General features: G+C 36.3%; 1 pseudogene; it reads left to right on the forward strand.

Annotated features, from left to right (window-relative positions):
- The first annotated feature begins 29761 nt into the window (after positions 1–29761).
- On the forward strand, positions 29762–30982 carry LOC109447007 (RNA-binding motif, single-stranded-interacting protein 2; annotated as a pseudogene).
- The last annotated feature ends 41107 nt before the right edge of the window (positions 30983–72089 follow it).

The raw sequence follows: 72089 nt of genomic DNA on the forward strand, positions 1-72089 counted from the left end.
GAAAAGAGGAGACAAAAACAATCTGTAATGTTTCATGTTAGGATAGTAATTACCTGTGGGGGTAAGTATTCATTTGAACTAAGCGTGAAGAGAAACGCTCAGGGGTTCGTAATGCTTTGGGACTTGATATTGCACATTACATAGCTTTGTTAACTCTATAAAGGTTCATTTATGTACTTTTCTGTTATATGTTATACTTCAATAAAAAGTTAATATAAGGAATTGCTGATGTTAAAAGAGGGCGTTATTCAGTGGACCACTGTGGACCGAACAGAGATAGCAGCCAGATGCTATCTGTACATTACTGAATAGTGTTTTACCAGGGAAGGAGAACACTGCAGATTTCAACAGAGGAAACATGAACAGCTAAGTATGATGGCAGCAGTGAACTGCAGGATGTAGAAGACTTCCTGGTACACAAAAGGACTCAAGAAAGGTCTGGAATGAATGGATGTATAGAGGTAAGAGAGGTTTCCAAGCACAGCAGGAGTCCTGAATGCCCGGAGCATAAGGCACAGGGCAGAAACTGATGCGGAGGTAGGCACTAAGGAGCATTGTCAAGTTGTAAAGGATATTAGAAAAATATTTGAGAACTTCGGCATGGTTCTCAGATACTGAAAAGAAAATGATTGCTTTAATCTTTATTTTAAACTCATTCATTGATTCCTTCCAAAAATGACAGACAAATATAATCTTCTTTGTTACCAAAGATCCAAAAATTGGAAATTCAATTGATAAAAATGAATAAGCTGTAATTTTTAATGTGATAACTTAGATTTGAGTCAAAAACCAATCCTGCCTTGGAAAGAGCCTAGCACAAATACCTTACATAAGAAAGTCATACATTTTTGACTATTTTCCCCGTACTGAACTTCACATCCCAGTGACTATTTTGTAACTGCAAATTTGTGCTTCCTTATCCCATCACATTTCTCACCCATCCCCCATCCCCCCTCCCCCCAGCAACCGTCAGTTTGTTTTCTGTATCTATGAGCCTATTTGTGATTCGTTTGTTTGTTTATTCTGTTCTTTAAATTCCACATATAAGTGAGTTCATCTGGTATTTGTCTTTCTCAGTCTGATTTATTTCACTTAGCAGAATATCCTCTAAGTCCATCTCTGTTGTTGCAGAAAGGGGGGATCATTTCATAAGTTGTATGGATGCCTGGCCACTGCGCTGGACACCAGACACTAATATAAAATAGCATTGAATGTTAACTATAAATATAGACAGAGGGTGCCAAAAAATGTATACACATTTTAAGAAAGAAAAACTGTATTAAAGTTGTAATACTTAATATATGTCGATAACAAAAGATGAATACAGGTCACGTTTGACTTCTGCAATTACAAGAGGTGCTCAAAGTGGTTACCATTAGCGTCCAGACACTTCTGATTATGGGGAACTATTGCTTGAGCAACATTGACCAAAGTATCCACTTGTATACATTTTTTGGCACCCCAGTATATAGTGTGTGTGTATATACATAATTAGTACAGCCATAGGGAATATAATCAATGGTATTGTAAAAGCTATATACAATATCAAATGGGTAGTAGACTTGTTGGGGTTATCACTTTGTGAGGGGTGTAAATATATAATCATTATGTTGTTTTATACACCTGAAATTAATAATAAAAAGAAAAAAAGAAACTCATACATAAAACAAATTCAGAGTCAACAAATAAGCTTGAAGAACCTTCTATGAAGACGATGTCATCTATGGTATTTTATGTTCTTAATTAACCCTCATAATAATCCCTAGTGGTAGTTAATAGTTACACAAGCTATTTGTGTAACAATTTTACACAAATTATTTGAGTCTCAGTTTCTTTTAGTAGTCTGTTCATGCTCATAGAACTAGTTTGTGGCAGAGCCAAGAATGAGATCTAGATGTAATATTCTGTTCTTCCCATTAAAGTTTATGGGTATAAAATAAGTGGTCAATTATTCATAAAATCTAGTCTCATACATGGGTGAATTTTTTTCATAACCATGGGTTAGGGAAACTTTCCTAACTATTACTCAAAATTGAGGGGCCAAAAGAAAACAGCTATGGACATTTGACTGTATAAATGTAAAAAAATAAATTGCATGGCAGAAATGTCAGAGGCAAAGTAAATAATTGACAATCAGCAGAAAATATTTGTAGTTTAAATTATAAATAATGTTACTATTTATGTTTTAAAGGCTTTTAAAAATAGAGAGGAAAAATATCAACTATCTTCTGGAGAATGTGCTAGAAATATGAACATGACCTTCATAGAAAAAATGCAAATAGAATTTAAACATATTAAAGATGCTAAACCTCACTTATAAAAAGACAGATGCAAATGAATACTTCACTGAGATAGCATTCCTCACTTATCACACTGGCAAAAATCAAAAGCTTGACAATTGACTCGGTTGGCAAGACTGTGAGAAAACAAAGTCTCAGATACTGCTAGTGGAAATGCAAATTGTTACTACTCTTAAGGAGGGGAATTGGTAATACATACAAAAATTACATGAGCAAAATTATGAAAAGGCTATTCAATTAGCCAATAATTATAACAAAATATTGGAAGCAGCCCAAATGCCCATCAAAAGGGGGCCCATTGAATAAATTATAAATTATTGAATAAATTATAAAATATCCAATGCAGCTATGAGAAATATACAGCTGGAAAAATGAGGTATCTCTGTGTATACTAAAATTGAATAATATTCAGCATTTAAGGTTAAGTGAAAAGTGAGACAGAAGAAACTACATGTAATATTTTGCCATTCCTGCTCTGTGTGTGTGTAAAGAGATAGCAGATAGATATCTCCACATGACAACACTAAATAGAAAAATAAAACCTAATACAAACTTTTTTTATCTATAAAGAAAAGGAGACAATAGGGAAACCAGGACAGTTATAGAAACTACATTTCTCTGAACATGCATGTTACTATATTGATCTTTGGAATCTGGTGTATTTTATATCATTTAAAAATAGAAAAAACTTTGCAAAAATCCCCCAAATCAGAAGCAAAATGAAACAAGTGAGGTAACTGTAAATCTAGCTGATGTTATAACCATAAGAGAATAATTCCAAGTGATTAAAACTGTGTAATTTGACTACATATTCCTAATAAAGTATATTCTAAGTGGTATGTGTTCTAAGGACAAACATAAGTGTAAAACATATTTTAAAATTTCAGTCATATTGTTGTCAGTGGCATTATTTTTATTCTGAGATAATAGTATGCATCTTGTGAAATAAAGAAAATGGCTGATTCTTTGTCACCTTTAAAAGCTGACTTTGGCACAGAAGAAAGGAAATACAGATGGAAGACAGAGAGGTTAAGTGACAACTCTTAAAACTACAATTTGAATTGGAAGCATCAATGTGAATTCAAAAAGCATTTCCTGAAAATAAAAACAGATATATCCTAGCTCTGTCCACTGGAAACTCTTCTAAACAATAACTGACCCAGTAGCAATAAATAACCATAGTATCCAGATTTTGTCTCTGAGTGTTATCTACTGCTCAGAAGAGCTAGGGCACCTTGCAAACAGGTGTAATTTCAGGAAATGTACAAGATGAATATGGACTATCTTGTCATATAGATGACAAGCAGGGAACATTTCAAATACTAATTTGAAAGAGTTAAAAGGATTCGGGAGTTAACTAGAAGAAGCTCCCACTGACCTAAGTTGGGGCAGTTAAATCACCATGATCAATAACTACTGTGATGCATTTAAATGTATAAACTGGGTTTAAATCCTTAAGTAAATAATAATACAAATTAAAAAAAACAAAAAAACTAATTGGTATACCACTGGAGAATGTAAGGAAAGCAACTTATTTTGAAAACCAGTAGATAAATGTTAAAAATATCAAATATATACCTTGATTTCCTATAAAAAGATAACTCAAGAATCCAAACTGTTGAACAAGGAAGATTATTCTTAGAGACCTGTTAAAGCTAATAGATGAAGAAGGCATGATTATCTTGGACAAACACCATTTTTTAGTCCCTAATGAAAAAGAGGACCTAGGTAGTGATCACCAATAGAGATCTCACCGAAGGCAAGACATTATGTCCCTCCTGATGAAAGTATTCTTACTCTTACAAAAACATAAAATAAGGTAACACCAAAATCTGATCAAGTCTTGAGCTACAATTACCAATTTACAGGAAATGTAGGGAACAAACAAAAACATTAATGGACACTAAAGAGATGCAATCAGCACAATTCACATTGTAGGAAATTATGGGGCAAACACAATTTCGTCAACAAATTAACTGCAAACCAAAAAGACTAGAGAAAGACCCTATAAATTAAAACACATTCATGAGACGTCTCAAGCAATCATACTACATGAAACTTTGAATCATGCTTCAAACAAGAGGAACGGTCGTATGTAAGTGTGTGTGTGTGTGTGTGTGTGTGTGTGTGTGTGTGTGTGTGTGGTGGGGGGGTGTCGATGATGTTCTTCCATGCGTGCGTGTGGATGATCATTTGGGAAATTTTAATATTGACTGGACATAAAGAAATCATCATGGTTATGTTAACCTCAACAAATGTTATGGTTGTGTTAACAAGAGTCCTTAACTTTGAGAACTACTTACAGAAACATTTATGGATGAAGAGACATATCTGGGACAGAAGTACATGGGAATAAATATGATAAAGATTGACTGTGAGTTAAAGATGAGTGGTGGGTACATGGGGACTCAGTATACTAGTCCTTGCACTTTCACATACATTTTAAAGCTTCCACAATAAAAAGTTAAAAAATATATTCAGTTTCATTCTAAGCATAACCATGTTTATACTACAGAAGCATTCATAGCACCGATAGTTTAAAAGGTACAACTCTTTCAGTATAAAGTCAAACACTCCTCTAGCAGATATCTTGCAAAGTTATAGTGTATGTTTTCTGAGTTTCTTTTCATTTGCACAGAAGCATTTGCAAAATTGAAATGAGAACTGCCCAGCCATTCTTCAATTTAATTTTACGCGCTGTGTCTTCCTGGCTCTATTATTATAAGACTATCAGACACATTCATACTGTTTTATGAGGTCAGAGAACATTCCAGCCAATATTTCAAGCAGTAGCCAATGTGGGTGACCACGACCTCAAATTAGATTGTTTTTTTCCTTTTTTTCCATCACAAAAAAAAATATAAAAAAAAATTATAGAACAATACCAACATGAAAGTTTTGTCCAAATCACTTATGGATCAACTGGCACTTTTTCAATGTTAGGAAACTTATTTATCACTGATCCTTCAGGATAAAGCTATGAGCTTCTAATAAGGACTAAATCAGTCAGCCACACATAAAAACACACTCTATGAGATTATCTGATAAACCCAAGCCGCAAATGTGCCTTCTCTTATAGGAATTAAAGATAAGAGAGCTTGACAATATTACTGGAATGATTGATTCTTTTCTGGAGATCTAAAAACATCATCTTCATGCTGCTCTGTTGACCTGGAAACCTATAGAGCTTCAGATACATTTAGCTTTTTGTCCAACATTCAAATACAAAAAAATCTACATTTAAAGAGATAGATGCACTATGAGAAATGAATTTCATATCAGGGAGCATCCTTTGTTGGTTCAATATTTTTAATGCACCCTGGTTTTAAGGGAAAATGAAAAGTTTCTCCTGGACTTTTTTCAATGATGCTGAGTTTTTTGAGAAATAAATATATTAGAAATTCTCCCTTATTCCACTCCCATAGCCCAAAATTTTAGGATTGCCATATACGCAATGTGACTCTAAAATCTATTCTTAGAGTACAGCAATTTGCCAAAGATATTAACCACTATTACTTGGTTAAAGTATGGAAACAATAAGTTCAAGTTTTAAGGTATAGTATTTGCTTCACAATTTTACGAAACTTATATTCCAATCTAAATAAGAAGAGCTAAAAAAATATGACACCCTTTATCATAAGTTTTTTTAAATTCAAGTTTTATTTTGATCATTCATTTAGAGCTAACCTATTTGCTTTTCTCTTTTAAATAGTTCCCATACACTAACATCATATTAATTTGATTATATAATATTTGTCATATATTATTATATTATACTAATAGTACTGGAATATGTACAAAACTAGAGAAAATATATCTCCATCAATATATCATAAGAATCAAATAGAATTATCTACCTCTATGAATTGAGGAATGTAAACTTGATTTTCAAAATATAAGTAGAGTTTACAGTATTAGTGGGTGTAAAGTTGAAAATAGAAGGAAAAATATCCTGCGATGACTATAATCTTTAAAATAATTGTGAGTACATGTATGTATGGTTGCTTCTGACCAACATGTATTGACCTGATCACATACAGATAAGTAATCCTGTGAATTACCAATTGACAATTGTTCACATTTCGGGAATCCTGTAATGAAGTTAAAACTAATAAAGTTATTAATTCTGAATTTAGAAGATAAAGGGAGAAAAAGCCCAGAAGGATTCATTTTGCCATTTTCCACAGCCTTTCAAAACTAAACTCGCAAGTTCTCAATGAAAGAATTTCACAAAAGATAATTCTGTAGTAAGAGAGATTTCACTTTGAACTATTAGCTATGCCACTTACTAACTGAAAGGGATTATATACGTATCACTGATCTTGATTCATTACCAGCCCCTGTATCTCTGCCTTTTTCCATATATCTTTGCAGTTTCTTCTACTAAAGGCAGAGAATATGCATATATTCCTACCCACCAATGTTTGATCAGTATGATGTGAGTAGCAGTAACAGTGGGCCACCTTGGTTCCAAGCCTTAAAAATCCCTGCAGTTTCCTACTCACCCTTCTTTCTCTTCTGCTGTTACCATAAGAACAAATCCTGAGTAATCCATAGTCCCAGAAGAATGAGAGATGCGTGAAACTCACATGAACCTGTCCTTGGCTTGGAACCAAACATAAGCCACATCCCACCAGTTCAGATGAACCACTGCTGCAGTCTCTTGAATGAAAAATAAACAAAACAAAATAATGCTTATTATATATGTTACTGTTTTGTTTTGATTTGCTGTTGTTGTTGTTATGTAGCATTACAGTGACAAGGGCTGACTAATCCAGACAGTGGTTACAGAACTGAAGTGTTGTAAGAAAAACCTGAAATGTGTTACAGGGGTTAGGGCACATAACAGGAGAGGGGAGAAAACCAGTATCTGATGCTAGAACACACATTAGCTTTGTGTCTCAACGTCCTGGATGGTAAAAATTGAAAAATATATAATTAATTCAGAGAGACAACATAAATGTTTATTTGGATAATGTGTGTCCACTGCTTAACCAGTGCTTAACACTGGATATTGATCATTGAAGGCTTAAAAAAAAATCCTAGAAATTTTAACAATTAGAGTCATTTCTAAGTGTCTTCCTTTATTATCACCATTCAAAGGCATAATTGGGGTTCAAGCCAAACTTATTTTTTCAGGTTAGGTAGCACAAATTGCGTGGTAAATACAGGAGAACCACATTGGGGTGTGGGTCTGTAGAATTTAGGATCCCTTGAATTTTAATCAACTCATTTAGAAAACAGCAAAATAACATATTGTCACTAAAATACGATAATTCAGTTCTTCAGGGAAGGTTTTTATTGAGTCATATTTTTTTTTTTTCTTATAAAGGAAAATACAGGATCTAATATTATTCAGGTCTGGGCAACTTCCCAACAAAAGTTGCTGAGACAGGAAGACCTGTGATGGCTTTCATATTTGTGGAGGTGAAATCATTTCAATTTGGAAGTATCTGCAAATATGGGGTGGGAGGGAGACAAATTATTTCCAGAACCAATATGAAAGACTAAAAACTTCCTGACTCCATGCTCTGTGCTTTTCCCCCAGGTCTATTTGTGTTAGTACAACAACAGATAAAGGTAATCAAAGCTTGTGTGTTGCTGTATTTGTTTCAGGAGGTATTATTTCCATCAGTCTTAAAAAGTATTATTTTATTATGGGCCAAATTTCTATACTGCATCCCAACGTTTAACAAATATTTTTTTCAGATTGTGTTTTCCTCATGAGACCAGTCTTCTCGACATTTTTGTATATGCCTTCCTCAGGTTATAAACCAATGCATATGTGGGCCTATGTGCTGTGTGGTAAGATAGCACTTTTTTTTTTCTTCAGAAAGATAAATTATTGATATGCATAGCTTGAAGGTTACTGAGAAAGGGGTGAGTAAATGTCATGGGGACATCAAGTAAAAGAAAGGATACAAACTCTTATCTGTTCCACCAGCAGTTCTTTCTGAAGGACTCAGGTTTTTCTAACCAACATTCATATGCAAGGCAGTTTTCCGAGATAAATATCACCACATGCCTGGGAAGAAACAAGGCTTGTGTGATAAATATTACCACATACCTGGGAAAAGTCAGGGCCAGCAGGCTGGGCCCTGCACTGAGTTAAGTGGTTGTGAGAAAGATGATTTGAGAGTGCTGAATTGAGAAGGAAGCGACGCTGGGCCTTCTCCTGCTGCAACCATCTAGGTGCTCTGGGGGAAATTGACTACAGGAATAAATACAAAGAAATGTGATGCTGAAGAACATTCTGGAATGAATCACTCTTAGCAGAATATAACCTCAGGATATTGTCATCCTATCTTTCTCCTTGAGGAACTACAGTCGTTGAGACAATTATCTCAATTATTGGCAAAGAGAACAAGGGTAGAGGAGCAAGTGCAGCCAGGACACATATGAGATGGCTCTGACATGTTTGCGACCTGGTGGGTGCAGATGGGATGACAATGCTTGGATGGGCAGGTTTTAGCCATGACACCAGGGCTTGGCACTGAAGGCAGTAGGAGCAGAGTGCCAACCCTTCTGGAACGATGTGCACATAGTAACAGCAACAGCGATACTTCAGAGCCTCATACTCAAGGGACCGGCATTTAGGACACAGGAGGGTTTTCCAACACGCATCATTTGCAGCAGATACAAAGGAAGAGAGTTGGTTTTTTGTTTGTTTGTTTGTTTTCTTTTTTTCAGGCTGCCCTGGTGTCCCTGTCAGTACTGCCCTTCTTCTTTGATCAGGAACAACATCAGCCCTGAAGGACCGTAGAAAGCCTACCATAAGATTAAAGTCGGTGAGTCGGAGTGTATCCAAAAGTATGAGTTCCAGATTTACTGGCAGTGAAACAGGACACCCAAGCAACACAAAGATTCACCAGATGCACTGACTCTCTACATAGTCGTGGCTCTGGAGACGCATCAGAAGTTGGACAGTGTGCATAGAAAAACCTTGACAGTAACCTTGTACACTTGAAAATACTTCACTCAAATGACCATCTTAGTCTGTGAATCAGATATCCATGTACAACATTGCAGGACCACTCAGGACCCTCCGACCCGGCTCAGTGAGCACCTCCATCCTAATGTAAGTTCACCTTGTCCGTACCAATCACAGCCCTGAATGCAATTTCTCAGATTCCTTTATCTACCTTAATGGTCCACATATATCTGAATTCACTCCTATTCACGTTTGATTCCCTACTTCTTATTTATTCTCCTGAAGTATCACTATCAAAATATGTGTTTAATAAATATACCCAAAATGACCTGGAAATTTGAGGTATCATTTTTGATAACAAAATATTATATTTGTTAGTTCTATTGTTAAGTGAATTCTTTTCTAACTCCCCCAGAGAACTTAAGCATAATTTTCATAATTTTGTCTTTAGTTCTCTCATTACTGGTTGTATATACTGCAATTATAGTACTCATGATGTTATATTGTAATGCATATTTCCTTCCTGTCAGACTAGAAGTTCTTTAAAAGTAGGAACTACGCCCTTGATTTTAGTGCTTACTGCATTTCACACGACAAATCTATTGTGAGCTTTTAATAAATAAATCGAACAAAACCGTGTTAGCTAGGGTTGGCGGATACTTTCAATCAACAACAATAGCTTTCCTTTGAATATTGGTATGAGACCTCAGTTATTAATTGCACTGCCAGGCGAGAGGAGACAACTGGTATTTCAGAAGGCTAGTAAATTAAATGTGTTTATTCCTCAACTACCTTAAAGAGATTACCTGGATCACATGACATTTGATTTGGAGTAGATACAGGTTTGGGGGAATGATAAACTTATACAATTAAGGGGACCCTCCTTAAGAAAAACAAAGCAAATGCAAATTTGGTGCAGGGAGTTGAAAGGGGCCCAGGCATGTGAGAGTCATTTGCATCATGATAAATCCCCCTCTCTGGTATGTGTAGAATTACCTGTACAGAACAAGACGCAATGCATTTTCTCAAATTCACATGGCTTCAATATAAGAAATAGTCATATGTGGAATGCAGGAGCATTTTTTATTTCGAGGGGAAGGAAGGCTACATCTATTAAAAATATTATCCATTAGCTTTGTTCAAAATTCCTTATGTGAAAATCAACTAGGAATTTTTTTTCCTCAGAACCGAAACCAAAATACAGCTTGTTTCTAATTTATGAATGTGTCTGTTTTCTACTAATAAAGAATGAGAACTTCATGACACATCAAGTGTCTTCTTTCCTTTGGAAGCCAGAAAATGACATAAATGATGGATTCAGCTATTGTTACTCTTCACAGCCTTTGTTTTCCAAACTCCTTTTTCTTCCTCCATTTGATCACTAGGGTTTTTCTTTCTTTCTTTTCTTTTTTTTAAGTTTTTTCAATATCACTGCTTCTATGATTGTGTGTAAGTTGCCTCAGATCACCTTGTATAAATAAACAAGTGAAGTCTGAATCATTCACCTAGCAACCTAGCGGTTGAAGAAAAGAACAAATGGAGATGGAAAAGATAGGAATCTTTAGAGATGGCAAATAAGAACACAGCTATGAAACTTTCACATCTCCAGTCTTCATTTCTAATCACTCAGCAAAAATAAATACCTTTACTCTTCCCCTTGTAATGAGGAGACCTAGGGTCAGTGTGAGAGGCAGGGGGTGAGGTTAGCCTTCCTGCTGTGATTCTTGCAAGGTCAAGGCCAGCAGCAAAATGTACCATAACTGGAGTTGCAGGGAAACTAAAACTCAGAGTCCATCTGGGTTAGGTGAAGTAGGGAAGGTCACTTAGGCAGACAAGAAAAGCCCTAAGACAAAGGAGAAGTCAGGTACCTGAAGTCACAAAGATGCCAGAGTGAACCAGAAACAGAGAACAAGACAAGGTAGAAGAGATGGGCTGAGGCAGCCTCTAACCAATAACTGACTCACTTTTCCACCTGTCCTGTGATGCGTGGGCAGGTCCGTTTTATTTAAAGAACTAGTGTAAGGAAAGCCTTAGAAGACAGAGCCCACATGGTTTTCAGAGTTCACCATAGCGTTATTCCTAAGAGAAATTAATTTCATCATTTGCACAAACTGGAAAAGGCTTTCAGAAATGAGTTAGCTTTTAGGTTTTCTGACCAGCACTGTGATTTTCAACTCTATCTTCTTCAGAAGACTTCCTTGATAAATCCAACTGAATTTCCAGTGCTTCTTCAAGCTCACCTGAGCTTCTGGCACTTTAGTGAAATCCTAAATTTCCCATGATTTCACATCTACCCTGCTGTCATAATTATTTTTGAAGTATCGTGACAACAAAGACTGTGCCTGACTATTAGTATAGTTTCCAGTTGTTAAATACATAAATAAAAATTCTATCTAACCAGCATTCCATTTGTTTTATTTTATATGGTATGATAAAAAAAACACATTGACATTTATTCTCATTCATTACACACAAGAACTCTGAAAGAGAGTTTTTACATTAGTATGCCCTCCCCTTTTTTTGAAGGTGAAAAGTCTGAGACGTAGATTAACTTACTTATCTCTAGTCACATAACCATAAATAGATCTAGAACAAGGACCCCAGTTTTCTTATTCTAAGTTGAAAGTTCTTTATTTTATGATGCAGGAGTTTCAAGTAAGTAGTTTTGACTGGAATACCTTAAAGTTCTGACCTTAGCCAAAACCTAGGACCCAATCATCCATTCATTTAGTCTATCATTCAAAATTTCTTGATCAGGCTCTGTGTGCCAAGCAGAGAGAGAGAGCTCATCACTAAAAACCAGGCTTGCATGCTAATTAAGTGGCAAGTCTGAGATTAGAGTCTATCTCATTGGCTTTAGAATAATGACAGAAAGAGTCAACCCAAAAAGTGTAACCATAGTATGAAGGATTCTACAGAAGAGCAAAGCATTTGGTATGGTTCAGATGTTCACGCCACCGTGTTAACCCAGCACCAAGGGAACAATGCTTGGATGCACATGTCTAAGTCTGGAATCACCCTGATGCCAGCAACAGGAGCAGAGAATTGGCTCAGGCGCCACGGGCATATCCCCAGCCTCACAATGGCTGCTGTGAGCTTTGGAGCCGGTGCCAATCCCAACGAGTCCTGCAGCTGCCTCTGCCAGCTGGGCTTCAGTAAATGTTCACCGCTCTTGCTTTGGGAGTGGGCTCAGTAACAGGTGAGATTTAGGGAAGCCCCCAAGTTTGATGGTATAGATCTAAACACTACAGAAACTTAGTACATCTGACTTTAACCAGCAGACTGTGTATAAAACAGTAAGACAGTGGGCAAGTTTGTACTCTCTTCTCCAAAGGAGACTCCATGCTTCAGCAACACGACTATGCGCTGTGGAACATGAGAGAGTCAGGTCTACGCACTGACTCCGCTGTTTACTTTATGGCCTTGGGCAAAATTTTTGAAACTTCTGATCTTCAATGTCCTCATTTGGGTAAATGACTATAATTACACTTTCTCTCCAGGGCTGTATTAAAGATTAAATCCATGTGGATGTGAATGATGTATAATTAAGTGGAAGGGAAAAAAAAAAGAAAGCAAGTTGATGATGAGTACGTATAACATTTTGTTTTAGGTGAGAATATAAGGACACAAAGACAGAGATTAATGGGGTGTGCACTATCAGAAAGACACTAGAAAAAGCCTGGAAGAATCTAGACTGAAATAGGATTGAGATGGGATTGAAGGCACTGTAGGAGAGGATTTTACTTTATACTCCATATTTCATAAGTATTTCGAACAGTAGTGAGAGTGTCAGGGATTTTTACTCTTTGTGTGTGTATTTGTGTGTTTCACATAAAGAAGAGATACTACAAAGATAGCATATCTAAAGATCCTGGGTCACAATTTTTTTTTTTTTTTGCTTTTGCTTTAAGATCATTTAAAATGCTGAAATAGACATCGCTGGTTACACAAAATCTTTGAACAGCCTGGGAAGTTGGTGGAGTATATGACTTTGAGGAAGCAGAACATACTTCTCTGAAAGAGAATGGAGAGTTTGGGGCTGTTTAAAATAATCAGGTGTTCAGTTCACTCCTTTCCAGCCTGCGTACTGAGGACGCCTATTTAATCATTGTCCCAGAAAACCTCAGCGTAAAATGCAAAGAAGAAAAGATTGGGCATCAAAACAGTTGTGTTCTGGCTCTGGCTCCACAAAGGAAAATTCACAAGTCACTGAACTCATGTATCCTAACATTTCTAATCTGCACAGTTGATTTGATTTTTCTTCTCTCTAAAGGGTAAACTGAAAATCTTTGTATCGAGACCAAATGAGATGGTGACTTTGAAATGTTTTCATTCATTCAATCTTTCAATCACTCACAGTTATTTGAGGACATAATAAGAAGTGCCAAGATAACACAGTTGAAAATCTAGTGGAGGAGGAAGCCACCTTAAAATATAATACAGTAAAAGTTATAGTCATTTTGGAGCCACAGAAAGAATGACTACCAGGAAGAATCACCTTTGCTTTGCAAACTATAAAACATTTCACAAAACCTAGAGGTTTCTATTATTTCTAATTGAGCCGAACTTGGCTTGTAATATATCTCCCAAAGAAAGGTTTACCTATGAATTACCAACCTATAATGTTTTACATTCAGCTAAGAAAAAGGGGAATTTTTTCTTTTCTTCCTGTAGTTCTTCAACTGCTCTTTATAAACAGTTCAATAGATGAACTGCTTCCTCCACTCTCACTCCACAAGCACACTTCTGCATCTCCTCTACTCTTTATTCCCTTCTCTGAAATGTTTTTGTTACTTACAACTTGGCGTACAATCACATTCCAATTACTGGCATGAGTTGATACTTTTAAACCATAACTCTCTGTAAATCAAATGTTCTCCGGCCATACCAGCTCCAGATAATCAGGATGATTACTTAATTAACAGCGTTTTGCTACCAATTAGAATGGTTTTACTGTACAAGGCGTAAGGTGGAGTTTCTCTGTCAATTCACATCTTTTTGTTAGGCAAGGTCTAAGACCAAACAAATTACATGCCCCTCATTGTTAAGCAGACTTTCTGTCTGGCCCTTGCTCAGACTCACAGATTTCTAGGAAGGCTCAAGAATATTTTCTATTTCAAACAACAGCACTTGTGAAGTAAAAATCAGCATCTTCAAACAGAGCATGTCAAAGGCAGAGTTAGTTAATACTCCTTTAACACACCTCAGGGAGGGAACTCTGGGCCCCCGATCATAGAAGCTACAAACCTGCTGGTTTCTAATTGCCTGGATATATTATAGTGCTCCCTCATAATTCAACAGTTTTTAAATTCGGGGAGAATTTTTCCATCTCATTAATCACATTTGACAAAGCGAAGGGAGAGCTAACCTCTCTTAACAACACATAGGCAATAAAAATCCATTTGGGGCTGCTTGTTTTTATGTATAAATATATATTTTTTAATCTTCTTTAATTCTATGAAGCTTACAGCTCAAAATAAACACCCAGACTTAACCATCTGGAGCTCAACTGACCTTGCCATATGACTTTTCAATAGCTTCTACCATAATACTTTTTCCTTTGAGCATGGGACTCAATTATCATTTTTTATGTGCATGAGGAATTCAGAGTGGATTTGAGACACTCATCTTCTAAGAAGTTTCTTTTTTATTAGCATCATTATTTATAAAGTGTTCCATCATTTGATAATAAAATCAAGGAACAATCATCTCCTTTTTCTATCTCTAACATTGATAATAAGTGGTAAAATGTAATTTAAAAAAATATTCCACCTACGTCCTATGGTAAATGTGGGATGGGGTGGGGACAAGACCAATGCAATCCCAGTCCTGCCATGCTCCGCTTTTCCTTATTTTGGCAAACGGCATCACCATTTCCATAACTGTTCAAGCCAAAATTCTAGAATTTGCATTTATTCTCATTTTCCCTTTGTCCTCTCTCTACATCAAGTTATCAACAACCTTATACCAAGTCCAGTTGCACAACATTTTCTGAAAGCAACTACTTTCTCCATTTCTACCCAACAAAATTGTCCAAGTCACCATAATCTCTCACCAAAAATGTTACAAGAAGAACCTCTCTGACCTGGTCTTCCTGCTTGCTCTTTTGTCTCCCTGAAATTCATTTTCCAACAATATTCAGTTATCCTCTAGAACCTCATTCTTCTAAAGATGGAATCAGCAGCAGCAGCATCAACTGGGAGCTTGTTAGAAATGCAGAATCTCAGTCCCCACCCAGACCTACTGAATCAAAATCTGCATTTTAAAAAAGACCCCAGGGAATTTACGGGCACTTGAGAGGCACTGATCTAGAACATAAATGCATTTGGGTGCCCTTCTGGTCTCAAGTCTTCAGTAGCTTCTTATTTTACCTAGAATAAAACCAATAAGGCCCCAACTCTTTAATAGGGCTCATGCATCTCCATGGATCCTGATACTTGCCACACACTTTGTTCCAGTCTCCCCAATACCCACTAAAGTGCAACCCTAATTTTTATAGTAGAGAAAGAAATCTGCTGGACACAATTCGCATTTGGTTTTAAGATGCACTATGTGCCTCCAGCATGCTTAGTTATATTCTGTGAGTCAGGCTTCTGACTAACTCACCAGCCAGTTGCTATTCCTCTCTCTTACAGCACCAACTTTTACAGGAAGGAGGTGAATAGAGAAGGTTTCCTGTTGGCAAGAGCTCATTGAGTCCTTATATAAAAATGAATGGAGTAAGAGCTTGCCTGTAGAATGCATTGTCTTAAGTATGCCTGTTGACTTTGAGGGGAAGAAATCAATGGTTTCTCTAAGTGACAAGCTGCTGACAATGTTCTAGCAGTCTAGATCCTTAAGAATGGTGGATAAGACATTGTGAAAACACTGTGGAAGTCTCCTAGGATAATGAGCGATCATTGTTGACACTCTTACAAGCCACTTCCAGAAGCAAATGGGTAATCAATTCAACAACCTCTTATTTTGTGAATGCGTGCCTGGTCAAGGAGGAGAGATTAAACACTTTACTAATAATCAGTTGCACAGGAAAGTACTAGAGGTTTCTTAGACTTTAAGCTTAGAACAGAAAGTAAATACTTACATTCCCATTTTAACATTGACTATAAAATACAATAGATGATTGTCTCTTCTATTCCACCAGCTTTCTGGCGTAACACAGAGTGAAGGGTTTAGAATAGGAATAAAAAAAAAAAGAATTGCATCTAAGCAGTAGCTCTGGGAAGTATTAAAGGTGTAAATTTAGACCAATGTCTCTGAGCTTTTGTTTCCTCACTTGTAGACAATATGGAAAAGAGAAATTACCTTATTGTGTATAAGTAGACGGGGTGTGCTAGGGGGCTGTGTGAGAGTGACAGTGAGTGGAAAATCTATGTCAAACATAAAGTAGGTACCAAAAAAGGCATGACTGTTGCTTTAGTTATGATTAAAGAAAATAAATTCAAATGAAGTTAATACTATGGAAAATTAATGAATAGGTATAAATGAAGTTTATAATACATAAAAATAACAATATGATTATGCGTATCATTAGAATATGGTTGTGCAAAACTTTTGTTATGTTTGTTATTTTCCTAGTAAAAGGGCAAAAGCTTAGCTAATCTAAAGAATGGGTCAGAAGCCTCCAAGTTATAGAAGGAATGACATAAAGATTAGCTACTATTAGCATTACCATTTCTCAATATTTTGATTTCTTGAATAAGAATATGTCTCCTGTAGACCCATCAAAATCTAACTCGGCCACATTCTATGAAGACATTGTTCATCGTCATTTCAAAACACATGACACATTTTCTGCTCTTTCTCTTTCCACGATTTTAAAGTGAAACTTTATGAATCATCAGTCCACTCCCAACATTTATACAAGTCACTTGAGGATGGCTCGGTGCAACTTTTTTGTGATTATGTCTTTTAGGTGTGGTTTGTTTTGAATCACTAAAACATTGACTCAATATCCATATGTTGAAATCCTGCCCACCAATGCCATGGCATGAGAAAGGGGAGCCTTTGGGTAGGAATTAGGATTAGATGAGGTCATGAGGGTGTGGGGCACTCAGGAAATGGGATTACTGCCCTTATAAGAGTCCTGAGAGTGCTTGCTTCCCCTTTCTGCTCTCTCATGTGATAATATCACCTTCCTCACTACCCCCATGATTTATTTTTCCACTTCATTATTGCCTGTTTGACTTTCCTGACTCAAGACACATATTGCCTTCTCCTTGAAGCTTTCCTGGATTCTCCCAGACATTAATCTAGCCCATGAATATCTTAGCTGTCACACATAGTGTAGGTCAGCCATGCTTTGCTCAGGTAAATAAAAGCTCTCTAAAGTGCTTAGAATTGTAGGTTTACTTTAAAGAATTAGAGACTTATATACTTTTTGGAGTTTGGAAATCAAAGATCAGGAAGGTAATATTGAGAAAGTTCCTGGTACAGAGTTCTTGGGGAACCTGCTACTGAGGGTCTCTTCTGCTTGTAACAGGGATGTGGGTGGTACTCAAAAGATGACCTATGGTTCAGTAGGGAGTACAAACTGCACCGAGCTATCTTTGAGTCATTAGGTTGGGAAATCAGAATCTCACGACATCAACAGCAAAAAACAGCTTCTAATCTCTTCAGCTGTATGGTAGCCCCCCTTATCTACCAGGAAGACATTCCAAGACCCCGAGTCTTAGATGCCTGAAACCATGAATAGTGCCCAATCCTATAGATGCTGTTTTTTTTTGCCTGCGTGTGTGTACTGTGATAAATTTTCATTTATAAATTAGGCACAGTAAGAGATTAACAACAATAACTAATAATAAAATAGAACAATTATAACAACAGACTGTAAAGAGGTTCTGTAACTGTGGTCTCTCCCTCATTCTCTCTCTCTCTCATAAGATCTAATTGCACTGTACTACCTTTCTTGTTCTTGTGATGATGTGAGATAATAAAATGCCTATGTGACGAGATGAAGTGAGGTGAATGATCCAGGCATTGTGATGGAGCCTGTTCCATGACATTAAATGGGATTTACAGAAAGTGCAGGACAAGTAAGTCAGGGAGTCATCTAAATGGTTTTGTTTTTCATGACAGCCCATAATAGATAAACTTGAAATATGAGTCCCTAAGAAGGAGATGTGGTGATCTGTCTCCCACACTTTTTGGGCATATTGTGAAATGAATATTCTGTAGAACAGTCTGTGGAAAATGATTGTTGTTAATCTATAAGCACAGCATATCACATCATATGTAGTACAATAATCATCATTTCATGTTTCTCCTCTGTAGTTGGTTCTCTCCTTTTAGGCAGAAGCCATGTCTATTTATCTCCCTCCCATTAGTGTTTAACACGCTTAGCACACAATGAGTACTCAATAAATGATTGTGAAATATATGAATGAGTGAATGTACACATAAATGAGTGGATAGACATAATGTCTATTCAACAATTGCAAATTAAATATATGTCCCCTGGAGTTATGACTGAGTATAAGCCCTGGCTCCTCTTTGCATAAGTGATTGTACTGCTTTTTTTTTTTGTCTTCAAAACTGAGATAATAATATTCTCTAACACATAGGATTGCTATAATAATTACATGAAATATTGTGTGTGTGTACACAAACATGCACACACGCACACACACAGACACATACACAAGTTCAGACAATTAAGTTCCCAAACTTGTTGCAACGATGATGCTAAAGTTTTTTGATATCACAGGGATTATTCATTATGAATTTGTACCAACTGGACAAACAGTTAACCAAGTTTACTATTTGGAAGTGCTGAAAAGGCTGAGTGAAAAAGTTAGACGACCTGAAATTTTTGCCAGCAATTCATGGCTCTTGCATCACGACAATGCCCCAGCTCACACGGCACTGTCTGTGAGGGAGTTTTTAGCCAGTAAACAAAAAACTGTATTGGAACACCCTCCCTATTCACCTGATCTGGCCCCCAATGACTTCTTTCTTTACCCAAAGATAAAGGAAATATTAAAAGGAAGACATTTTGATGACATTCAGTACATGGAGGGTAATACGATGACAGCTCTGATGGCCATTCCAGAAAAAGAGTTCCAAAATTGCTTTGAAGGGTGGACTAGGCCCTGCATCAGTGCATAGCTTCCCAAGGGGAGTACTTTGAAGGTGACTGTAGTGATATTCAGCAATGAGCTCTGTAGCACTTTTTCTAGGATGAGTTTGTGAACTTAATTGTCCGACCTCGTGTGTGTGTGTGTTACATACACATGCATACATACACATATGTATATAAACATACATTCATGTATGTATATATGTATATGTATATATACATGTAGGTATGTATATAATGTTTAGTGTCAGGCATACAGTTAATATACAGTAACTTGTATTAAATACTATTCATATTAAATAATTAAATTAGGATCCAAAAAGATACTTAAGAAAGATATGATATAAAAATAAGTAAACATAGTTTTGCTCACCTTGCTCATTTTTCAAATAGCTTAAACTATGTTCATTTAAAAGCTGTTCTGTGTTTAAGCTGAGATGTTCAAATGTTAGATGAACTATAAAGCAAACTATTAAGAGACTATCATATGGTACTTTGTCAAAATGCTTAATCTTGGTAGTATTTATGTTAAGTAGTATCAGATTCCTCCCTGGAAGACTGTTGCTGCTGACTTAGTAATGTTCAGTATTACTCATTGCATTAAAGGAACTGTGCTTAAACATGACAAGTTTATTATATGTTATGGGAAGAGCTTTGAAATGGAGGTGACTGTAGTGCTATTCAGCAATGAGGTATGTAGCACTTTTTCTAGGATGAGTTTGTGAACTTAATTGTCCCACCTAATATGTGTGTAATATGTGTGTCTTTTCCTAACCCTTAGAATGTGTGGAACATTTCCCATGTGTGGCCTAGAATGAGGTCAGAGATTTGAAAGGTTTGCGTCAGAAAAGTAGCAGCTCTGACTTGAGTAATTGTCTCAGTGATAATCATTCCACAGCGATACTTCCAATCCTGTCACTGACTAAAATATGGGAAGTGCCAGCCTCCTGAGAAACCCTTTATAATTTAGGGCCTCTATTATAATGGTTCTTCTGGTAGTTCTGGAAGACACTAAAAGGTTTTCAACATCAGCACGACAAATAAAATTTGCGTTTAAATTGATATTATAAAGAATGGTAAGATGTATGGCTTACCAGGGGCAATTAGAAGTTGAAGAATATGACACTAACACCTTAAGTGATTACAGAGCTCTTTTGCAAAAAATTGCTATCCTTTATCCCTGAAAATTAACTAAGTAGCCTATATACATGTGTCCAAGCTGGCATTTTCTCAAGGCTCATTTACAGGACATTTAACACTGAGTGAAATGCAAGCTTTTTGCTAACCTGGTTATCTGAGGAATCACAACAATTCTTCTAACTTAAGTAGAAGGAAATCAGACAGACCTGGGTTTGAATCCTGGCTCTCATGTCGTATAGCTGTGCAATTTAAGGCATGTGACTGAACCACTTGCTACCTCAGTTTCCACATCTGTCACAAGAGGCTTTACTGTGAACAGAGCAATGGTATGGATTCTGGCATGAGACCACGAGTGCTCGAATCCCAGCTGCTCTGCATATGACCTGTGTAGCTATGTACATGCAATTTAGCTGTGCTACTGTGCAGTCACCTGTTGCAATGGTTTGCTGGCTGCCATAACAAAATACCATAGAGTAGCTGGCTTAAAACAACAGAAATTGATTTCCCCACAGCTCTGAAGGTTGGAAGTCCAAGATCAAAGTCTCATCTGGATTGATATCTTGTGAAGCCTCTCTCCTTGGCTTGTCGATGACCTCCTTCTCACTGTGTCCTCCCATGAGCTTTGCTTTGTGTGCACACACCCCTGGTGTCTCCCTGTGTGTTCAAATAAATGTCCTCTTCTTATAAGAACATCAGGCAGATGGGATTAGGGCCCACCCTGAGGACCTCATTTTAACTTAATCACCTCTTCAATGCCCTGTGTCCAGTCAGATTCTAAGGTACTGAGGTTTAGAGCTTTAACATAGGATCTTCAAGAAGGATGCAGTTCAGCTCATAACACTTGTAAAATGAGAAAAATAATAGACTGCATCTTATAGCGAGAAATAAATGAATTAACACATCAATGGCTTACAGCAGAGCCAGTCACTTAATAAATACTCAGCATATGTTAGTCATTATTGCTATTCTACTTCACTTTGGACAATTAAACTAACCTTTATATCTTGTTAAAATAGATAATGATAGTACCTTCTCAGAGGGTGTTTGCATGGATGAAAGACTGTGTGTGTAAAGTGCTTAGTTCACTGTCTGGAATCTCTTAAGTGCTCACTAAATGTTAGTCACTATTATTAGCATCGATATTATTATTGTTATTGTTGGTATTTTAAATTGTTTTTCCATGTACCAGATATTTATACTTATGATTTCACATTATTTCTAACAACTGATTCTTTTTGGATCAGTATGATTCAAAACAAAACTTCTGTGCTCAATGCAGATTTGGTGCTGAAATATTAGACAATCGGCAATGTTTTGGTCAGACCCAGCTAGCAATGTGCTAGCTGCTCTGTAAGTACTAAGTGAGGTGGTGTCCACTATAGTGTGTATGATATAGGAAGCATGGTGGCTTGGTGAACTTGAGTCACTCATTCAAACGACACATTCAGGACTGTACAGATACAGAAGATAAATTAATCCTTACAGGGGTGTCAACAAGAACAGCTCTTTAAGAAGATTTAAGGGCATTGCTGAAAGGACATTATTAACTCAAAACCCTCAACTTTTCCATAATCAGGATTGACTTATTATTGTGGCTGTCTCTCTATTATTGGTTTTGTCCAAATTCCATAAATAGTGAAAAGGACTTTTTATCCCAGAGCAGTTCCAAAACCAAGGGCACTGACAGCCCACTGTGGAGTTTTAGAAGCTCATTTCTCCCTCGATCAATTATGGAGGCTGATCATGAAAGTATAATGCTGCTTTTTATGGGATAAGGCCTATATTGCCACTCCAAACTGTCTGCAGGGCCATCCTTTGATATATATGTGGTAGGGAGAATAAACACTTATTTATTCAGTTTGAGCAGAAACATCTTTAGTGTCCTTCTAAGGGTTGATTCTTTTCTAGCTCAGAATTTTTCTTTCAGTGTGAACAGAACTCATGGGTGTGTTCTAATCATTGTCTCTGCTATAACATTTTACCATATTTTCTCATCTTTACAACACTTAAGAAAAAGGCTGAACAATTTGATTCTGACTCTTTAATCATTAAGAAGAATATTTTTCATGGAGAAAAGAATCTTGATAAAAGTACATATCTATGAGTACTGTGAAGTGTTTGGTTTAAGGAGAAATTTTTACAGATCCAAAAGTATTTAAATATGGTATCAATAAATATTGGGCCATATGGGCAAGCTCTGCCCATAAACAGTGTGTAATCAAAAGAAAGATAGAAACTTTGCTGCGAGTCCCCTCCCTTGAAGCCTTCTCTCTCACCCTCTTGCCACTCTGTACCTAATATGATAGCATTCAAGTCACTCCGTTGGGGACTGAAATAGCACGTCCAGAAATCTCTGCTAAGATGTATACACAATCCCTATTATGGTAAAGGTTAAGATGTTCCTTATCACTGTTAATAGCAACTATTTTGTTGTATTACTTATTACCTTTATAACAGATAATGTGAAGGGTGGGGTCACAGGATAAGTAATTTTGATAGAGGAAAGGTAATGGGAAAAATAAAATCTGGAACATGTGTATATGGCAGAGTGGCAGGGGATGGAAATACACTGGAGAAAGGGTCACTGTGGGACCCACCTGGGAAAGAGAAGGCTCAGAGTAGATGGTGGATTGGAAATAAATATTGTGTACTTTGCAAATGTGTCTGGGGCCTCATAAGATAACATAGTAAGTATTTTTATAACACAAAACTTAAGGATAGTACGATAATGGGCTCCCAGCTTAATAAGATACTAATGTTGTTGTTTGAATATATGATATCGTCATGTTTAAAAGGTAATATTCATTCCATTTATGCAATTTCTTATCCCTGGATGTTTGTGCTTTCCAAGATGCTATAATAAGAAAATAAACAGCTTAAATGGTTTTTCCTCCACATTTTCATCAGTTTAGAGAAATAAGATGATAATAAATGAAGAGATCTAACATTTATAAAGGGCTGAACAGGGGATAGGCATTATGCTAGGTACTATATATATATATCATCTCATTACCTCTAACACCTCTCCTTCAAGGTAAGTATAATTACCTCCATCTTACAGATGAGAAAATGGGAACATGGAGAATTTAAGTAACTTGCGTGAAGTCACATACTTCAAAGGGTAAAAATAGAGAACCAAATCCCAGACTGCCTAATTCCATAATCCTATCCCTTACACTATGCTGTATTTGGAGAACCACAAAATTGCATGGTCCTAAGAAGTCACTGACTTTACATTCCTTCCTCTGAGCAATTTTCTTAAATACTGGTGGTATCTGTCAAATTACCCAAAAGATATCTTCTTCACTCAAAGAAACAACAATACTGAAATGAATTGGTTACCCTCCATCATCACTTCTTTTATTAAAAGTTTTATAGTACGATACTGCCAAAGCACTAATTAATAAGCTGCCCATAGTCAGTCCACAAGAACATGAGGGAAACAGCTGGAATCTCTCTCAGACTACACCACCAGATCATCTCATCAGCTACCCCCACTGGGCATGAATGTTTAGAAGAGGAACTGCAATCTATACTAGGTCAGACCTACTTGGCACTCATCGAAACAAAACATTGGCAATTACCCACTGTGCTCAGAGACGAAGTAAGCCATCAGAGGAGGTTCCTCTCCTATGTCTGGAAAGTCAAACAGCTTCCTGTTCAAACAACTGTGTTAAACAATCCAGGACTGGTGGACTGGATCTATTGCAAAGCTGTTATGAAAACTTGTAGCTCTTAAAATGTGGTCTGAGGATTGTATAGACATTCCTATCACAGAAGTATTTCTCAGAGGTTCACAAGAGTAGGAATCAATTGAGCACCTTGTTCAATTTCAGATTCTGATTCAGTAATCCTAGGGTTGGTCCTGAGATGCAATGTTTTTAACTAGCTCCCAGGTGATGTCAGTGCTACCGGACAATTGTTCTCATTTTGAATATGAGCAAGATTATTCAGAACACTTTCCTGTGGTTTGTTACCATAAAGAAGTTGTCCTTAAACAAAGCTAACCCATGTAGCATCCAAAAAAAAAAAAAGCTTTTTTTTCTGAAATTATCTTGAAAATATCCTTGCCCATTCCTAAGCCACCTGTGTTTTAGTCCTATGATCTAGTTTAACTTACCTTATATTGATTCACAGGCTTCTAAGGTTGCACCTTGTATTCATTTTGTGCCTTTATTCTTGTTTAATGAGCCACCCCCCTGAGACATTACATCTATACCTAGTTTACCTGTCCACTAGTCTCTAATCATGGCTGGCACACTTTCTCTAGAGAGGAACACATTCAAAAATGCACTGTCTTTATTTTTCTGATCCGTAGAAATGATCTCTTGCCCAATTTCTCAGGAAACAACAAAAGAGTTTAAAAAACAAAACCAAAAAAAAAGCTATGTCAAGAAGTTCCAAAAATTGTACGTGAAGTCATTGAAAAATATGGGCAGCTGTCAGGAGTAGATTACAGTGGAAATAGGTTGCTATCCTTTAATACAAAGCACACTGGATATGAAAGTAAGTCATGTCTGTAATACCTGTCTATCTCTTCCCATTAGACAATAAGCAACTTGAAAGTCCCTACTGTATCAGCTTCATCTTAATATCCAGCACAGAGTCTGACAGACAGGAGAATGGAGGTACATAGTTTGCTTTTTTTTTTTGAATGACTGAAAGAGAAATAAATGGCAACCTAGGCTTGAATTTTGACTCAATGCTGTCGTCTGCAAAAGGAGCCACACAAATCTGCCCAAGTACAATAGAGTTCTTATGTAGTGTGAGTATAATAATAAATATTATACTACTTTAAAAATTTAAAGCGCTGTGCATATACGAATTTTTATTATATCTGTTACTGACTGTATTACTAGTGTTTCTCAAAAGATGGAGGGTTGGAGATGAAAAATAGACACATCATTTTAGAAGTTTAGAGAAGACCTACCTTGGTTGTCAAAATCCCATAATACTGCTTGCTGTTTGAAATTCAATGATCAGAAATTATTATTTATTAATTTAAGATTTTGCCCTATTAAACTTCCTTTTTCCTTCGAGAAAAGTATCACATTAAGTTTTATCAATAGCCAAGTCTCCTGGACAACGTAATTGTATGCCTCTTGACCTAGTATCCCATTTAGTTAATGCCCCCATGGAGTCCCCAAAGGCCCCTCATTTACATGACACATAATCAGCCTACTTATTAGACATGTTTATAACTTTGTGTGAAAGAATTAGTTCCACATTTTGCCTGAGTAGACGAGCTCTGAATGGAGAGATGGAAGCAGGGAAGGAAAGGATATATTGATAGGTCTAATGCGATGGGATAGAGAGTGTGAAGTTTGTATAACCTGGAAAAAACAAACAGAGGGAATATAGGAATAACAAAGGACAAAATATTTTTGCAAGGGAAGTCTGTAATCAGTGAATACCCACGTGGCCCTCCTTGATTCTTGGCTAAGAGACATTTGTTATTAAGTGTCTAGGGCAGAAGGTGGCTATTTACCTGGGGTTCTGTATTTATTTAGAGGGGGGTATTTATTTAGAAAGGTTGGGAAATCAATATATCTCTGAGGTTTGCCATGAGAGACATTCAATTACTAATGCAGATAATTGCAGCATTAATCTGCTTCTGCAATTTGGAGAAGAGATCAAACCCAGAATGATCGATTTTAAAGGAAAATAAAATCTAAGGGATACGGCATTTATTCTTTCAGTAAATAGACCTCAAATTGAAAAACAAGAACCCATTCTCTTCCCAGGACGTGTAATTGCAATAACATAATATACACACACCTACCTCTTTGAAGACGTTCCAGCTCTTGGAAGGAACAGGTGCAGAAAATGCTACATCACCACAATTCTTCCACTTTAGCAGCCAGGACAAGACAAGCTGAAAATCAGAGTTTTGTTGGCATTGGCTGCTGGTATCAGATTTTACATAAAAGCTTGACAGCTTGTCCTATTTGTATTACAATGGGCTACCGGGTAAATCCCCAGAATTTATCAATGTTTTCTCTCTAGGTGAGCACTTTTTCCTCATATTTTCAATTTAATATTCACCATTGAACTATTCTGTTTTAGAAAAGGACTGACAGTTTCAAATCTAGAATTAGATAATTGAAGCCAGCCAGCTTCTGGTGAATATCTGATATAGAATTTAAAAGCCTTGAAAAAAGGCAAATCAGGTTATCTATGCTTATCTCTTCAGAAAATTTCTCTATCCAAACATGTCACCGGTTCCTTAAGTTCAAGTTCTGATCAGGACACTAGGCATTGATAAGATTCCTCCAGGAAATGATGACTCTTGGTGGTTGGCTTAACCAAGTGTCATTTGTTTCAGGAGAAACCATCCAGAATGCAATAGATTAATTATCCTTAGGATGAGAATGCATTACTCCTTCTCTAGAAATAAGATGTCCAGTACTTGAAAGTAAGTCTAGGAGAACCTGGTGAGTATGCATTCACATGAGATTTTTAAATTATAGAAGGAACTTAATTTCTTTAAATAAAATAGTTTATGTGAAATAATTTTAGGTTTATGGAAGAATTCTAAAGAGAATACATTAGTAAACTTCAGGAAGCTTTCCCTAATCTTCATGTCACACAAAACCATGGTGCATTTATCGATATCAAGAAAATTTTAATACAATACTAATATATAAGCAAAATCTTTTATTTGGATTTTTACTAGTTTTTTTCACAAATGCTCTTTTCCTGTTTAGGATCTGATCTAGAATACTGTGTTGTATTTAGTTATCATGGCTCCTCAGCCAGTCGTGACAGTTTCTCACTCTTTCCTTGTTTTTCATGACCTTGATTATTTTAAGAATACTGGCCAGTTATTCTGTAAAATGATCCTCAATTTGAGTGTGTTTAGTGGTTTCTCAGAGCTACACCCAGTTTATTGCTTTTGGGGAAGTATATCATGGAGATAAAGTGCCCTTTTCATCATATCATATTTGGGACTCTGGTATTAATATTAGTGATGATGTTGAAATGGATCACTTTGTTAAAATGGTGTTTGTCAGGTTTCTCCCCTGAAAAGTGAATAATTGTTCCTTCTTATACTCTATTTGTTACAAGTGAGTGACCAAGTAGAGTGCACACCTCAAAAAATGTTTTTTGAATAAAAGACAGAGGTCCCACCTTGGGTAAGTGCTACGTATGTGAACCAAAGCTATAGGACAGAACCGAACCGACAGAGTCTCTTTGAAAGGAAAATGAAGGAAATTTGATTTCTTTTGACCCAATCCCCAACTGACAAGTATCTAAGTCACATAGAAGGAGGGAGAACTACAAACACAAATTTAACAGCAGTTTCCTACGATCCTTGTGAGACATTGGAGAATGAGCAGCTCTAGTTTGTCATTACATTTTTGAGTATAATACAAAAAGGAAAGGAAAAAAATAAGCATTTTTCCCTATTGAACAAAAAAAAATCTATGAGAAACCCAAACAATCTAGTATATCACAGCAGGCAGCAAGAACGTGCATGCCAAGCACATGCCGTGAGCAATGGAAGGGGCAGAAGAACACAATGGGTGCGCAGCCACGAAAAGAGTCAGAGTCATGATGGGATCCGTAGGGGGGTAAGTGAATGAAAGACAATAAACCTGCAGGAGTCAATACTTGGGAAGCCAAGAAATGAAAAAGAGGAACCTCGATTACTTTGGGGAGTGTGAAATATGTAGACCTCTCCCCCCCATGGTAACCAAACCTTGTAGATGCTTCCAACAGTACTGTGAAAAAAGGGGTGGGGGAATCACGGCAGTGGCTGAAGTTCTGTATTAGAGGCAACAGACTCTAAATACATCAATTACCCAATGAATGTAAAAAAATCATTTGGAATATACATATATATATATATATATATATATATATATATATATATATTACTGTACGTTTATTAAAAATCAGGCCAATAACTGTCACACTTCATGTGTTTTTTCCCTTAGGAAACAGTGACCTTCAAACTAGTCATGTACTCATAGATTCAAGAAAGTTCATATTCTGTCCTGTAGTGAGCTTGTTTGCTGAAGGAATTGTAAAGCTCAAAAACTGTTACAACAACAGCTGAAAATGTAGCAGGATGACAATGGGAAACAATCAATTAGAGACACATTTATGTTTCATCCAGTAAATCCAACTGCTTTCCAAATTTTAGAGTAATAACGTAAAATGCCCTTCCTAGCTTTGGATCTTCGTACAAGACAGAATAATTTCTCCAGATACAACCCAAGGACTGTAGAAGAGTGTTGATATTGTATAAATACATAAATATTCAAGCACATAAAACAAGTTACTTATTTGGTTTGTTTCCCTAGAAATAGAGAGGGATTTTTTTTTTTTTGTCATCCACACTTACATACTCTATATACTGATTATTACTCATAACTAAATTACTTCTTCTCTAAAACTAATTTTTAGACTCAGACAAGATGGCAGACTGTACTCAAATGATTCACCCTATGAACCACAAACACACACACACACAAAGATGCTAGACAAAATATTTACATTCACAACCAAGTCAGACAAAAGACAAATTCCTCAGGTGCTTGAAATAAAGAAAAAAAATCAGAACCGAAGGCAAAGCTAATAAAGTAGGGATCCATGAGGTGTTTAGACCAGGAAGAGATTCTAAAGAACTGTGAATAAAATTTAAACAGAAAACTAGAACTTTTCCCGCTGCTGAATAAAGCCTTGAGCTCCAAATACTACCTACTCTTAGGATCTAAAAAAAAAAAAAAAAATCATCCAATACGCCAGCAAAATTACAAAAGCTCTTCTTCTTTCTGGGCTTTGGGTGGGGAAATAAATATAAAAACCCCCAAAATTCATGTATGTAGATATAGAATCCTGATTTATAATACTTATGTGGTATAAGAACCACTAAATAAGACATAAACAGAATCTGGTAGAGCCATCAAAATTCCTGGGATCCCTAAGAGAAACCAAACTAAACCCACTCTATTTCAATGTTTTGAAAATTGAGGATATTCAAAAACCACACAGATTTAAAAAAAAACAAACTGAAGAGGAGCACACCCACACAAAATAATTACAGACCCCATGAGGAAATAAACCACGATAAGAAAGAGTCCACACATAAACAAAAACAGCCCAAAAACTGAAAATAGCTACTAAATGATCTGAAAGTGACTATTAGATAAGTATGCTCAAAATTTGGACAGGTATAACGGGAAGAACTAGAAACCAAATGAATAGAGTAGGATATTATAGCTCTTCCTCCATCTCCTTCTTCTTCTCTCTTCCCCCTCCCTAACCCTCTCCCTCTTCTTTCTCTCAGCTCCTAATATTAAAGAGAAAATGCTGCGGTCAGTGACTTCCAGACCTGGAATTTGGACTTTTGGCTACAAGAAGGACAATAAGAAGTCATGTGTGTTACCGTCTCAGCAGACGGCACCACCTAGTCTAAGCCACAGTAGCCCTAACAGTAGCAATGGGAGCAATGGAAATAACCAGCTGAGCAAACGTAACTTCTACGTCCAGGGATTGCCACCAGGTACTACTGACCTGGACCTTGTCAAGCGCTGGCAGTCATATGGCAAGATTGTTTCCACTAAGGCCATCCTGGACAAGACCACAAACAAATGCAAAGGCTATGCTTTGTGGACCTTGACAGTTCGTCAGCCACACAGAATGTAACAGCACTGAAAGCCAGTGATGTATAGGCAAAGATGGCAACGCAACAGGAGTACGACCCCACAAATGTACACATATCAAACCTCCCACTGTCAGTGGAAAAGCAAGAACTGGAAGGAATGCTGAAGCCCTTTGGCCAGGTTCTCTCTGCTCAAATCCTTCGAGACACCAGCAGGACGAGCAGAGGGGTTGGCTTGCAAGGATGGAATCCATAAAAAAGTGTAAAGCCATCATCACCCACTTTAATAGAAAATATATTAAGACACCCCCTGAGTACCAGCCCCATTTAATCTATTACTTTACAAATTTACTGATGGTGGTCCAAAGAAATGATAGAACCAAGGAAAATTGGAGCAAAAACAGAGAGGCCTGGCCAAGGAATGGAGACTTGGGTGATATGGCCTTGACCTATGACCCCACCACAGCTCTTCAGGATGTGTTTTGCTCAACTCCTTAAAACATCACCCTCTACAGTATGCTTGCTCAGTCTGCACTCTCCCCATGTCTTCCATCTCCCGTATCTTCCTATCAGAGAGTAACTCAGACCTCTCCTCTACCAGTACCTAACCCATCTTGGATGCACCATACCAGTTATACGTCATGCAGCCTTCAGGTTCAGTTCTGACACCAGGGGTGGATCACCCCATTTCTCTCCAGCCTGCCTCCATGATGGGACCTCTTCCCCAGCAACTGGGCCACCTGTCCCTCAGCACCATGGGCACATATGCACCAAGAGCGGAAGCTATGCAAGGAGCTTACGTCTCCCAGTCCACCTCTGTGCCTTCTTCCAATGTTTCAGCTGAGGAGAGCAGTGGTCAGCCAAATCAAGTGACGGTGGATACTCCCTCAGACCGTGGGGTCTATTCTTTCCAGTCTGACAAGTAAAAGGGAATTTCCTTCCCCATCTTTGTTGACTACAAATGAATTCTTGGAGATGCTGATGCTCCAAAGAGCTAACCAGTAACACAGACCATCTGGGGGTCCTCCTGAGAACTAATGCTTGTCCATCATTTTTCACAGCCCTGGGCCTGGAAAAGAAATCTCTGCTCTCTTGCCCTCTTCCACTCCTCCATTCCTGATGGGGCCTGGGGGAACCATCACTTTCTGTGTGTGTTGCATTCAAGGAAATTAAAAAAAAAAAAAAAAATTAAAAAAAAAACACATTTTTTTCTTTGCAAAAACGAAATAAGCTACTATAAAACAAATGTAAACATTTTAAATAGACACACAATGAATTTCTAAATGTAAAAATATACTCATTGAAGTAAAAGAAAATCCATAGGCATATGAAACAGAGTTGATGACTTAACTAGTGAAGTAGAAGATTAAAATGAGACAATTAGGAGAACATAGTAAAACGAGATAGAAAAACATGAAAAAGAGGTGAAGAAAACTTGGCAGGGAGTACATGATCCAACATAATTTGAATTGAGCTTCATACCAAAAAAAAGAAGAAATATTTTTGACAGAGAGAGTTGATCTTTAAAGAGATATTGTCTGTGATTTTTCATTAACTGAAAAAGACAAGAGCTCTTGGATGGAAGAAAGACATCAATTCCTAAGCAATATACATAATTAGAAACCTACACCTGGAAACTTTGTGTAATAATTGCATCATTCACCAAACAAACAAACAAAAAACCTTAATTGTTTAGGAAAGCAAAAAGTAAAAATGTTTTTTAAAGAGAATATATTAAAAATACCGGGGAAAAAAACTGCAAACTAGTTCCAACTCTATGATCAATACAAATGATTACAATTAAGAATGTCTGCTTTTAATTTTAGAACAAAATGAAATTAAGTATTCCAATGATTCTTACTTGATTAAAAGGAAATCCCCACTCAGGTAATAAGTCAGAGCCTTTGAGCTGTTTTCAAAATGTGTAAGCCCTCTTTGTCCCTTAGAGTTGCCTCAAGCTAACAAGGTGTGCAAGGGCCTATTAGGCAGGACTCCTCTCTCACGTCCACTTCAACTTAAGCAGTATTAGTTATCAGTCTTACATAGCGAGTTTCTCTGTAATTTTTCTTGGAAGAGGGGTTTATGCAGTTTTTTTAAATGTCTGAATATCAATGTCGTGCGTTGTTTCTCCATGTTAATGCTTTCCCCCTCTTTAATTCCCGATCTCCCTAGACAGATCTATACTGGATTGATGAGAATAGAAAATTACCAAGAGGAACAACAGAAAGAGCTACTGAGATTTACTTTACTTAATTGAATACTTACAACTATAGAGTAGGAATTTTATCTGGACAAATGGGTTAGGAAAATATGGCTAAAGCTGCCTGAGTACCTTATGAAATTCTCACATCTAGTAAGTGGCAGAGCGAGAACCTGATGCACCCACCCCCACAGTGGAATGAGATAAGTGTGCGTATATGCATGTTATGGCCTTCAGCAGTCCAGAAACATTTTTTTACATTATACACTTCAATTATTCAGAAAAATAAGAAAAACAAGCACTTCTTCTTGACCTTGAATACGAGCTCTGACAATTAAGTCCATGCACTCATCCTAGAAAAAGTGCTGCATAACTCATTGCTGAATATCACTATGGTCACCTTCCAAGTACTCCCCTTGGGAAGCTATGCACCGACATCAGTGCCTAGTCCACCCTTCAAAGCAAGTTTGGAACTCTTTTTCTGAAATGACCATCAGAGCTGTCATCATATTACCCTTGATATCCTGAATGTCATCAAAATATCTTCCTTTCAATATTTCCTTTATCTTCAGTAAAGAGAGAAGTCATTGGGGACCAGATCAGGTGAGTAGGGAGGGTGTTCCAATACAGTTATTTGTTTCCTGGCTGAAAACTCCCTCACAGACAGTGCCGTGTGAGCTGGTGCATTGTCGTGATGCAAGAGCTCCTTCAGGACCATTTTTGCACACACCTGTCTCAGTTTCTCTGTCCTTGTTTACTTGGTCTGCTATGCTTCTCACAGTCAGCCGATGATTTTGACGCATAATTCGACAAATTTTTGCAATGTTTCCATGGCTTCCCTGACCTCTCTTCATCAGTCACGTGTTCTCTCCCCTCAGAAAAATGTTTAATCCAATTGTACACTGACGTTTGCTTCATGGTATTATCCCCATAAACTTGGACGAGCATGTCCCTGATTTCACTTGCACTCTTGCCAAATTCATAAGACATTTAATGTTGTTCATTGCTCTAATTCAAGCTCAGACATTCTCGCCACGGCACACAGAAACACACAATAATGAACACCACTCAGCAAGACACCGCCACACATCGACAGGAACACAGCTGTGAGACACCGATATACCAAGGTTATGAGACATTACCGAGCTGTTTGTACAGTGCTGCCAATGTAAGCGCACGGTGGCAAGTTTGGGAACGTAATTGTCAGACCTCATATACCTGTTAGGTCAAGTCTCCCTTCTTAGTAAGTGGTGCTAACTTTCCAACTAATTATATTGTTGGCCTCTCTAATAATGAGTAGCTGACATATCTTTTCACTCTTTAGCTTATTATGGAATTTTCCTCATATTTATATGAAAGAACCTCTTACACATTCAAATTGCCCAGTCGTGATTACTATGCCCTTGTCATTTGCATTATATTCTGAAGGCCTGTAGAGGACTTTCCTTGACATGGAATTCCAGAGGAGTACATGTGCTACTGCTGTAATGTCTGGAGCCTGAAGCAGATTGGCAAATCAATCAATAAATAAATCATGGAGATTCTATGCAGGGGTTACAGAGTAAACACCTTCCATGGAGTATTACGAGTAAGTATCATATAGAGAATGCTAGCACTGTGTCACATTCTTCTGGGCACTTTATATACATCATCACACTTACTATTACAGCAATTTGATGTGTTATGAATGGCTATAGCTATTTTCCTTCTCCATGTATTCTATTAATAGTCTTCATTGAAGTGTTCCTGACTTTCCCTTTATCTCCAATGCTTGCTTCTCCTAATTAATAACTCTTCCCTCTAGACTGTAAAAGCAGCATACATATACCCCTATTGGGGCACTGATCGTATTGTATTATATTCAGATGGACAGTGTATTAGGTCGGACAATTAAGTTCGCGAACTTATTGCAACGATGATGCTAACCTTTTTTGATATCAGAGGGATTTTTTATTATTAATTTCTGCCAACTGGACAAACAGTTAACCAAGTTCACCATTTGGAAGTGCTGAAAAGGCTGCGTGAAAAAGTTAGACGACCTGAACTTTTCGCCAACAATGCATGGCTCTTGCATCATGACAATGCACCAGCTCACACGGCACTGTCTGTGAGGGAGTTTTTAGCCAATAAACAAATAACTGTATTGGAACAGCCTTCGTACTCACCTGATCTGGCCCCCAATGACTTCTTTCTTTACCCAAAAATAAAGGAAATATTGAAAGGAAGACATTTTGATGACATTCAGGACATCAAGGATAATACGATGACAGCTCTGATGGCCATTCCAGAAAAAGAGTTCCAAAATTGCTTTGAATGGTGGACTAGGTGCTGGCGTCAGTGCATAGCTTCCCAAGGGGAATACTTCGAAGGTGACCGTAGTGATACTCAGCAATGAGGTATGGAGCCCTTTTTCTAGGGTGAGTTCGCGAACTTAATTGCCAGGCCTTGGATAGTGTGAGACTTCTTCCTTGTCCATGTGCTCACCGAAGGACAGGACACCATCATATGTGGTTGACGATATTGTTGAGCACTAAGGGGGGCAAGTATACAGGTATATATGGAAACAGTCAATGTAACTTTTATTTGTTGCCTTCTACAATGTTGTTTCAGGCACTTCGTGTTCTCTCATTTAATTCTGAGAAAATAAGCAAAAGCAGCCACATTTTACTGATGAGGATGCTGAGGCCTCAAGAGGTCAAACTACTTGTCCCAAGTCACTTAAATCTGCTATGTTTGAAGCCAAGTTGGCCTGGTTCCCAAAGAGTTTCTCCTTCCACATTTCACGGAACATATTACACATTTTTAATGGCTTAAATTTTTATTTGCAAAGTTGTTGTGACTCTAAGACCGGTGTTTCCTTTATTGCATTCAGTCCCTTGGCAGATGTGTATTGATTATTTATAGCACCAGAACAGGATGTATTAAGCAATGTCTGCTGCTTAAAGAGGCCCTCTAAAATACAGGCTATTGCTCCAGACATCTTATTTGTGGCAGCTTTAGTAATGATCCCAATCGATTTTACACATTCCCCCAGATTCCCTAGCTCCCTCTTGAAAGCTTCGGCCAATGGCTGTGAATGGATGTAAGGTGTAGTGCTTCTGTGTCAAAGAATAGGAAAGTAGAATGAGAATTCCATGTATGACCTCCCCTGCTTTGGCAGTCAGAACATCTGCCTTGGTGAAATAACCATCAGCTTGGATCTCTGAGGAACTATGTGTAGCAAGCACTCTGCAAATGTGAGTTGCACACTTAGCATGAATGACAAATACGCTTTACGTGCAAAGTCATTTATATTTGGGAATTAATTAGTTACCACAACACAACATTGACTATCATGGCTAAGACAGTAGCAATTGGCAAATGAAAACTTGACACTTTCTAAAAGCAATGTATCACCAAAGTAGTATTATATACATATGTATATAAATATTATATGTCTCTTTCCAAAGACCAGGAGATATCAGGCATTTACCTGTCTGCCTGTTTTATGCAATGAGCATTGGCTGTGACAGATCTTATTTTTGTTTCTGACATTCTAAAATAAAAGACCAGGTTAACTCAGTGCAACTGTAATATAGATTAGAGGGAAGGAATTTTAACTATTATAGTTTCAAACCTGAAGCAAATTTGTCCCAGGGCAACATGATGCAACAATTATTTTTCCAAAGAATTGCTGTTGATTATCAGAAATCAGAATCTAATTTATGACTAAATGAAAACATTTCAAATAATAGCTATATGGATCTCTGCATTATTTATATATCAAATATAGATTTCAATAATCTTTATATCATTTGACAGTATTCCCATGCCCTGTGATACATTATGTTTTATCAGGCCATTTCAACTCAATACATAATGTTAACTGAGTGCCTACTTTCTATTAGGAATATCACTATGGATAACATACGATAAATTAACGACCCCATTACATTCTAAGAGCTTATAGTCTTGAAGGATAGTGAGACACATTAGAAAACAATCCCCAAACAAAACGATACATTGTACAAGACATATACATGAAGGAAAACATTATTCAGCCTATGTGAGGAAGATAGGTAAGAGAAAGCTTCCTTGGGAGGTGGCACCTGTGCTGTAACAGGTCAGTAGGAATTAAAAAGTCAGTTAAGGGGAAAAGGAATTTTAAACGACGAGAACAGCATGAATAATAGCAGAGAGATTCGACATAATAACCTGTTCTGCCTTTCAGTAATTCCATACTATTGGATTATGACATGCAAGGTATGGACTATCTGGAGACAGGATTATAAAGGTTCCCTACTATTTTGTCATCATATAGAGCCACTCATTTACAGATCACGTAGATCACTCTTATGGAAGCAGGGAAGAACTTTCGGAAGACATATTTTCTTAAGAAAATAGTTTGGGGAGAAAAAAACTTGAAGAAACACTAAAAAAGAGTATCAATTTATTTATACCACATTGGGGTTTGATTCATGATTTATTGAAACATATATTGTTCTCAGAAGAGATTTACTGGGTAGATACAATAATAATCAACCCAAATTATCTTAATTACTTCAAATTCGAATAACCTATAATGTGTTTTTCTATACATATGCAAATATTCGGTGAGCCAAAATTGATGAGGGGGTTAGACAATGTCAATATTTGAAAAAAGAAATAGCAAAATCCTGTGAATCTGATCATTGTCGAAAGCAAGCTGAATAATTCAGTCTTCTAGCCCAGTGTTTTCCTAGTTCTTTTTTTAGGCTTGAATTATTGATCGTCTCCTGCTTTTCTAGCTAAACACCACCACACGGATACAAATACCAACACTTAGAAATATATTTGTGAATACATAACTCATAGAAAACACTACATTTCATAAAGCAATCTTTGAAATATTAACTTAGCAAACAATCAGTAAGCGATTACCCTCAGGCCAAGAGTATATAACATGATATGAAAAACTTACAGGAAGCAGAATACAAACCCACTGAGTAATGTGTTATCTTTCTTCTAAAAAATATTTAGAAGAAAATATTGGGTCTATAAAGATAGCACCCAAATGCAGGGGAACATAAAAATACGTTGAGGTTTAAATGTAAATTATGATGTAAGAAAGTATGGGGTGGATGGGATGCATGAGTTTATACAATTAAGAGTCCATCCCATTGTTTTTCCATTGTGGCAGAGACTGGCTCGTTGTCCCCCAAACTCATCCCCCTTCCCTCCTTGATACAGACCAGATACCATTTGCCAGCTTGTGACGCCATTTTGGCCAGTTCAATGATGGTGGAGTTAATGTTTGTCATGTTTGTTCTTGGCCCATTAAAAAATACATTAAAATCAAAACCCTCACATGCAATTATTCACACTCTCATACCCCTTATCTTCCAAATGAATACAGCTGATGCAGTGGAAGTCTCTGAAGCCCTTGGTGATATCAGAACCACCACATAGAAGGAGGCTATGCCATCTGCCGAGTGCCCCGTTGGAGTTTCATAATCAAGAAATGAACTTCAGTTGGATTAAATCACTACTATTTGGGGATTTGTTTGTTAAAATAGCAAGTGTTATATGCCCTAAATGATACAGTTAGCACAACAAGAGTGGATGAATGGATCCATCTGTCTCTCAGGAATATGTGTGCGTGCGTGTGTGTGTATTCAAAATAGTTACATATTTGTATATATTATTTATATACTCATATTGTTTTATATATAAATATATATCTATATATATATCACAGCTCAACAAGATTAATGTATAAATCGAATACCAATGAATAATGCATTGAGAGAACCCACTATAAATTATTCATTTATATGAAGACAAGAAGATTCTTGTATGATTAGTGCATTTTTTCCCTGAAAATAGACATATGTGGGAAGATAAATTGTATTCAAACATTTCTTTGGAGAATATGGATTAAGAATGAGAGAGAATGAAAGAATTGCAATAAAGGAGCAGGAAGATAGATACCAGTGGTTTCAGGCTGGTACAGAGGCATAATTACTGAGAGTATGCCAGAAAGATTTAAGAAAAAAGACTTTTGTTTTGAAGTAAATTGTAATTAATCACATTTTGCCAAGCCAAAAAATAGACAGCCAAAATATTGAACTACCAAAGCAGAGCAAGGAACCCATACACTTAAGTTTGCAAAACTGTGTAAGCATCCACACTGCAAACGAGATAGTGAGGGCAAGAAGGCAGAAAGCTTGCTGGGTACAGATGGTATAATTAAAGTGCTATCGGCATATATGTTACATCAAGATAGTCAGGGTTGCTCTTTACTTCAATTTTGTTATCTTTATGAATCCATTGTGGTTTTTTAAATGTCATGAAATTAATAAAGCTATACTAAATTTACATAGATAATTTTCTACATTTTTTTCCTCAATTCTTTCATGTTTATAACAGTGACAAAACATTTTTTTTCCTACCAGGAAATGGACAGGGATCCCCCTGCCATCCTTCACGGGATGTACTGACTAGATAGGGAAAGAGGAGAACTTCTGGCCTGCTGAGAAGAGTATATTTCTTGATTGAGATCGTTATTAAATGGCTACATTTACCAGGTGAAAAAAGAATCTCATCGAATACTTTGTTCATATTTTTTTTACATGTGTCATATTGCTATGAAAAGTTTATTTAAACTAAAAGTCCATGAATTTTACCTTTTGAGACTTGAGAAAGTGATTTTAAAATTTATAGAAACCCAAATGGTTAAGGGTAGCCAAAGTACATCCGAATAAAGAAAACAAGGTGGGAAATTTGCTCTACCAGATAACAAGCCTAGTTATAAAATTACAGGAATTAGAATAGTGAGGTGTTATTTTTCAGGAATAGACAATCAAAAGTACAAAAGAAAGGGGCCCAGAATAAAAATCCATGCATCTGTGGCCACTTGATGTATGATCAAAATGGCATGGCAAAACAGTTGGGAAAGTCAGTCTTCCCAAAAAGAAAATTGTGCTGGGACAATACTGTTAGGTTGGTGCAAAAGTAATTGCGGTTTAAAAAGTTTAAAAATAATTGCAAAACTGCAATTACTTTTGCACCAGCTTAATATATCTGAATGGAAAAAAAAAAAAATGACCCGTCTCACACTATATACAAAATTTAATTTCAGATTATAGCAAATCAAATTATGAAAGGAGGATAATTAAGTATCTACAAGTTATATGGAAGAATATTTAATTTAGAATCTTTTTAATTTTAAGAGTGTTTTTTAATTTATAAAATTATTAAATGACTTAGAGTGGGGAAAAACCTATTAAACAGGACAGGAAAACAAAACACTAAATGAAAAATATTGGTCAATTTGACCATATGAAATATTTTAAGTTTTCTTCAAAAAAAAGAAAGAAAGAAAGAAATGTCGCCCGTCAGAAACATAGCTGGCAATCCACAGAGTGATGGAAGATATGTGTGCTATATATACATAAAAGGAATGCTTCCAGAATACAAAAAGGTCTCCTGCACAATAACAAGAAAAAGAGAAACAACCTCACAGCAAAAGACAAACAACCTCACAGCAAAATAGATTAGATATTTGAATATCTTTTACAAAAGAAAGTTTAGAAATAGCCAATAAACCTAAGTGTCCAACCTCCCTAGAAAAGAGAGAATTAGAAATCAGAAGCACAATGAGCTATCACTGCATAGCCCTCAGAATGACTTAAAATATAATAATAATATCAGGTGTTGGTGAGAACACAAACCAATGACAACCTTTTACAGTTATGGTAATGTAAATTTACACAGTTCCTTTGGAAAACCATTTGATATCATCTACCAATAATGAATAAACACATTTCCACTGATCCAATGCTTCCATTATTTGATATCAACCAAATATAAAAACATACATAAGTGCATAAAAAAAACACCCTGACAAAATTGTCCAGAGGTGCATTATTCACAATATCACCAAACTGGAAATAATCTGCATATCTTCCCACAGTAGAGTGTATATAAATGGTGCTATGGTCATATAAGTAACTAAATACTACATAGCAATGCAAATGAACATAGTACGTTAATTTCACAAACATACGTGAAAGAAGCCACACAACAGACAGTTGCATGATTTCATTTACATAAAACTTAGAAACCAGGCAAAACTATAGTGTTTAGCTATCCATGATTACTTGGTAAAAACAAATAGATGCAATAAAATGATTACCATTTCGATCAGGTAAGGGGTTGCCTTTGGAGGACAGGAAGGGTTTAGGGACCAGTATGAGTCCTAGGCTGTTCCTGGGTCCCAGAAACATTCTACTTCTTGACTTGTACAGTTGTAGATTGCATAATAAATCCTTGAACTGCACATGTGAGTGTGTGTGCAAGATTTCTCTGTATATATGTTTTATGTAAAAAATAGTGAAATAAAAATTTTTAAATAGTAAAATTAGTTAATATGTATTGGAATTATTTTATGAGTTATAAAATCTATACAGACAGAGGCTTTTCTTTTTATTAATGTTATTAGTTTCAAGAAGCTTATTATCACCTATTAAACATTTTCATAATAATGTTTGCTAGATAATCAAATGCAAAGCACAATTTAAAAATGTATGAACACAATGTTTTCCTGGGACCTTTTGACAGGTATAACCCAGGGGTGTAAATTCTGACCAAGAAGTCATAAATTCTTGCTCCAGTTCTGCCACGTGTTTGCTGTTTTGACCATTACAAAGTCAAATTAAGCAACCTGTACCACTTTTTCTACACCTGTTAAATCATCTTATAACACATATCTAACTCTCTGGAGATTAATTTAAAATTATACATTTTTAAAAACATCCTTAAATATGTTGCAACCATGGAGATAACAGCTGCATAAATCAGTGATGATTATTAGAATGCTTTACAAAGGAATTACTGAAACTCACTCTGGGAGTTAAAAGAGATAAGCATTCCCATTTGAAAAGGCAAAACTGTAGTCATTAAATCATAAGACACTGGCAATAGTTCTTTTCCAGCAGTAAGTTGAAGACAATTTTTCACTTAAATTTTTCTGAGGGTGGCAGCAAAAACTCGGTGTTCACGGTTTGTGAATCTCTCACAAACTATTCTTTATTATGCTGACAATTATTTTACCTTATATTATATGCTTCACAACATTCCCCAATAAAATATTAGGAAATTTATAATAAAATATATACACAACGTAGAACAAAGGTAAAAAGAAGTGACTATTTAGAGGAAAGAGGGAAAAAGTTTAAAAAGAACTGAGATAATGACTGTAATTAAACATTAAATGTTCCATTGCCATGCTGAGTGTTAATACTTTGCAAGAACAGTTGTTTCCAATAGTTTTCACATTATTGCTAACCAAACTGTCAAAACTCTATTAATAGTTGTCTGAGAAGCCTGGCTTACTAAGTTAGAGCACAAGAACTCATGGATCAGGCAGCAGGATCTGGTTCATAGTCTAAGCTTTTGTCTCTGATTAGCTTTATATTACTTTTGTAATTTTGAGCAAATTATCATCTTCCTGAATCTCAGTTTTCTCTTTGGTCAAAATGAAGTTGTGTTGAGGCAGGATAGATAGCCTAGGAAATTGACAACCCCCTTCAAAGTACAAGGGGAGGTGCCTCACTGGTTACACAAGTAACAAGTGACTGTCTCCATTACCTGCAGATGGAGATAAGCAATACTCAGTTTCATCCATCTAGACTGATCCCTATGACAGGGACCTGACCTTTAGCTAATGATAATGTCATTATAATCTCATTTACATTGCGATTACTATGACTCCCATCATGCATCTGACGCCATGACAGCTCCAGAGGAAGCAAATAAGGAAGAAAAAGCTGGAAATGGAGGGTCCTGCCCAGGGGAAGGAGAGGAATGAACCATGTCCATGGGAAGTCACCAATTCCCACCCTGGGAGGGATAAAAACCCCATCATGACTTCCTGAGGATCAACTCATTCTCTGAGTTCACCAGCACTTTCCTCTCACATGTGTCCTTTCATGTTCAGTAAATCACTTGCTTTCCTGCATCTGTGTCACACTTGAATTATTTCTTGTGCAGACACAAGAGCCCGGCCACCACAGCTCTGGACAGAGTCCCCTCTTGGACATCTCGTGAGCCTCCAGTGACAGTATGGAGAGATAATCACTTAAATTCTTCTCATCCCGAATAATCTATGATGTAATTAGTAGATATCAAGGCTGAGCAAACTTTTTTGTCAAGTTCCAGGGAGGCAATATTTTAGCCTCACGGATCATACAGTCTCTGTGGCAACAACTCAACCCTGACCTCTTAGGGTGAAAGGAGCAACAGACGATCCCTCAACAAATGGGCGTAATTGTGCTCCAGTAACATGTTATTTACAAAAACAGGCTACAGGTTGCATTTGGCCCTTAAGCATTAGTTGGCTACTTCCTGGCATATAATGACATATTATTAGTTATCTATAAAGTATTGGGCCAAAATTTGATGTAGACATATACTTAAATAAAGTGGTTAATGAAAATGACCTCACAAACACTGCTAATTTGGGGGCTTATAATGAACCTAAAGTTTGTTTTACTTGCTCATTTATGTTGAAATCTTCTGCCAATATGCTTGCTAACAGGATTTTTGAGATCTTATTGCAACTTGATGGATTGAGATTCTGTCAGTGTACAGAAAAGAGATAGCTTAGAGAAACCGGCAGCATGGTCTCTATCTTACGCTATACCTCCAGGTTCACATAATGCCTACCTTTAAGCATCCAAAGTTAAGTGGAAGTTGAATAATCAGCTGTAAAATAAGATCAATGCATGTACCCACATAACAAATCAGATTCTTCAAATAAGTTTTCTTCAAAAGCAAGTTATGTTATGACCATTTAAAATGGATTATGGAAAGGATGGAAAATACTTCAATTTAAAGACAATATGTCACTTAGGTTTTTAGTTTCATGCCTTTTCCATGCTTATCTTTTTCTAGCCTTTGCACCATGGACTGTCTAAGAAACTGCTATGATTAAGTGGCTTTGAAGTACTCCATGGGAAACCAAACAGAAGAACCTAACATTTCTGTTTAAAGTTTGTCATCTGTCAGATCCCAGAAGTAAATATAGAAAAAAAAACAGAAACCTATACTTAATAGGCATAACTGGACACTAATCCATAGTATTACTTCCTTTGAAATCCCTACTATATTATAATTTTATTGATTTGTTGTTTTGGTTATCCAAATAACTCACTAAAAATAATAGTCCTAGGAAATAGTCATCTTTGTTCAGTAACTTAGATCTAAGCATTAAAAGACAAATGAATAAATTATAGTAAAACTCAGTCAAGGTATTTCAAAGAGTAAATAAGATATAAACTCTCATTAATACTCTGTAGAGCTTATTCAAAATGCTTTACAATTTACAAACCAAATTATGATTAAAGAATATATTAAATGTTATTTCCCTAAGGACATTTTGGTTAGAGTTACCAATTTTTTTTTAATTACCAGATATATATATATATATATATATATATATATATATATATATATATATATATATATCACTCATTGGCTTTTCAAAAGTAATTCCTATAATGTAAGATGATATTTTGTAAGAATTATTTCTCTCAGGTGGTGCATCCCTACTTTAAAGATTTAGGATGTTTAGTCTTTACGGCATTTTGTAAGAAGGCCCATTAGTCTATGTTCTTCCCTGCAATACTCACTTACTCTATTGTACATAATTTATACTGTCATTAAGTATTTATTGACTGATATTCCTTCTTTCAATTGAAGATTTATAGCACCAACACTCGGGAGTTAAGCACTCTTAGGGTAATAGTAAAGAATAAAGTTAATGCCCTAGAAAATTTTATAAGAAATATATATTACTTCTGCACAATCAGTGTTTGGGGGATCATTCTTTTATGAAGTCCCACCTTATAATATTCTCTTTGAAGACTGTTTCACACAAAGGCTAGTTCCCATTAGTTACCTTTTTGTTATAAGATGGGCATTTTCTATGTTAGTCTCCCCATCTGTGCTCTCCTTTGATTGCCTGGATTTGTGTTTTCTTGTGATTACTTTAATCCAAATTGGGTAGTTACTCACTCCACAGTTCTGGACCCTATGGACTACAATTAGTCTCTCAAAATAGATTGGTGGAGTCCTTTCACAAAGGAATTTTGAAACGAGTGCAAAAAGAAGTGTGTTTCAAAAGGAGACATTTTCAAAGATGATCATAAAAACAGTGACCACCATACGCCAACACTACATGTGCGATGTGGATAGGCAATGAGAAGTTTAACACATTTTCTTAAGATGGTGTAAGTAGCACATTTTGCCTAAAAAGTGGCAGTGTTTCAAATCAATATATGAAATTGTGACGCATAATTCAAATTAGGTAATTTGTTCAACCAATGAGGAAATGCAAAGACCAATGACATGAGTTGTCCAACTAAATAAAAATAATAATTTCAACAATTATATTTGTCATTATAACAATAATAGTCGTAGTAATAGTAATAACTCTCACCATTTATGTTGGTTATTATGTGCCAGTCACCATGCTAAGTCTGCTTATGTATCTAATTTTACTGCATTCCTATTATAACCATGTCAAACAACACAATATTATTATTTTGTCTCATAAGAGGAAGAAATAGAGAATCAAGGAAGATGAAAAATTTGTCCAAGATCACAGAGATAGTAAGCTGCAGAGATGGAATTTATGCTCAGGACTTTGGGATTGCAAATTCTATACTCTTCTTTTTCTAGCTTTATTGTTTTTGAGATATAACTAATAAATAAAATTCTATATATTTAAAATGCATGGCATAATGATGTGACATACACACACCTTGTGAAATTACTACCACAATTAAGTTAATTAACACATCCATCACCTCACATAGTGACCATTTTGAGTGTAAGTGAGTGAGTGAGTGAGTGACTGTGTATGTGTGTGTGTAGTGAGAGTGCTTAAGATCCACTCTCTTAGAAAATTTCAACAATGTGGTACAATATTATTAATCATAATCACCATGCTGTACATTAGACGAATAGCTTATTCATTTTATAACTGAAAGTTTGTAACTTTTGACCCCACCCCTAGCACCTGGCAACTCATTCTACTCTTACTGTCTATGAGTTTGACTTTTCTTTTTAGACTCCACAAATGAGTGTAACACAATATTTGAGAACACTATGCTAAGTGAACTAAGCCAGGCATAAATGAAAGTTCTATATTCTTAATTGCTAAGATTACAAACTAAAAGTGAATAAAATGGCAAATTATAACATTTTAGAGTTTATGAGCTAGAAGTACGACCAGATGCTTAGTTTATATATGATAGTACTACTGGTTTGGGGCCTGTTTTCTTGGTGTAATTTCTATGGGCACCCACTTTGACTCTTAAAAACATCACAGTTTGGGCACTATATGATCTGTCTAGCTAGACGAATCCTTTGAGAGCATTTTATGTAACATATGAATTTTACAAATAAAATTCAGCCTAAAAGAGATGATGATTTTTCTCTGATCTCATAAGTAGATATTGGTAGCATGCTCCGAAGGTCCACTTGGCCTTCCAAAAATTCTACTACAAAATTCATTTCGACAACTCAATGGATATTTGGTAACAGCCTACCTCATGGATAGTCTGTGCCAACCATTGTGAAGAATACAAAGAAGCAGACACATTTTCCATTGTCCTTAGGCAAGTGAGGATATTCCTGGGGAGGTAAGACATATGTCAAATGCCAACACTTGAGGAATCACCTCATAGACTGATAACTAGGTGTTGAAGGTAAAAAAAAACCAGTAAGCTAGAGGTGTTAATTATAAAGTGAACATTGCAATGTACTGGCACTAAATTAAGAAAATAAAAGTTAAAATCCAATAGGTTCTTTGAGTATAGAGACTAGATCTAATCTTTGTAACCTTTGCATTGTTGGCAATTTAATCAATTCATTTCTCACTACCTCTTGAGAAATATTCAACAAAATACCAATTAAGAAGGCACCTTTCTCTTAATGACTTTTAAAACAGCTCTATGGATGCTCTTTCTCAACTAATTAGTAAATTCCTTGTGGCCAATGAACATAGTCATTTCTACTTTTGGACCCATTAAGTTATCTAGGGTGTGTGTGAATAGTAGTAGTAGTTAGTAGTAGTGGTGGTAGTAAAGTAGTAAAAGCTGCAATATACAGTAGCAAGCTAAATTAAAGAGGGGACATACTTTCTGGAATACCCCCCAGTGCTAGGATACCAGTTGAGTAGGGTAATCCAAGAAGATACTGATATCCAAACATTCTAATATCTAAGTCTAAGTTATATTGATTGATTTGCATTTAATATTTCTGGGATTATTTCAATAGGATTATATTTGAACCATAGCCAGCAATGTGTAGCAGAATAGAATATCAAATAAGGACCAAAAAATTCAAACAGTTTGTCTAGAGGCCATGTGGTAATGGTTTAAAAGAATGGGCAACCAAGTCAGCCTGATTTGGGTTTGAAAATCAAACTAACCTCATCCCTTCCCTGCTACCTTATTGTGACATTAGGCAAGTGAGGTGATCTTATCAGCCTCAGTGTTCAGAGTTTTCGAATGTGGATCTTACTGATATAAGACTGTTGTTAAGAGTAAAGGAGGAAACACAGAAATAATCTACTGTAGTAATTTCCAGCATGTAAAAAAATAAGTAAATGGTGGTATCATTTTTTAAAGGCTAGCCAGTTCAGACAGGATCAAAGCTTTCTGAAAATGCAACTGAGTGTCTCAAAGTAAAATAAAATAAACATGCAGCTGGGTACTTAGTAATTTGCTGTACAGTACCTCCAAATATGGTAGTTATAAGCAAAAAGAAGGAGACAAAGAGGTGCTTGAAGTTCATAATGAAATCTAGTGTCAGATGAAGACAAAGTGAATGACAAAGAAAAGCTTTGGAGAAAACAAAAGCAGATTGATCTGCTTGGGGTTCAGTGATCAGAAACAACACTTATTTGGGGCAAAGTATGGAAAACTCTATAACGTATAGCCAGAGCTGCACACGACTTCAAAATATCCCCAAACAGCTACAAAGAAAAAGGTTGCACCAATATGTGAAATTGAAAATCTGGGCCAGTCTATTTTGTGAGTGTCCTTTTCTGCATGTTAGGGAATAGGAGAAGTGTTCAATTTACCTACTCTTTTTCATCGAGACCAAAACCTAGCAGTTGTTTGATACAGTGTGGGAAACCAGACCACAGTTTGCCAGGGTCAGCTTGAATAGCAAGGGCAATTGGCATGTGTCTTCAATCGTAGAGCTAATTGTGGAGTAAGATCTTCCCAGAAAGTAAAACGTAGGAGGTACAATTGAACAAGCAAATGTGAGATGTCCTATAGAAATTGCAGATTTGGCATGCTTACTTCTATTATGAAATTTGTAAATTCCTAGTGCTAGACTGAATGGGCAAGCTAAATCTACTTACAGGAACTGGGATAAACCATTTTTAAACTGCCTGTGTCTCTATTGTCTCATATGTATCAGATAAATAATATCAATGGTCTTACCTACCCCTGTGGCCATCAGAGACAATGGATTTGCAAGTGATTTCAATTGAAATCAAAGGAAAATATATTTAGTGGTCTTCAAAGTGGCATGAGAGGTATGATGCAAACGTTTTTAAGAAAAAATTGAAATTATATATTCATATTTACTTCATCCTTTAACATGTACAATTTGTATATTTTATAGTACTCCTAATATAGAAGCTTAATAGCACATATACATAATTTATAAATATACTCATATGTCTGCTAGAGATACCCGCTCAAAAAAAATTTGCAACAACAGTATGTCTTCAAAAGTCTTTGACACCATTACTATGGAAGTGATTGAATTCTACCCTCAAGTTGCCACCATAGTCAAAAATACATTGACTATCTTAGAATTTTATGTGTTGTTTTACAAGAACTTAAAGATGGGTCAGCTCTATGGACTTCCAGGAAAACTTCTATGTGCTCTCCAGGGGTATGTCTCAAACCTCCACCCCAATATACTTTGCCATATACCTTTTTGGTGCCCGTGATAAATTCTCTCCATGAGGCATAAGGTTACTCTGGCAGGTTGCTTTACTTCGATTCTCTCAGCAATCTCAATCTATCTCAACCTATGTCCATTCTGTTTCCTCCCATGCTCACTCAACTGAGCTTTTTCTCCATCACTGATTTAGGAGAATAGTTGTAGGACCTGGCCATACATTTTCTTTGTTTCCTTCCTATGTCCTCAACCTGCACTACATGCTTGCATTCATTCCTTCTCTGTTTCTTTTCTTTCTAACAATGAAGTCCCTTTTATTCTAATTATTATCAATACACTTAAAGTATTATTTATATGTGTCCATGGCTCAAAGGACACAGGTAGTGTCTAACATTTTCCAGTGTTTCCCACAGAGCCATATCACCTTCCTGCAGAGAAGACAATGAGTCGTGTGTAGGACAGTTCCAAAGATTGTTGAGAAAAAAAAGACAACTAGAGAAGTACAATAACAAAAATTATAGTGCAGGTCCCCCCTGTAAAACCAGTGGTAAAAAGCAGTTAGTTATGGATTTCTTAGCTGGATGCTTCAGACAAAAGAAAAGGCGAAATTTAGAATCCCTCACTTCTGCTTGACAATTGCTCCATTAACAGGTACAGTGAAGAACAATATATGAGGTGCAGAGATATCGTGATACCTGAAATTGCAAGCCTGTGGGAATGCAAGCTGTGGCTTATGGCTGTGCCTGTGACTGGCAGGTCCTTGCTGTGACAGCAGTGTTGCCACTACCCTTTCAAATGAAGAACAGCCTGGGACTTCTGGTCAACCTTTGACGCTCTGACACTGCAACCTGCCAGCGGGCTGATTTGGCTGGTGAAACTGGCCTCTACTGACTTAGGGGCACTGTGTACAGATTTCTGAGAAGAGAGGTTAAGATGGGGTTTTGCTCTGAATTATTTTGGGCAGGGTAGTTCCCAAATGCTCTTCCTGTCAAAGAGAAAAACATAATCCATTGGCTACAGCTGATAGTTTTCTATCTGGGCTCTAACCAGGCTAACGATAGGCAAGGCATATCCCTTTTTGTCATAGGGATCTGTATTTACCACCATTATTCATGAATAAATCCCGATTTAAAAAATATAAGAAAATTAAGGACATTATATTTCAATTTTAGTTACAACATAAGTGATTTCCTACACATTAGACATGTATTAGGTTCACTGCTACTAAAAGTTTTCCAAACAGTAGAGTAAAAAGTAACACAAAGCAAATGAACTGCACACACACACACAGGAAGACAGCAGATCAGTTAAAGTGTAAGTTGTTAGAAACAAACACAATTGTAGAATTTGCATTACTCATTCCCTACCACCAAGTCCATACATAAAACATATTGGAAGTGTTTACATGGAGGAAGACACAAGTGGACGACTTTCATGTGAAAGTGGTTGATGGTTGTCAAGAAAGACTCTTAAGTAATAACAACAGCAGAATTGTTAGAAGAAGGGAATTGACTCATCAGTTAAAGTTCATTCAAGTTAAATGGGTACCATATTCTCATGCTTTTGAAAAATTTGTTTTATCTATCGCACCTAACCTGTCCATGTGTGACTATTTCTAAATTTCTGAATAATCTTCTGACCTATTCATCAAAAAGATATGTCTTGTTTTAGGATTTGGGCAAGAGGCAATTTTGGATTATAATGCATTTCACTCCAAAAGCAAAGTTGCTCTTAGCGTTATTAAATATTTTTTAAATTATTGTGACAAAATATACTGAACCCACACAATTTAAATTTGATTTCCTGGCTTTCTTTCAATATTGTTTTGATGTTTATAAACCAGGAAAATCAATAATTGGCATAAGCCAATCGATAAAAGTTTGATTCTGTGTTGCTTGGTAACATAGCAGGTGCTGGTGGAGAGAGTAAGCGCACCACATGAGTGGAGAAGGAATCATTCAGAAATTCTGTCAAGTTGAGCATAAAATTTGTAAATCCTCTTGCCACTGGAGCTAAATTTGGAAAATGAAATTCTCTAGCTTTTTTCTCATATGCACTGATTTGAAAATAGAAAGTAAAATGCAAGAATTATTGATAAGTGAGTCTCTGCTAGTTATTTTTTTTTGCAATTCCATTATAAAAATACAACTAATTTACAAATATAGAACATGCAGTACAGAAATATACATCATCCTTCATCCAAGTAATAGCTAGTATTTGAAGAGTGTTTTGCTTCATGCATTGTTCTAAATGTTTCAAATGCATTAACTCATTTAACAAAACAATTACTCTCATGATGTAATACTGATATTATCCCGCATTGTACAAAATTGAGGAAACTGAGGAAAAGAGATATCATGTACCTTACTTAAGTAAAACATGAGTCACAGACATGACATGTTGACTAATTTAGAGTCCAATCTCCATTCATAACTACTGTTTTGTTTCTTACCAATCCATCCTCCTTCAAAGATGGATACCATTAATATGTTGACTTACCGGGTCCTTCTTATCTGCATTTGTTTATTAAGAATTATAATTGACTGTGTATAATCCCTCTTAACATTACTTTACAAGCATTTCCAAAGTTAGTACATGGCACTTGTAAACATTTCAATGATTAAATTATACTCAAATGACTAGATGAGCTAATAAGTTTAACTATTACCATATCTTGGAGCAAAGAATTGTCTTTCAATTTTCAAAATTAAAAAACAGTGTTGCTACAATAAACATAGTTTTGCCTAATTTGTTTTCTTCATTTCAGCTTATTTCCTCAGGAAAGATTCCAAGACAAAACTGCCAGATCGAAGTTTTAATACTGGTTTGAATCGCATACTGCCAAAATGTTTATTTCAAAGTTGTCCTAATTTACACTTTCACAATCCATTGACATTTTCCTTTGCTATTATTTTTTCAAGAAAAATATAATCCAAACTCTTCCATAGAGTCTCCTTAATGATTATTGGAGGTAATACTGATTTCATGATTTTTTCAAGGAATAGAGATAGCTGAGCCTTCTGTGAACGTCTTTTAGCATTTCTACTACGCCTGAATAATCTACACAATGCTAAATAAAAAGTAGTTGTACAGCCTTATCCTGACTCTTCAAATATTCTCATCTCAAATTCTTCTTCCATGTCTTTACTTAATGAAAAATAACTTCAAAAACAGAAAAGTATACACACTACTACTTAATACCACTACCGTGTTTCCCCCAAAATAAGACCCAGCCAGAAAAACAGCTCCAATGCATCTTTTGGAATAAAAATTAATATAAGACCCGGTCTTATATTGCATTGTATTATATAAGACCAGGTCTTATATTATAGTAAAGTAAGACTGGGTTTTATATTAATTTTTTGCTCCAAGAGACTCATTAGAGCTGATTGTCAGTCTAGGTCTTATTTTCGGGAAACACGGTATTTAACACCATTGATCAATTATTTATTTTAAAAACAAGTCTGAGTAATTTTTACAGACCTGTGCTATTATTTTGTATGTGGCACAGTTAGTTCTTTTTTGAGCATTGTATTACCGTATATTATTAACCCATTAATATTTTTTCTAGTGCTTGCTTTTGAAACCAAAACTAATCTTTGACAAAATCAATACAATTAATGAAACCCCAAAGCCAGACTGATCAGAAGAAAACAGAAGAAAGAGTATAAGTTATCAATTATAGGAATAAGGGAGGCGACGTCACTGCAGATTTTACAGATATCAAGGGATAGTAAGTTAATATTATGGACAACTTTAGGCTAATAATAAAGAAACTAACATATTGTAATATTTTTTCACTTGTCTGGATGTGTGAGTGTGTGTGAGTGTGTGTGTGTGTGTTTGTGTGTGTGTGTGTGTGTGTATCATAGTAAAGAAGACTTTTTAAGATTTGAAGCAAGGGAGAAAACCACGTATTAATATATAAAAAGACAAATAAAATGCAAAAAATAAATCTGGAGAAAATCTTGCAATATAATGACAACCCAAGAACTATTAGTCCTAATACCTAAATAGCTTTTGCAATCAATATAAAGTAATGAACATTCCTATTAGGAAACAAGGACAATTTCAAAAGGAGAAGTAAGAAATGGCTAAGAAAAATGCGTGTGTATACACCCAAGTATACATAATAATCAAGCACAATGTTAAGTGAATGTAAAGTATTAAGACATTAAGCAGAATTTTCAGCTGTCACCCTCTAAAAACTATTCTTAAGGGAAATATCTAATACTGGAAGGGCTGTAGATTTACATGCTGCAGACATTGGTTTAGTAGGTCTGGAAGGCATTAAGTGTCTGATAACATGTGACACACAAAAAAAGTTCTTAGACTTTTTGACATAGAATTCTTCTAATATTTATGTAGAACATTGTTTATCACAGTATTCATTTCATGAAATATGTCATCAAAATGACTAATAAAAAGAATTGGTTAAATCACATTATACATATAATATACTGTCAAATGTTAGAAATAAGTCTTTAAGAAAATATGTAATAAAAGGAAAATTCTCAATGCATATTATTAATTTAAAAATAAAATAGAAAACAGCATATTTCATATAATCTCAGGTTTTTGAAAAATCATTTTAAGACATTAGAAAAGTTAAAATAATGCCTATTTCCAGGTAGTGTTTTGGGAGAGTTTCATGCAATTGTGTGGGTTTTTTCTTTGTTATGCAAATTTCTACAATAAACATTTATTAAGTTTATGAACATTATAAAACCAATAAAAGCTACTTTCTTAATAAAAATATTTGTTTAGCATTCTTCTTGCTTGCTTATCCTTTGTTTGTTTACTAGATGGATTACAGTAGATGATGTGTTTTTAATTTAATGTAATAAAATGCACATGCCTTGGGGCATTTCATTTTATGCTTTTTCACCCATGGGGCCATTATTTCCATGTTAAGTGTCTTTTCTTAAAAAGAACAGTCAGCAAATATACTGAGAAATGCCTTCCCTAAGGAAACAGAATGAGAGCATCAGAAGTAGCTACTGGGCAGAAAGGCTCATTTTGCCAATTCTGCTGTTAGGTCTCTAGGTTCTCATTCAAAAATGTGGAGCAACACTTTTACAATGGGAATCCAAATTGTGTGAATAATCATTGTGTTTCCCCAAAGGAAACAGGATAGTTAAAGTCTGTATGTCATAAGGGAAAAAAAAGAAAAAAAAAAAAACTTCGAAGAAGAAAAATCCTTGACTGCTGCATCTGACTACTTGACTGCTGGTTATGCTGATGAGCCACTTTCCACAGCAGGCTAGCCAAGGGCACTCTCTGAACCTCAATTTTCTCACCTGAAAATACATGTGCATCCTGATTCTTAACGTGCAGAATTTTGTGAAGACTACAATTAAAATGGTGAAAGCACCAGGCTTCCTTTTATTATGGTAGATGTCATGTTATGACATCTTTCAGCAAGCCCGAAACTATATGTTGTTTTTAGCAATGACACAGAGTTCCGCATACATACTATAGACACGTGTGTCAATTTGGGAGACTATTTTCCCCTCGAGCCCTATGAAAAGACAATCTCCTGACTTGAAAGCTATTTGTATACGGTGTCAAAATAAGACCATGATTTCCCTTCACAGTTCAGCACACAGCCTGAGACTCTCCTTGATTAGCCATTGCGTTAGTAGTTTAGTCATTCCTAAATATGTTTGCTAAATAAATTCTGGCATGGTATATAATGGTACAGCCCCCGGCAAAACCTCTGATGGATAGTTTCATTGCACTGATTTCTCTTATTTAACTCAATCATGTTTGTTTGTTTTTTATATGGTGTTAGTGTTGTGATGGGAAATTAAAGTTTTAAAATATGGTGACAAACCTGTCAGGCAAATATATATATATATATATATATATATATATATATATATATATATATATATATATATATATATATATATGCAAACATAATCCTGTTTGGTTCTCAAGATCATGATCCACTATGAACACTTGACAAAACAGACTGGCAGAACATTTCCACAAGACACACATTAGCTCTCACACATGCCATCTAATCTCCTGAGTGGTCAGCATAGTCCTCAAAAGGATCAAACCACCAGGTGGTCAGCAGCCACGAAACACATGTCCCTTTGTGATGTTCATGACTGTGAGCTTGTTCCATGCGGCCTTATGGAGCGGCTCATACTACTGGGCTTATAGCTAGAATGTGCATCAAAATGACAGCCAACCAGCCCATGAAACTTGCTACGGAGTGCTCTCCCCAGAAGCAGCAAATGAAATGTGTTTATACACTTGTCGGTGCAGAGTAATGAAGGGCAGACCCCTGAATCCAATTATTCTTTAAGAATCACGTTCCTTCATCCACTCATCCATTCATGTGTTTACAACAATCAGCCCCTACTAAGTGCCAGACACTGTATAAGGCTTTCTTAGTGACACAGTATAAGTGATACTAAGGCTTAGTGACACAAAGAGACTATTGTGTCTTTGTTTATTTAAGCTTTTGCCTAAGGACTCCAAGTGTTTTATGAGATGGATTTTTACCTACTCTAAACACAATTTTACCTGCTTGGATGAGCAGAAAAGACAGACATGAAAGAGCAGGTTAAAAAGAATATAAGAAGCAATTTCCTACAGTTCCTCCACTAAGGGATATATACTATATCCTATATACTATGCATGTATATAAAGTACATCTCTCTACGTATATACATATCCTCCATAGTCATATTACTTTATCTGTACTTTTCATCAGCCATCTACATATGAATAAAGATGCTGTGAGGAACAGGCTTCATAATCTGGGCTGTAGATACTGTTGCTAAGGAATTCCCTCGAACTCCCTGTGCCCCCTCTGGTCTGAAGGACATCTGTTTGATTCAGACTAGCACACAATTCACAACACTGTTAGGAGGTCTGCATAATTGTTAACATGGAAAACAATCTGGTGCATGAATATGTGAACAAGGGTAGCTCTTTTTGGAAAGAGGGGTGAAAACTTATTCTGCTTTAGAGGCATGTGCTGGGACTCATAGTTTGCAACACAAAGGCCCAGAGTGGGAAGAGAATTTTGAAAGACAAGCCAATCCTGAAATATCATGCAAGCTTAGAACTGTTTTGGGTTTTGGTTTTTTGTATTTTTGTTTGCTTACTTTGTTTTTTCTTTTTAAAATCTTTTTCCTCGTTCCCAAAGCTTTTAGGGTGGAAACAGAAGACTATGTTGTGAATTCAAATGCTGAGGAATGAAAGATAATGAACACAAGGAAAGAATAACTACCTTATCAGCACTGCCAGCTGACAAACATACCGCCTGTAAGAGAATCTACCCCCATTTCCTTGTGTTTTTTCAAAGTATTGCATTATTTTAAGAGTCTGTAACTTTTAGCTTCCATTGTGCTTTTGATGTGGGTAAAGACAATCATTAAGTCACATGCTTTTCTTTTTACCGTTTCTCAAAATTTTAACAGCTAATATGAAATGCCAAACCACCACTAATTGAAAATTGATTTTAGAATCAATTAAACAGTCAGCTTAGCTGAGAAGAACACATGGAGAACTTTCATCAACTGCCTCTGTCCCCAGTGGAAGTCTGTTAAATTTCTCTGGCCAGATCCTAAGTTGTAATTCTCAGCTTTCTCACAATCCAAAGAACAACTTGCAAATTTAGCTTTTGAACACTGAAAAACATCTTTACTAGGCATACTTTAATTATAGAATTACCACAAGATAAAATTAATTATATCTTTGAAAGGATAATGCAAGTTAAATTTATTAAGTCATGGCCAAAGAAAAATTTTTAAGTATGTCTTTTTTCCATTCCTAACCCATTCCTAAGAATTTTCTGATTCTTAGGTGTCAGGCTACACGCTTCACGTAACCATCCTAACATGTGAGCTTAACCATTCTATTTTAACAGATGTGAAAAATGAGAGAAATAATACGACCACGTCTCAAATCGAGAAATGTTCATCTCTTTTGATATACCAAACTTGCAATTACAGTATTTACCCTTTGTTGAGAATTAATGTTTCCATTCTCCATACTAAGTGTTTTATATGCATTATCTCATTTAATGTTCACATAAACTCTGTAGTGTAGTTACAGTTACTTCCTATTATTTCCTAGATGACAGACTCAAAACTTAGAGAAGGGAATGAAAATCCCCAAGGTCACATAGCTAGTGAATGGCAGAGCAAGATCTTAACCAGTCTGTGATTCTGCATCCTTCCTCTCATCAACTAGGCTGTGCCATTGCCATTATTTATGTGTGTTAGAATTCACACAGATTTTTGTTGATAATAGAATGGGTATGTGGACACTGAGAAGCTGTAAGGGAGGTAAAGTAATGATAGCTCATAAGTATTGCAATTCAGCCTTGAGACAGACATAGAAAAGCAAACAAAATTCCCCAGAGTGCTGGGGTTCCTCTCTGTCTGTTAGAATGGAGGCACACGTGGTTGAAGGAGTCTGGAGAACAAGGTCCTGAGTTTTCCAGTGAGTTCTATTCTGTTTCTTCATGTTGTTTACTTGGGAGACATCAAAGACATACAGGGCTGTGTAGAGCAGAGACGAATTAGAGCAAATCTTGCCCACTTACATACTTCCAGAACAAAAAAGAGATTTCCCTTTGAGTCCACCCTTGCTAAGTAAGTGAATGAAGAAGCATAAACAGAACTTTTTCTACAAAAGTGTCCTAGATATTATACACACACAAACAAGCAAACATACACACACACACCACACACACACACACACACACACACACAAGGACAGACAATTAAGTTCGCAAACTTGTTGTAACGATGGCAAGAGGATTTCTCATTAATGGATTGGATTGTGCTTGATAGATTTTTTAAACAATTGGTTGTGTAAACTTGTACAATGCATTAAAGTGAAATCCTCTTGCTAAGGTTGCTGAAACACAACAATATCATGAACTCTCTTTTAAAAGTGTCCCTGTCTCCGATGCTTAATCCAATACAGTAGAGACAGGGACAATCTAATTCCCTGGAAGAATTTAATGTGAGATAGAAAAGAAATGCCAGCTATCCAAGCATTAAAAAGAGACAGAAGACAAGGTTCCTTCCTCTTATCTTCACTCCCAAGATCCTGTCAATTTCTACTCAGTTAAAACTATCCATTTCTTCAGCCCATAACTCTATGCTTATAGAAGGTAGTAGCATTCTTGAATGCGTTGATTGTGGTGTTTGGAAACCAAAGCTAAATTCAAATACCAGCTCTGCCAACTACTCTATTTTGAGATATCAGGCAAGCGAACCATTGAGCCTCACTTTCCCAATCTGGTCAATAAACATAATTACTGAGGTCCCGGGGTTAGTGTTAACGCATAAACAGCACACGGTACATGGCCTGGAACATAAAAAAAAGAAAGAAAGAAAAAAAAAAACCTCAACAAATGCTATTTCTTTCTGCTTCACTCTCATTTTACTTGTTTTTACAAGAGACTATGTGTTTGACATTGGTTGTGCTGTTATATTCCAAAGCAACCAATTGATTCAGTCAGTGTAGATTTTGAGTTATACTCAGACCATGTCTCCTATTGCATTTTGGATCAACTAGACATTTGGTGTTATGGAATAGAAGCTAGTGACTAAAATCTGTATAGTGACTAAAAGGGACTTGACTTTTCCTTCAGATTGACTAAACTTGAGAATACAGACTCTAAGCCCCTGACCTCCTTTTTTTTAGAGCATTTACTTTAGAAACATGTGGTTGCAAATCTTTTACTTCCCCTTTGAGATGTAAATCTTTTGGAAGAAAGTTCCTTGCCAGTTTTACAACTCAGGGAGGTCTTTCTCAAGGACCTGGGAACCATTTCTTTCAAATGTAATTATCAAGGAAGACAGTGTCACTGCTCCCAGTTGTCATGGGAGGACAGGAGCCTAAATTGCTCCAAGTTGTAAAACTACCTTTGGTCATGAAGATATGAGAAGAAGGAGAAGTGTACTTTTCCTTTGGGTAAGGCCAATTAGCAAACACAGATGGTCTACGATCCCCTATGGAGCTGGGTATTGAGACTTGGTCTGTGTTCTTTCCCCTTTTGTTGGCAAATGTATTGGAATAAAATCAACTTCTGCCGACTGATTTTATATGGCATGATGTTTTTCTTAAACAATGATTTTTTTTTCTTAAACAATGGATACATAAGTTTGACACATTGGTATTAGTCATGAATGAATACACTGCTGTATTGATTTATGCATCTCCGTATACCTGTAGACTTATCAGAGTTTCTTGGACAGAAACTATAAACATAATACGGAAGGAAGAGTACAAGGTATAAATAATCAATAAATGTGTCATTGATTTAATGTATCAGTGAGTTGATGAATGAAGCAAGAAATGTTAAATAAATTCAGATAATTTGGAGATAGGATGGGTCTTCCCTCATCATAAATCAACTCTCTCTCTTGCTCTCTCACTCTCTCGCTCTCTTGCTCTCACTCTCTCTTATTCCCTACCCATGCACTTATCTTCGAAGTCATTTATAAAGGCATTTTAAAATAAATAAACATGTATAGTACAAACAATGCAAGTGAAAACATTTTAAAATAGATATTAGTAACATACTATTTAGTATGCGGCTCACTCCGTGTCCAGCAGCTTAAGCAGGATGTGCTCTATTGTTTTTGACAGTGATGAAAAGTTTCTTTCTCCTTCCTTTAACTCATTTCCGCGGAAGTGCTGATCTTCATCCAAAAGAAGAGCTCAGTTCTGCTTACTAAGCATGGCTATCATCAGCCATCTTTGATATGTCTGTCGCCCAATTGTTTTCAGCTAATAATTCTGTCATAAATACTTTCCAACACACTCTTCTCCATAGGAAGCTATGTATTAATAATTAGTGAGTTACACCTGTTCCATCTGTCACATCCGATTCATTATTTTCATAACAGGAATCTACCAACAGACTGCAGACATTAGTCTTTTAAAAAAAAAATGACTCTCAGTTAAATCCTTCACTAAGCAGGCAGGGCTGTATCTAGTATCTGTGGGATGTTGCTGCTTTAAAAGAAAAAAAGAGGAGATAGAAATCAATGCCTGTTTATTCAATAACAGGGCAAAAGAGAAGAGAACACGTTTGCAAACAGCAGGTGAGACTTTCAATTTGAAAAGCAATCAGAGTATCAGTTGTCTGCCTTCAAGGGCAGAGCGCATAGCCATATACCGATAGAGGGGAGGAGATCTGAATGCAGCTCTTCTTTATTTTGAGATTTATGTATTTACAAAGACATCCCTTACACTCCTACTTAGGTTCTAGTTCTGAAAGCTATACAGTGAGGGCCAGCTTTGATTCTTAGCAGTCTGCCTAGACTTGTTACTTGCTTCTTGATATAGCTCATCAAATTTACTTTAAATAAAGAAATACAACTTTAAAAACGTGAGCATATATTGGCCATTAAAAAAGGCCCACTTAGCCCTGAAAGTCAATAAACATTTACAGAGTCCTTACCATTTGCCAGGCATTGTAACAGGCATTCTGGATGCAGAGAGGATTTGCTCATGAGCGAAGCTAAATTTGAATGTCAATGAAATCTAGAAAAATATAATGCTATACATTATGTCCGGAATTCCATACTTTCCCAGTATATTAAAAACACAAGCTTATCTGTTGATAAAAACATGACAATTCCAAAATGGAGATGCTTATAAGCCTTGCATCACCAAACTGAGACTTAATTTACAGTTTAGAGTCTTCCAGAAATGAAATCTGAAACCAGTCACTCAGGAATCACCTGATCAGCTGTAGTTAGGTAGTCTGACTTAGAGGCCTCTGCCATCCTCTGAAGGGAAGTAACCTTGCAACAGTAAATTCGTTTTTGGTTTGTTTTGTTTTGTTTTGCCTAGTTTAACTTTCTTGCTCCACTCCCCGCTGCCTATAAAAGCCATTCATTTTGAACAGCTCCTCAGAGCTCCTTTCTATCTGCTATATTGGATACTGCCCAATTCTAATCAATTTTTACTCAAATAAACTCTAAAATTTTTCTTCTGTCTCTGTTTATCCCTAAATAATTCTGGTGTCAGAAGAGGAAACCAAAGGAGACCCCCAACACCCCAAGAGCAACCAGCACCTGGGTGTAAGTACCTACTGAATCCCTTGAGCTCTGCTTTTTCGCTGCCTCTGGAGGTGGTGGGTAAGCCCCTCTCAGATCCTAACTCCACAGTTCCTGCATTATGAGCCTTCACAATTCACTTGAGCATTTCTTTTTCTGGACCGGGTCTGAAGCCAGACTGGGCTCGACTTAGAAACCAGAACGGGTCTGGAGTCAAACGGTCCTACTTCAAAACTAGACCTGGTCCAGTGTCAGAGTGGGTCCAACTTAGAAACCAGACTGAGTCTGGGATTGAACTGGGTCTGACTTAGAAACTGGACTTGATCCCGGAATTGGATTAGGTTGAAGTTAGAAATTGGACTAGGTTTGGGGTGGAACTGAGTTGGACTTAAATTGAACTGGGTCCACTGTGAATCCTGAGGTGAGTAAAATTTTGTTTTAAGGATGAATGGACAGGCTAACCTTACCCAGCATAATCTTGAATCCCAGTGGCCACAGTAGAGAACTTTTAACCTAGACAAGGTTAACCATTTATGAGGTGCCCTAGAGAAAAAAGGGTCTCACCAAAGCATTCACCATAAAGGGTAGAGGGAAAATCATTTCCCCTCTTCTACAGCTTCTGGTGACCAGGATGACACGTGCTGGGATGCCTCACTCATTGCAGAGAGTGCAGATGCTGGAAGAAGCTGGTAAAGCATGAGAATTCTTACCAAAGTCACCTCTTCCATCTCTATCTCTATCTGTGATGCCTCTTCAATGGAGGGAAGTAAAAATGCACTTTGTCCTTTCCTTTCCAAATTCAGACTGGTTGAATTAGATCTTTGAATTGTGACTCGTGAATTTGCTTCCAGGTACCCATTGGTTGTCCCTCCTTTCTCTCATAGGGACAGCTCGTGCCTTGTTGTTTATCTCATTTTGTGTCCTGAGAACTTGGTTTGGCAACTGTCAGGTTGGGGGCCCCCAAAATGTGGTCAGACACAAATGTTGGTTGCACCCTATTTGTGGCTAGATGTGACAGGGCAGAAATGTGAGTTGCATTCCATTTGTGGTCGGGGTCCTACTGACTTGCCAGTTCTCAGAGAAATTGTGAGGTTTTTTTTTGTTGTTTTTTTTTCGTTTGTTTTGTTGTGTTTTTTTAAAATCTCTGGAAGTGGCTCTGGATCCTGGGGTGGGGGAAGGGTAGTATCACTACCTTTTACACCCTTTTTGGGGACATTTCTTGTTTCCACAGGGTTGTTCAATACTGCCGGGAATATTTACTGTTTGTCCCAGTTGAAACCTGACAGGATAGTCAAAAGGATTTTTTTAAAGTTGATCTTTGATTAGAAGCTGGCCAGTTGAAAGCTGATAGAGCCTGACAGAAAAAAAAAAGAAAAAAAAATTTTTTTCCTCCTAATCTAAAGTGAAACTATGCACCCAGAAGGAAAGAAAGACATTCTGAAGGCTTTGTGAAAGGATTTCATGAAACATTCCTAAACCACACAGCTCTAAATTTAAAACATGGGAATCTTTTGATTTTCATCTTAGCTGAAAATCTTCTCCCTGATGTAAAGAAGAAAAACTGAAAATAACCTACTTGGATGGGTAGGGCCATCTCCATGCCACTCATGTTGCCACCCAGTTCTAGGAGGAATTAAAGACAATTGTACTGGTCTTACAAATCTAGTCTTTATAAGAACTAGAGACAGTGTGGCTCTAGAAATAATTCAAAACCAACCTATTCTTTTTACCAATTCCCAAACCTCCCCTATTTACCTCAAAAGACTTATAGATATTGTAAAGAGATCTGGACTTAGGAAATGAAAGTTCTTCTTGGTAGAACTTGCTTTCTTTCTCTGTGCCTTTTGAGATGTAAGTATTGTACCTAGTCTTCTCTAGGAACCAAGGCAATTCTTAACAGAAGAAAGAAAAAAAAAAAAAAGGAAGGGCTATTTTAACAACTAGGCTTGTGAAAAATCTTAAAAGTTTCTATCACAAACATTGGTAATAAATTTTAGCCATCTGAGCAGGTGAACTTAACTTTTCTATCTTCCTGAAACACAATTTGGATCCAACTGTCGTTTTATAAACTAGGAACTTTTGCATTATTGTATTGTAGTCTGGTGGCTACAATTTTAAAACAAAGGCTATAATAAGATCCCTGTTTGCATCTATCTGTATGTTTATGTACGTCCAGGTGTGTATGTTATAAATGTGTGAACAAAGTAAATAGTTATAATAATCATATTATACATCGCATCCTTTGTACTTATTTACCTTGACGGAGGGGGAATTAGACGAAGGTGGCCAAAAGATACAAATTTCTAATTATAAGATAAGTATGTACTAGAGCTGTGATTTACAACATGACTATAGCTAACACTGCTGTATGATATATAGGAAAGTTGATAAGAGTAAGTCCTAAGAGTTCTCATTACAAGGAGAAATTTTTTTTTTTCTTCTTTTTTTTCTTTTTAATATATCTACATAAGAAGATGGATGGTAGCTGAACCTACCGTGGTAATCATTTTGCAATATATGTAAATCAAATCATCATGTTGTATAGCTAAAATGTATACAGTGATGTATTTCAATATTTCTCAATAAAACTAAAGTAAAAATTACATAAATTTTAGCAGTATTAAAAATAATATATAAAAACTAACCCAAATGATTTTCAAGTTCACGTGATTTAGGAAAATTATTGGTAAATAAAAGCTATCTTAAATTTGTTGGTTTAATGAAAATAAGCATGTATTTAGAGCTATCAATATTAAATATAATACAGATATACTATTTTATTCTACCTAGGTTTAGTAAAACAAAATAAGTTCCTTTTTACCTCTGTTACAGAATTATCACCAACAAAGATAACATAATGATTTGCCATTTAATATTTCATGAAATTTGCATGAGTAAACATAATAGTTATGAAAAAGTAAATTCAACAGAGGTAAGATAAAAATTTATAAATGAACTCTTCAACAATAATTATGCTTTATGGTATATCTACTTAAACATAATTTCCAAAATTTTTTGGTAACTTGAAACCTTAAAGTTATACTGAGATAAGTTAAATGATGGCTATTCCTTGAACATCTAGATTTTTTCCAAATAAGATGAAACACTGAAACATTAACTATTGAACACAAGTTTATCTACTTTTACCTTTTTTTAAAAAACAACAACAAAGGAACTAAAGATATTGGGACTATCTGTGAACATGTCGTGTCACATTGAAAAAAAAATTATTATGAGGCAAAATATACTTCTAGAAGTTATAAAATATATTTATAAATTTGCCAGTCCATAGAACGCTAGTGTAACAGACAGTTCATAATTGGTTACTTCTTAGTTTTCACTAGGAATGAAGAATTCTAAGGGTTAAGAATTCTAATTACTATATGTAATTAAAATTACTTAGAAATAGTAAGAGTGAAAGGAAACAACTGTGTATGAAAAGTTGGTAAGGAAAGAAGAATGACTGATTGTTCCAGAATGAGAAAGAGGAAAAAAACAAGACGAAATCTGAATGGATATTAAAAAGTTGCAAGTTTATGGAAAACAATTCTTAGGGAGGAATCCTATGTGTGTGGTCAAACTGACTAAAATTGGAATGGATTTATTAAGGGTTTTTTGTTTGTTTTTTTAATGAGTTTTAATATGTAAAGTATACTGCTGCAAAACTAGAATTTGGTTTTCTCTCTGCTAAATGAACAAAGTTTTCTTAGATTATTGGTCTACTCTTAATAAAAAATTGTAAACAAAGGTTTTTCTTTAGTAATCTTTTAAGTAATCTGTTTGGACAGCAAAATTTTATGTCTTATGAAAATCATTTACTGTGTTTCACGCATCTTTATCAGGTCTTTGATTACTCAAGAAAACCCTGTCTTTTCAACATTAAATAAGGGTAAGTTTTGTTCACATCCATGTAACCTTCTGTATTTGCCTTTAATATATTCTATTGTCACTTCGGTTAAACAGATAAGTATTATTTCATAGTGTTATGTGATTCTATTTAGTCAGATGTTCAAACCTTTTGACATTTTGACAGCTTCCCAAAACTAAATTCTAAATGGACTCTTTTGATCTCAAAGAAATTTTGACATTTCTCAGAGGGTCCCTTGAAAATCTCAAATCCTTTGAGAAATGTTAAACTAATTAGACTTATTTGATATATTGAATTACATAGGAAGCATTGTCAAATAAGTGATGATAAACCATCTTAAGTTATATTTGTGTAGACACACATTATTAATGTAAGTGTTCTAGAAACTGTAGGAAATTCCTAAACATCTGATATGTCCATGTGTAATGTTATCAGTTATAATTCCACATATTATCTAAAATTTTGTATGTCATAGAAATAATCACATTTTCCTGTCAATTTCATTATAATAAACTCTCATCAGATCTTTAACCATGGGCATTTTTAAGTCCTTTATCATTTATAGACAGTTATTGTTTTACTCTCATGCTTTTGCAAAAGTGAGATTCAAGGAAAGGACCCTACCAAGTATTACACTTTTGACCACTGACAAGGCTGCCAAATTATAAGGTGGGAAAGCTTGGGTATATATTTCACAACTGAAGAAGGTTCTACTGACATCTGGTTCTGGAGACTCAAAATGCTGGAGACCTCAAAATCAAACTGATTTGGACAAGAAGTAGCTGACACTGAGGTAGGCTGGTTCCTCCCAACGTATACAATCAAGAATATTTCTTCCCATTCCTCCTTCCCTCTGTGACCATCCTTTTCCTAATTCTTACATCATGAAGGTATTTATGATATTTTTGTCCACCTTTTGTCTTGCTCTGGCCTGGCACAGTTATCAGGCCATTGCAAAGCGAGTCATCCAACCTTCAACTTACGGCTGGATTTGCCACAATGTTGGTTATCCTGCAGTTCTGCCCATCACAAACTTCCCCTTGATATCCAGTGCCTCAGTTTGTCAGGAACGAACTCAGCCCTTTATCATGTCAAGCTCCCTCATCCCGGGGTCCCTTTGCCTGTCTCTGTTGGACAGCCCCAAACCTGGGGAACCTTGCACCTAGGTTCTGTACAGAAGGTAACCTGAATAAAACCAGCTGTGCCATCTACAGACCCGTAAATTTTAAGGGCCTCCATTGGCTGTCACCTTTCACGTCCCGAGCCACAGACTCAAACAGGAATTTCCAGGAGTCATTCATGATTTTAAATGTGCTTCCTTTGGCAAATCCCTACACCCTGGTTAGGAATAAGGGCAAGTGAGGCTATGATCAGGAACCTCTCCTTAACTCTTGAAGGTATTTCAGAATCTGAGGCTTAAGCAATGGCTGCCCCCCAAAATTCCCTAGTCTCTCTGTTCAAAATTCTTGATAATAGGCTAGCCTTTGATTACCTTTTAGCTGAGCACGGATGTGTTTGTGCTATGGCTAACACCACTTGCTGTATTTGGATTGACACTTCTGGGGAAGTTGAGGTTCAACTACATGAGATCATGAAACAAGTGATCAGTTGGCTTAAGAAAATGAATCCTTCAAAGAGTCTTTCTTTGACTATCTTCATTCTGATTGATCTGGGTCTTGGGGACCATGACTCCAAGTTGTACTCCAGACTTGAGAATTATCCTGCTTATCAAAATAATAGTAGTCTTCTAATGAGTTGTATTCTCTCAAAAGGTTTAAATACATGTTTGCATTGGTAGTAAAGAAGGGTAAAGGGGATCAAATATATGGTGATGGAAGCAGAACTGACTCTGGGTGATGAACACACACTGTAATATACAAATGATGTAGCATAGAATTATACACTTGAAACCTATATAATTTTATTAACCAATACCACCCAATAAATTTAATAATTTTTTTTTATTATGCCTCAGTTTATCTTCTAATATTGTTAAACTAATGTACATGACAGCAAAAATAGGCTAAACTGCATTTAGTGCAGAATTTATTTTTTACTGGAGATACATGAATCATATAAGCAGCATGGAAGCCATGAGTTAACCTAGTAAATAGAAAGAGAATGGGTCACTGTGTTTTTGCAAGCCCTTCATAACTAAAAGAAAATATCTAGTTGGGCTCAGAATAAAATGTGTGAATTGGACATTGATTTCCTTCCCTCCGCAGTGTGAGAACATCATTTTCAACTCTATCTGCCAAAGCAGCCTCTGGTTTCCTCTGCTAAAAAGTGGCAACCTTATGATTTCAAACCAGGAGTTCTGACAAGTGATTCTTGTTGTTCCTGCATACTGAATAGCATTCTAGCACAGCACATCTACATGCTCATGTCTAATAAATATGTGTCAATGGGATTTATTCTAAAATCCACTCCTCGATTTCTTATTTGTACATTGAGTATTATAAAGAGGGCGAGCACTTTCAAATACAAATGGTACGTACATATGCTGTTTATCCTGTCAACATAACACAAATGCACCAACGCTTCTTCCTGGACAGATTACGATAGAAAACTAAATGCAAAGTGAACAGAAAGGGAAGATAAGATTTCCGGTTTTTGATAACTCACATATTGTATCTGTGGGGCATCCTGGCAAGAAATAGAAGGCACAGTAGAATGGAGGTAATTGAAAAGAGTTTAATAAAAGACATTATTTACAAAGATGAGGGCAGAGTTCAGAAAACCAACAAGAGTTGGTTTTAGCCATGAGGAGGAGAAGGAGAAAGGGAGGAAATGACCACATCTAAACCTGAAGGGGCAAGAAGGAGGGATTACTGCAGAAGACGGCCACCTGGTAGAAAAGACATACAACCAACTTCTACCACGGAGGAACCAGGGGAGTACAGGTCCTATCGTCACTCTTCCACTTTTCTCGCGATTCTGTCTTTCATTGGCTGAATCTAACATATAGGCAGAAGGAAGGAAGCTCATGGATGCTGTCCAGACAGAGGAGCCTTCCAGGACCTGAGCAGGATGGAGAAGATTGGGTCTGGAGGGGCAAACAGAAAATGTCCAGAACAGCCCACCTTTTTGAACTTTGGCATCCACACTTGTCTTGTGTCCTGATGAGGGTACCTACAGTCTCAAAAGCTACTGCATCATCACAAAATGGTGTCAATTCTTCCATACGTCCAACTGAAACTAAAAACCTTTGTCATCCTTAATACCTTTCAAGAAATGGAAAAGGAAAACAAAGAAGAAAACAAAAGTATTAACCTAAAATATAGCTATTACCACATAGTCCTTATTTCCATATCTGTCCTTTATCTGTTCCCAGCGCTTAATTTGATAATAAGACTTCCTTCACCAAGCACTCATTCCATGTCTTCCTCTAACCCTTTGACAGTATCTCTGCTAGGTGGGTTCTTCTCTAAACTTTCAATGTTGTTTTTTTAACAGTCTGTCCAGGCTGTTAAAACAAAATACTATATAGACTGGGTGGCTTATAAACAACAGAAAATTATTTCTCACAGTTCTAGAGGCTGGAAAGTCCAAGATCAAGGTGCTGACAGGTTCTGTCAGCTTCCTGGTTCACAGAGGGTGACTTCTTGCCACGTCCTTACATGGTAGAAGGGACAAGGGGTCTCTTTTGTAAGGGCATTAATCCCACTCATAAGTGCTGTGTCCTGATGGCCTAATTACCACTTAAAGACCCCACTTCCAAATGACATTGCATTGAGAATTAGGTTTCAATGTATGAATTTTAAGGGACACAATCATTCAGATCATAGCAACTATGGAGTCTAGGTCCTTGGTTCTAGGAATCTAGATTGCTGTGATTTTCCGATGTCAAAAACTAAAGGGCAAGAAAGTAAGAGGCAATCTAGTGTTTCCCTAAGGTTTCAGACATAGTCTTTGCTCTCATTTTATGACGGCAACCCAAATTCTCCTAGGTACTCAAGGAAATCACCCAGCTCCTATATCTCTGTTGTTTGAAGATTTCAAATAGCCAGGAAAGAGTCTACAATGCCAGCCCTTCATTCCTAATTTAGCAGAACTATGCTGTGAAGTGTAAGCATTTTCATCTTGAAACTAGTTCCTAACCCACCCAGGCCAACTTTGTTGGGATAAAAAGCAAAAATTATTTAAGTGGATTATAAGTAGTGGTGATGGTGGCAATAACACCTATACCTGTTGATTCCTGGACTAAGCATTCAAGTTTTCGTGCTACCATATGATGCCTATTGACGGAAAATCTATACCCCATCCTGTAGGATAGCAATTCAACCTCATAGAGTGCTACCTCCACAATGGTACCCCAACTGATCATTTAGCAGACCATTTTACTATCCTACGAAGCCAGCCCTTTTTGGATAATGAGGTATATGGGAATATCAGTGACTTTTATGAGCATGAATCTTTTGCTCCACTTCCTTTGCCATAAAATGAGTTCCCTGGTGGTCAGCAATATCTTACATCAGTGAATCATGCATTTGGCAAATCTACAAATGATGATGTCGGCAGAATTGCTATGAGCAGAAAAGGCAAATCCATACCTGGAGAGAATGGGTCTATCCCAATGAGAAAAAAATCACTGTCCTCTCCCAGGTGAAAAGGAATGGTTCCAATATAGGGCTCAGCATTGGCTTTTCAATTATTTAACGGTGATTTTATCTAATCAGCCACTAAGTGTAGTGCTTTCTTCTCCATAATGTCTTATTTCCTTTTTTCTTCCTTTCTATTATCCTCTCTTTCCTACTTTGGTTCTTTCTTTCTTTTTCTCCCCTTCCTTTTCTCTCACTTCTGTATTCCTGAAATTCATTTTAAATGAGCATATATTTTTTTCCTAAAAAAGTCCCTAAAGTGACCAGTATGTTTGTAAAATAACTAAAAATACAACAAATGTGAAAACATTGCTTCAGTTAATCAGTAAAAAAAATCCAAAGTTAAGAGACTGTAGTGACCTAGATTGCATTTTTTCTTTATTTTTTTCTAGAAAAACTCCTATCATCATGAGTTTTATAGTAGTACGATCAAAGGGAACACAGAATTTCATTTTTAAATTTGTGATCAAAATTTTCTTCAAAGGCAGCTAAGTCCTTGGTAGTTTCCAAAAATGATACAGCTAACACCTTAAAGATAATACCAGGTACTTTTTCAAACCAGAAGGATGTCATTTAGTACACTGAATTATTCAATTATTTCTAGTAACCTAGTGGCTTAAAAGACTTATTGGATCTTCTCATAGTATCAGATTACTCTTCAATAGGAACTTAAGACAGTAGAAAAAGTGATTCACAATGTATACAATGTGCTTGATATAGCTATTTGCTCATTGAGGAAAATTGAAGGTAACTCTATTTTATGCTTCCCCAAACCCTGATATATCAATTTCTAGTCATATGATAGATCCATGTGTAAACACACACACACACACACACACACACACACACACACACACACACACACCACAATTATTACCAAACATTTAAACAATTCTAAATTCTCTTATTAAAATTGTATTTCTATTTCTATCTGGAACAATGATTTTTTAAAGGAATCATAATATTGTCATTCAAAGCTAACAAATACAAATATAATAGTATTTCATTAGCGCACAGGAAATAACTGAACAGATGGTATGAAGGACATTATTTTAATTAATACTCTACTGGTATGGATTGAATTGTTTTACCCTAAATTCATATGTTGAAGTCCTACCTTCCAGTACTTCAAAATGTGACCTTATTTGGAAATAGGTTCATTGCAGATAAAATTAGCAAAGAGGGGCCCATAATGGTGTAGGCCCCTCCTCCAATATGGGTGGAGTAGGGTGGGCTCTTAATCCACTATGATGGGTCCTTATAAGAAGAAGAAATGTGTGTATGCATACACACACACACACATACACGCACACACAGCGCCATATGAAGATTGAAGTTATATTGTCACAGCCAAGGAGAGAGGCCTGAAACACATTCTCCCCTAGTGCTTTCAGAGGGAACATGGCCCCGCTGACACTTTGATCTCAGACTTCTAGAGTCCAGAACTGTGAGACAACAAATTTCTATTGTTCAAGCCACTCAGTTTGAGGTACTTTGTTATAGAACCCCTAGGAAACTAATACAAGTACTGAAAGAGGCTGGCAATGATATACCAATATTTTGTAATAGATACTCAGTTGCATTAATATTACTCAGAAGAAAATCATTTAAGGGAGAAGAGGAGAAGAAGGTGAAAAATAAAAATTAAAAGCAAGCAACCTCACAATTTCCCTAAGAAGATTCTTAAGAAGGGTGTTTTCATACCCTTGTCAAGGGTTCCAGTCCAAAGTGAGACCTCAAGACTGATTTTCAAGGAAAACAATGTCATGGAGGAGTCAGCAGCTGGAGAAAGTTGATGACCAAAATGCCGCATTAAACTGCACATCTGGAGGCACACTAAATCAGATCCAAACATCGCCCTAATAAATAATATACACATCTCATCTGAATATGAGATTTAAATATTTCAAATACTTGAATTTTAAGAATTTTAACCTCTGCAGATCTCATTGGACTTCCCAATAAACTATTTGTTTCTGCTGTTGGCCATGGGAGGAATGGCCAATCCTGCATGTTTACCATCAAAATGATAATCAGTTAACAAATAACATAAACTCACAGAGATTTCCAGTGACCCCTATGAATTATAACAACAAAAACTAACATGAAAAGATAAACCCAATGCTGTGCCAACATGAAAATATACAATTAACTCCTATTTCTAGATATAGGTGACAAAATAAAAATTAAAACACACATACGTTGGAGAGAAAACAGTGCTTTGGGATAAAATTTGTTTGTCCTGTAGCTTGCAAACCTCCAGCATATTGCTTTGTATATCTAAGAGTATTTGTATTTTATTTAGAAAAAAACAGGAGTCCATTCATTTTTTATATAGTGTAAATTTTATCCATGGATTAATGCAAATTAGCAGCGATCCATGCACAACACTGCAGAATTGTTTTTGGTTAATTACCCTGGCATCGTGGTTCTACCTACATTGGAGGATGTTTCGAGGAAAAGTTGTACAAACTGGCCATTATTCCTGCCAGAAACAAAGCGGTGCATCCCAAGGATTCATGGAAGAGAGCCTACAGAAGAAATGATTAACAATGGGCAGAGTTAAAAGAAGCAACAAAAGATAGCAGTGCATCACTAGATCTAAAAAAGTACGGGAGACAATGGTGCTACCAGAACTATGTGAGAATGGTGGCCGCCAGAGACGGCTAAGCCAACAGGAGCTCTTGTCTCAAGTAGAGGAATATAACCACTCTGAAACCATAGGCCCTGCAGGGTGGGAGGCGTGTGAATAAATACCCTGAACAATTTATCTTCTGCCCTTAGTCTTCTGTTGGTTTTTCCAAGAGTGCAAGAAAGTCCAGGAGAGAAAGCCCAAGGAGGACAACCACTAAAGACACAGATCAGAGGGGAAAAAAAAAAAAAAAGTGGAGAATGGATATAGAAGGCTCAAGTAGTTACTCTATTTAGTAAAAGAATATTGTAAATATTCCTCACTACAGTGTTACCGTATCATCTTTATGAGAGCCCATTGGGAGAAACTTTCTATAACAGAAATAACTCTGTTTATCTTGTAGTTCTCCTTATCTGTGTGCTAGTTAACTAATTATATTTCCTCTTTGCTTTGATTTGTAGGAAACAAAGTTAAATGCATGTTCTATGTCTAACATAATACACAGGTCTCCTGGCATCAGCTATAAGCCTTGTCCTTGATTTTGTTTTCAATTATCTTACTTTCAACTTCCCCATAATTTGTCACTTGTTTTGATGTGCTGTGTGTGTATATATATATATATATATATATATATATATATATACACACACACACACAAAAGATTATGTTTACATCAAAATAAAAATACCTGCTCTTCAAAGGACCACTTACAAAATAAAAGGGAAAGCCAC

Source organism: Rhinolophus sinicus, linkage group LG15 (assembly GCF_036562045.2).
Source record: "Rhinolophus sinicus isolate RSC01 linkage group LG15, ASM3656204v1, whole genome shotgun sequence".
Classification (NCBI taxonomy): Eukaryota; Metazoa; Chordata; class Mammalia; order Chiroptera; family Rhinolophidae; genus Rhinolophus; species Rhinolophus sinicus.